Raw genomic sequence first — 72,089 nt, 5'->3', positions numbered from 1 at the left:
TTTAGCCTCTTCAAAGAGACTTTGTAATTATGGCGTAATGAATGTTCTGAGACATATCTGTGGGGGGCAGCAAGAGACCACCAAAGATCTCCTCAGCTAGATGATAAATTCTACTGAATTCTGCTGTAATACTACTTAAATTTACTTAGCAATTAGTTTAATAGGCCTACATGATTCATGATAACATACTGAGAATTTTTAAATAAGTTTGTTCCACCCATCTATAAATTAGATGACTTACCTCAGCTTTCCTCCCTAGGTGATGGAAGCTGATAATGAGTCAGTGTTCCTAAAACAAGATGACAGGGAAGAGAGCCATAGGCTTTAGAGCCTCCACACTATCAGCGAACATCTCAGATAAGTCCTCTTGGAAGCAAGCCTCACAAAATTATCTATATTTAAGAGTCTCTTTGTACAGGCAGACTGCACGGATTGGCTACTATGAGGTTTAAACACTGTGTATGTTAAAGTAACTGTTGCTGGCGTTCTAACTAGGATTCCCTTCCGACTTGGTCAGGTCTCAAGTCCAAGCCCTGGAGTTAAAACGGAGTGTAGGACCTACCCGTATCATCCTTCGTCTTTGATAGCCCCGATTGCATAGTGGTCCTCTGTCTCCATTAAATGGCGTGAGACATGGCTTTAGAATGTTCTAGCCTAAGGAAGTCGTATTCTTAGGCTACTGCTTTTCATAAAGGCATAGTTAGTTATACAGTAGTAGTTATGAGACGCCAGCCTGAAAGTTCCAATGAGAATAAATAATTAACTTCTACAGGGAAAGTTAATGTGCTGGCACACGTCTGTAATTCTAGTATCAGGTAGCTAAGGTACTAGGATTGAATGTCCAAGACCAGCCTTGGCTTCAGGAAAGTGAATTCACTGGCAGCTTGGGATACACAGCAGAACTGTAGGTAGGGGAAGGGGCAGAAACATAAACAAACAGAAACTTCCACTGATAGTCATTTGAAGGCGCACACACACACTCACACATCCTACCTCCACCACAAGCAAACAATAGCACCAATAAAAACCCACAGCAGGAACATGTCTCAAGCATACTCCTTTCACACAGCCACTTATTATTTACCATCCTAAGTCCATTTCAATGTTAAGATCACTCTTCAGCTATCACGAGCTAAAACTTAATTAACTGTGAGTACTTTTATGAAAACACACATAATGAAAACCTTGGGTCCTAAGTTAAAAAAAAAAATCAAAAACCAAAAAGGGAACACCAGTAACATATTAGGGACACGTAAACTCAAATAGACGAGGAGCATCTTTCAGCAAATCTGTTTGAATGCTTTCAGGGTAAAGGGGTTGTACCAGAGATGCTGCCAAGTTAATCTAGAGAGCAAGTGTCATTGACCATGATTCTAGCCCATTCTAATATTCCCCTATTATACTGCCCTGCTCCCGAAGTGGTAATGTCATTCCAAATTACAAATAATTGTTCCTATTCTATCAAGTACCTTCATGTGACTGATATTTTACTCAAGTTTCATTGAAATGCGTATTGGAGAAGGGCCTCTGGTATAGAGGCCCTTGTCAATAGAAATGGAACTATAAATCATTATTGTCAAATTTAGTGTTCACATTTTGGTGTTTAGCAGCATATAATATCAAAGGGCCTCAATAACAGGAAGAAAACGATATGCATGCTAGGAAATCTAATGAAATGCAAGGCAGGCAGTGGATTGGCTACGTGTGAAGTAGGCTATGGTAACTCACATCAGGCCCCATATCAACGCTGAAGCATTTTTTTTGTAAACCATCATTTCTCTGTGTATCTTCGATACGAACCCACAGGATTTCTGCAAAGATATTAGCAAGTATTTTTTTAATATACACAAAACAGTAGTATCAGAGGGCATTTATACCATCCAAATTTAATTGTGTCACAATCCCTGAAATGACTTTGTTTGGCCATAGCTTTCATAAAGAGCAAATGGCCTACAATTTAAAGGTCCAGCCTGTAAAAATTTGATGCATGTTTCATTTATATTGTATTGTGTTATTGTTATGAAAACCCATGGAAAACACTCAAGGGATTCCAACTCGAACCAGGGGAAGAGTCAGGAGGAGAAAAATCGAGTTTTCAAAATAATTGATGTTAATGGAGGTCAGATACACTTTTTCTGAAATTTTATCATTAAAGGAATTCTGAAATCTTTTTCACAATGTCAACCAAAGGACAATCAGCAACTGAATTTGAATTTCATTTCCAGCTATGAAAACACAGGTACCAGGGTCTCATAAAGAAAGAAAGAGAACTTAGAGGTTGTCGAAGCACTACAATGGCTTTTTGACAAACGATGTATGTGTACAGTGCAGAATAACAGACTTCAAAGCAAATGCAGATGCTTTTCCCCTTGCCCCTCCCTCCTGTATGGGATATGGAGAGAAGGACAAATGTTTAGACAGTGTCTAGTGACTACAAAGAACATTCTATGCCGAGTGTGTGTTTACCAGAGAAAATGTACTTCAGATGAGAAAATCAGGTGTCCTTCTCCATGAGTATAGAATGTGAAGTAGTCAGGACAAGAACAAGGGGATTTGCTTTATTCACGGGCAATTTCAAAATAATTCTTCTTGTGCCTCAGAGAATGATGAGCTCATGGAATCTGAGTCACTGCCTTAAAGGCACATCCATTTCCAGGAAAGGAGAAGTTATTGTTGATAATTTAATGAGAATGCAAATAATTTCTTTGATAATGCTGGGAGTTTGGTCATATTAGCAGGCTGTGAGTGTACTGCGGATTCCGTGTCATTACGTGGAATTGGATTTTGGAAGTGGCTTTCTGGAGACGGCGCTGTTTTCTGAGTAATATCCCATTCAAACACCTTCGTCTGATGTATTGCGTTAATAGATCATCAGAATCAGTTGTCATTCCAGTGATTTATTAGTGTAATACATGGGAATGAGACTTGCTGATGATGTATTTAGTACTCACGAGATGGCAGTGTCCAAAGAGGAAGAAAACCCAGTGAGGAAGCCCTTAGATTGATAAGATGAAGCCTGCCAGTGCACAGAACTTCCAAAGCTTTGAGGCTTTGAGGGATGACATGGTAGTGGACAGATGTTGGACAAAGCTTTAGGATGTTGCTGTTACAGTAGAATACTCTAAATAGCTCTACTGATAACTGAATGGTAACAGTCCTATATGTGTGGCTACCATGTAACATTTTAGAATTCATCAGCAACTGTATTTGTCAGAAAACATATACAAATACTGCTTGTTTCAGGGGATGGAGGGGAGGAAGAAAATCTCTGTTAAGCAGGATTTTCCAGTATGATACTCAAATATATTATTGTAATAGCCTTTTTTTTTTTTCCCAACTGATGGCTTGTGCCGAGGGGAAGCCTGTGCTAGTGAGCTTATGTACTACCAATCATGGGCATGCTTCTGGCATTAGCAAGAGTGGCAGAGATTTTAAGTAAAACATTAAACTTAGGTCCCACTGTCATACATTTTCTGCTAATAGAGCTTGCAACACCTACTATAAATGTAGATGAATTAGAGGCTCCCAGCGACCTCTATCTACCTCCTGCTGGGCTTTTTCTAAAAGGGTAAAAGACAGACTTTTAAATGTTTATAACATAGGGCTAAAAAGGCTTTTTTATGCAATGGAATAGCAGTTACTGTTCACCTCTATACAGCAGCTGATTGCATCATAAATAAAACAGTAGGGCCAGCCATCCTGCTGTGGAGTGGATGTATCCACAAAGCATCCAAAAGCACTGGCACAGGGATCAGAAGTGTCTTACCCAGGATCCTGGCCTGTAGATGGGACGCAGTGGAGTCTGCTTGTGCAAGGGGGAAATGAAAACAGGGGAAGGCCAGGATTAGAGGCAATAGTTTGTGTACCATGTTCCTTTGTATGGAAATGCAGTGGTTGAAGCGTTGTTTAAAGGAGTCCTCTGCTACCCAAAGCGGGAAAGCATTGATGGCAGCAAGAGAGGGGAGATGCTAAGCAAGTCCTCCAGGGGATTCCTCAACAATACTTGTCTCTTCACTTTCTTTTTGTTCCCTGAGCTGGTGAGGTCTTTCTTACTATGATGTGATGTCTTAAACAGCTGGGTTTGGGGTAGGAGAAGACACTTGCAAAACAAGCAGAGCACCATTTTATCAAACAGTATTTCTATGTCCTCGTGTGTTTTATATACTATTGATTTATCATTCCTATAATTCGGGGCAGAGAAGTCCCTCTATGTTCCACGAGAAACAGATCAAAGTTTTTTTCTGTGCTTTTTAAAGCCACGTCTGTGACTTCTGAAGTCATAGTCAATGTCACAGAAAAATTCCACCCCATGCTTTGTATCATCAACTATTCTGAAATGCATATAGCTAATTCTTCATTTAAAAAAACATTTGATGTAATGACTAGTAAAATATGAGTCCTCTAAAATTCCTAGTGACCGTTTGAGCTCTAATACCCCAAACTCAGCTTATATTTTGCATTTGATATAAACACTGCTGACTGATGAGCAACTGTTCTATTCTGATTGTTTTCTTTTTCTATTAACTTTTAAAAATTTATTCTTTGTGTCTTTCACATCATGCATCTCAATCCGATTCATTTCCCGTCCCTTTGAAACCGGCCTCTGCCCTTGCAACCTCCCCCTGTGAAAATAAATTAAAATGAAATTTAAGAGGAAAAAAAAAAAAGAAGAAAAGAGAAAAGGAAAAATCAATCTTGTCATGGAAGCTGTAGCATGACACAGTGAGTCATGCAGTAAACCCTTTTATCTATACATGTTCACTTGTTAGTGTTCATTGCAAAGAGTCACTGGTCTGGTTCCAGGCCTCTGGTTTCTGCTACACGATTGATGCTGGGCCCTCACTGGGGCTGCTCTTGGCCATCCTGCTGTTTTCTTGTATTGTGGAGATCCTGCAGCTTTGGGTCTGAAGGACCAGTCCCTGTGTGCTCCAGCAGATCACAGATAGGGTGATTGTTGGAGTGAGCCAACTCATAACCCTGGTTCTGGGCCTGGGCAGTTGCAGGGTTGGTCAGCTTGCCAGGCCTTCCTTATCCCCACCACCATGGTGAGCTCTCCTGCACTGTCCTAGCGAATTCACCCCTTGCAGACATGGACGGGGGGCAGGGCCAGCTCTCCTGATTTCATGTCCAGGGTTGGAGCTCCCACACCTACATCTTCAGGGTCAGCTCCACTGCGTTGCCCGGGTGTGGCATAGAGGCCACTCTCCCGAGTGCTGTGGCTGATGGGGGCAGGGCCAGCTCTCTTGATCTTGTGACTAAAGAGCCAACTGCCCCACCTGCCTCAGGTGCTGATGGGAAGGGGGCATCTCTCCCCACGCATGATGGATGGCAATAGAGACAGCTCTCCTGTGATCACAGCTTCTGGGCTGGCTCACCCACACCCACACTAATGGGGTTGGTTCTATTGAGCTGCCCACATGAGGTTCAGGGTCTTGGTCTGATGAGTGTTGCAGCTGGTGATCTGCAGGGATACCTCTTCTGCCCTTATGACCTCAGGACCACCTCTCCTATCTGCCTCAGGCATTGGTGGTAGTGGTGGTGGTGGGGGGGTGAGGGTAGGAGGTGGGATGGGGATGGTCAGGGGGTGGTGATTGTTTTCTGAACATCTACCAGGTAAACCTCGAGTCACAAAGATGTAGTGAGGTAGTCCTTCTGTAGCACTGACCACGCCCATTGGGGGGTGGAGCGATGGGCGGAGGTGACCTGTGGAAGGAGGTCGGAGGGGGCCAGGAAAGGCTCTCTCTTGCTGGCGTGACTCGGACAGGAGAGGATCGGGTTGAATTTCCTGGTGTTCATCTGTCTAGGTTGTAAGTTATTTCTCCCTGAATAAACATCTATTCGGCCTATTTGTTTATCTTGATCCTTATTTACCGCAATACAAAGATATCAGTTAAATTGTTAAAATATGTACTTCTAGATAAAATGAAGTCATGGAAGCATAATTAGGCAACATTTTTATGATAGAAAATAATTTTTCATATTCAGAGGATGTACCTTGTAATTCATTTAAATGCATTTTCACAGAAACTCTCATTCTTTACCCAAGCTCATAAGACACATTCAATTATTCGTCAAGAGAATTTAAAGAGGGTTTGGAGGACCTTTGCAGGACACCAGAAGGGACCCTTGGAGGACCTTCGCAGGGCGTCAGAAGGGACCCTTGTTCAGTTTTATATTTCTCTAGCTGTCCTGCCTTGCACATGTCTTCTCTATTAAGATAGGCAGCTACGCATCCATAGCCTCATCAACAGCTAACTACTAAGAGAAGAATGGCGTGGAAAGGTAAAAGATGGAGTCTGCATCTGTTATAGTTGGCCACCTTTTCAAAGATGTCTCAGTCTGTACTTCCCCTGAGTTAGGAACACAGGTTAATACAGACCGGCACTGCAAAGACATGTTACTATGGATTGGCGCAGCAATGTAGGGCTACCACAATCCCAAAGACATAGAGGAAATAAACCTTGTTAGGTAAATAAACTGATGCTTGAACACTGTACATGACTCAAAAGTATATAATCAGTGAGCACTAAATCTAAGTTTGTATCTAATACGGCACATGAAGGAAAAATGCAGCTAAGGAAATTCAGACCTCTTATCACCACTGCACGAGGCGCAGGGGGCGCGGGGGGCGCGGGGGTACGGGGGGCGCGGGGAGTGTGGGGGGCAGGAGGTGTTGTAAAATTTTTGGTATCCCACCAGCCAGTTCCCAAATAATGACATGGAGACTTCTCATTAATTATGAATCCTCAGACTTAGCGTAGGCTTGTCTCACTAGCTCTTATAACTTAATCTGCTTTTATTAATGTACATTTTGCCATGTGGATTTTTACCTTTCTTGCATTCTGTAATCAACTCCCCCCCATGTCTCCTTGGCTTCTACTCTGTGCCTCATCTCCTCCTACTTCCTCTCTCTGCCTGGAAGTCCTGACTGTACTTTCTGCCTAGCTATTAGATCTTCGGCGTTTTATTACACCAAGCACAGCAATGCATTTTCACAGTGTAAAAACATCTCACAAAGCTCTCTCCCTCTCTCTCTCTCTCTCTCTCTCTCTCTCTCTCTCTCTCTCTGTGCGTGTGTGCGTGTGCGTGTGTGTGTGTGTGTGTGTGTGTCATATACACAGTACACTGTGAGTGTGTATATGTGGGCAGGGGGAGGCTGGTGGAAGTATTATACCAATCAATTCTCTGTCTTACTTCTGGAGTCCTTCAGTTCACTCCGCTGTTACTGAAATTGTTGTTCTCTCGCTATCTGTGTTCCTAAAAGCCTACTTCCCTTTCCCTTTCTCTCTCTCCGATTTCTAAATGAAGAGAAGTCTATACTCTCCTATGGTTTCTGCTACATTAATGGTGTCTTTCCACTTGGTAGACATTCCCTTCACTGCTTTTTTCCATCTTAGTTTGCCTGATTATTTCCTCTTAGAAATGACTATTTCTGTTACTTTTTAAGTGAAGAGTAGTTATTTTTCCAATTACTAGCTTTTAACTTAACACACACACACACACACACACACACACAGTTGTGCTACAAATGGAATCTGAAATTATCAAGTGCAAAATTAGCTTCAAAAATCATAAGACAACAAACAATAGAGCTTCCATGTGATTTTTATAATTGCATGAAACTAGTTACTCTGGCCATAATTGTTTGTGCTTCATTAGCATGCAAAATTGTTTCGTACGCCAACCCCCACACAAAAGAAACAATTTTTGATGAGAATTGTGCTTTGTTTAATGTTCGACACCATTGTATTTGCTTTCCTAATATAACAGTTCTAATTAGTACCTAGCAGTCTTCCTGAGTTATTCAGCTTGAACACTGTGAAGGTGACACAATTCCATGGCAATCTTTGTCAGTACCTGTCAAAATATAGCTAAGCCTTTAGGAGTTGTGATCTAAATACTTGGGGGGGTGGTTAATAGTCCAGAAACAATAAGTCCTAGGTAATTTTCAAAAATAAAATTGCATATTACTCCTTGCTTAGAGAAACACAGTACCATTAACGTTACCTGTTAAATGTGACCCCAACAAAGCCATGTCTGCCACACAAATTACTTCATGTTGTTTTATCATCTGACCCTTTTCAGCATGCTTGACTCAGTCTATTTCACTTCCAGGGCTCATCAACACAAGTGGATTAAGAGCAAAATTCCAAATTGGTTAGTGAGCATGCACGCACATGCTTCCAAGAGGTGAGTAGTGAGTGATGGCGTGAAAGCCAGGGAAGATGTTGTCCTTCCCAAACAGAACGAATGATTCTCACATGCTACACCCTCACTGCACAGTTTGAGTAGCTTAGGGGTTAACGCACGTTCAGATTAGGTTGAAGATTTCCCAGTGGTTGAAGCCTTCTCTTAAGGTCTCAACCGAGCAGCCACATAACTTTGGAGTGCTAGTCTGAACGTAAGCCACTACAATTCCTAGGTCATCCAAAAGGTGCCTAGCCTAGTGCTTGGTCCTTAGAAGAATTGTCATAAACTCCCATTGGCCTCCTGAGAATTAAGTTATCACCTATCTTCATTGGTGTATGTATATCTTTCACTGATGAAATAAAAAAATAATATATTTTCCCAAATAACTTGCTTTGTCTAAACTTTGATGAGGTGCACTTAGTGAAATGTGTTAAGTTAGTCATATTCTGAATTTAGAAGGTGCTAATCAACCACAAACAAGTTATTACTGATGGATGAAAGTATTTTCTTTTTGTTTGTATTTTTTTTTTTTTTTTTTTTTTTTTTTGGTTTGTTTCATCCATCTGTGTTTCTTTTTTTTTTTTTTTTTTTTTTTTTTTTTTTTTTTGAGAACTTTGTTAAATTTCTCTCCTCTACTTTTCATTCTTCCTTATTTGTTTTTCTCTCATATATTACAACCCAGCCTCAGTTTCCTTCTGTCCTCCCTACATGGACTCTCTCCACACCTACCTCCCCTCTTCTCCAGATCCATTCCTCTTCTGTTTCCCTTCATGAAATGGCAAGCCTCCCAGAGGTAGCAAACAAACATGGCATAGCAAATTACAGCAAGACTAGGCACAGTCCCTCATATTAAGCCTGGATAAGAAAATCCAGTAGGAGAAAAGGGTTCCAAATACCGGCAAAAGAGTGAGAGGCAGCATCCCTCATTCCCTCGGTTAGGAGTCCCACAAGGAGACCAAGTTACACAGCTATAACATATAAGCAAATGGCCTGGACCAGACCCATGCAGGCTCGCCGGTTGAGGGTTCAGTCTCTGTGAGACCCCGTGAGACCAGGTTAGTGCATTTTGTGAGTTTTCTTGTGGTGTCCCTGACCCCCTGGCTCCTACAATCCTTCTTCCCCCGATTCCTCAGGATTCTCTGCTGACATTTGCCTAACGTTTGGCTATGGGTCCCTTCATCTCCTGCCATCAGTTTCTCAATGAAACCACACTGATGAGAATTATGTAACTCTAGTCTACAAGTACAGCAGAGTATCACAGTAACCATTTCTTTGACTTTTTCCCTCCAGTCCTGTTAGTGGGTTCCCTCTCATGCCATGGGTCCCACGCTGGACCAGTCATAGGTTGGTCACTCCCACAATCCCTGCTCTACCTTTGCTCCAGCTGGGTTGGTGTCCCAGTCCCTCAGCTGGAAGACTTAACTGGTTGCAAAACATGTCTGGTTCAGGTTCCGTATCCCCCATTAATAGGAGTACTTGCTATGATCACCTTTGCAGATTCCAGTGACTTTTCGATGCTCTAGTTTTCTATGTCTCCCTGGAAATGTCACCACAATTCCATTTTCTTCTCTCTACCTCTACACCCTGACCTGATCTATGCACACTATTCCCATCTCCACTGGCCCCCAGTCAATCCATGAAATCCATAGATACATATGTAGATATATATGACAATTATGAACAATCGCTCTTTAACATAATTAAAGTTGATAAAAAAAACAGATACACGTAGGTGATAAAGGGGTAAAATACCACAATATACATAATAACAATTTTATATTATATAAATGGCTAAATAACATTTAAATATCTAATCACTTAAACATTAAAACATCTTAGAATATTTAATATTGTCAACCTATATCAAATGAACTCCTTTAAATAAATTTCATTCCTTAATTCCACATATAGTTAAAAACCAGAATTATAGATTAATAAAGAGATAAGATACTAAGTATATTCATTATATTAAGCTTTGAAAACAACCGATCTCCTACAACAGAAATAATACAATTAACTAACAGTATTTTATTGTTAGTTATTAGGTAAATATGTAGTTTATTGTACCCCACAGAGTTTTCATTTTTTAAAAATAAGCATACTTACATAAAAAAGAATATAAATATATCTTGCCACAAGAATGGCTATCCAGGCCTGCAGAGTTGGCAGAGTCCATAAAGTGCGTGGTACATAAGGATGAGGACACTGGCTCACATCTCCTGCATTCACATAAAAAGTCAATCACATTGGCTCCAGATTCAGTAACAGGATGACAGAGAAATGCTCCCAAAGTTGACTTCTGGCCTCCATAGGCATGCACACATGTAAGCAAATATACCACACAGAGGATACCACACACACACACACACATACACACACACCGATCAACTAAAAATCACCCCATCTTAAAGTATTTGCTTGAGAAACTACATATTCCAGAATGTCTTCATGCCATAGAAGTCAATGCAGAATCATCATAAATACAAATTTTTTTATTTAATTTTATATAACAAAGTCCAATTAAATGAAAACAAACATTTATACACAATATTTGGGAATTTGGGCGTCGTTCTTTCCAAACTACTTCCTGCTGTCAAGGGGCGCTGTCATGGGGGATTTGAAGAAGATTCAGGAATCCTGGCTGTAGTCTGTAAGGCTGCTTTGTCCAGCTGTTTTGAATGTAGGATCACCTGGTACTCTGTTTCAGGTGGTCTGGCGTGATCAAACCACATTAGTCTGGAAGGAATCCACATCTTTTCATTTTCTGTGGAAACAAAAATAGAAATCCTTTTCCCTAGTAACATGTCCTTCAACTTAAATTTTGGAGTCAAAGCATTTTTTTAAATTTAATTTATTATTTTACATGTCGATCCCAGTTCCCTCTCCCTCACTCCCTCCCTCCCTCCCTTTTACCCTCTCTGCCCTCTCACATGCACTCTAACCACCCTCCCCTCCCATCCACCCACCCCAATTCCATGCAGATGGTACCCTGAGATTGCCTGGCTTTCCGTGCAGGATCATGACTGAAGTTCCATTTTTACCTCTTATCTTTTGATCCCTACTTAGAAAGAAAGGTCATTTTTTTTTGTTAAAATTTAACATATTATACTTTAGTTTGCCTTCATTTTTGTCTCTCTTTTTTGCTGCTAAATTGTCTCAGCTAGTCAAAATAGACACAAAACTTTTAATTTGGCAACAGCATGGAGACAGATTATTCTGTGCAGGAGGTCTCAGTTAAATGGTATCATTAACACCTTCATGAGCTTTGCAACCAGGTAGAACTTGAATCTTGTTGGCAGTACTATTTCAGAAGTTAACTGCGTTGGCTGTTTAACTTTTCTTCAGTTTTGGCAGCTATAACAGAATTAGTGTCCTCGTATTTAGTTTCTTTCTGTGTGGTATTGATTCTCATCTTGTGGCTATATGCTTTGGGAAAAGCTCGTGGTTTCACTGAAGGAAAAGGACACATGTCTACTTTCATGTGCCGTAAACAGGGGTAACTTTCATAAATGCAACAGCCTTGCAATTTAATCCTATTTGCAATGAGTATAGCTCCGTGACCATTGTAAAGGAAGGGAGCCTCCTCAAACGTCACTTTCTATGACTTTCACTCCCGGGGTGCGCTGAGAAAGCATGATCAACCTCACTTGTTGTCTGGACTCTAATGATTACAGAAAGGAAAGTGGGAATATAGACACATTGTTATTATGAAACTGGAAGATGCGTGTAGGAGGATGGAGAAAGTGATTCTGTGTTAACGGCTGGTGTTTGGAGATAGCTCTGAACTGTATTATTCTCATAACCACACAAAGCAAATGTGATGTATCCCAGGTGGGGATGTTGAAGGAAGTGTTAGAGGAGCTTGAGGGATAAAAATGAAGGGAAACAGGTTTACTCGTTTCTTATTTAAACTAGAAGAATAGAGAATACACGTCTACAGGTTGCCTTGCTGCAAATCCTGGGGCAGAGAGGGTACCGGTCTCCTGGGAATAACTCCCCAAGGATTCTGAAAAATTTCCAGGGATCGAACCTGGTTCCACTGCCAGGGGTCCCAAAACAGGTCAGGCTACGAAACTGTCACCCGCATGCGGTGGGCCTAGTTTGGTCCTATGCGGCTCCCCAACTATTGGCCTAGAGTCGCTGAGCTCCCTCGAGAGTTGAGATATAAACTCTTGGCACACCAAGCATAGATCGAAGCAAACTTCCTGTATTTATGTTTCAGTGTTCTGCCGGAATTTGGTCTTGAAGATAAGGAAGTAACTTCTGAGTTCCGCGAACTGCATTCCACGGCTCTGCTAACTTTGGAAGTTTATGTGGCTACATTCTTCTATAATAAAACAGCGATGTTGTCTAATAGTGAGGAGACATCTCGTGATTCTTCGTGTGGTCTGGGGGTGGTAAGACTGTAAGAAAACTGTCTAACCTTGCATGTAAAAGTTCTGCAAAAATAAAGTGCCGCATGCAGCTGTCTTACTCTGCATTCCCTGTGCCCTGATTTATGCCATACGGCTCCCCAGGATCCCCAATGCACTAGACGTTGACACAGGCTTTGCTGACTCCGCAAGGGAGGCCTTATCCTTTCTGAGAAGTGGATGTGGTTGGTTTAGGGGTAGATGGGAGACGTGGGAGGAGGAACTATGGCTGGGGAAAAAAAATGAAGAAATTAAAATGCAGAAGGTCTGAAGATGTTGCATAAACGTGATCTGAACCAGTCCCCCCCTCCAATTATTTCTCACGCATCTCCTATGAATATTTAAAGTCTACTGAGGTTAACCGATAATTTTCAGTGGCTGTTGGATCTCAAGAATGCCATTGGAGGCCAGGTTCCTCCCTTTTTGGTACTTGAGAAGTCGATGAAACTAGAGTGAAGGTTGCACCACTAAGAGCAGGAGCGATTCTCAGATGACTGTAGTCCTGTGGCCAGCACCGAAGTTCATAGCCACTTCTAACGCCAGCAATGGGGCTTCCACATCCGCGAGCATTAATGCACTCATACTCCTGTGTAAACACCCTGCCACATGAATATATATAGATCTATATTATATATGTAATATGTATATATATAAAATATATATAATATATGTAAAAGTTACAAGTTATTATATATATATATATATATATATATATATAAAGTTAGAAGTATATATAATTCCTAGATTTTCATCTGCTTATAGTTCCGCTCTCCTTGCAACCTTCTGCCTGAAATATTTCAGTTTAACTCCAGAATTTTGAGGATTGTCCTCACATAAATCACACCTCAGGTCACCAAATTGATTACATTTTCTTTCCCTGGCCACCGTGCCATGTCAGAAACAGCTGTGTGACCGTACTGACTTATAATTGTATTTTTATTCCAAATAGAATTTAAACATTTACGGGGGCATCTTCTTTTCACTCTTCCATCCCATGTGTTTTAATCTGTAGACCTGAGATGGTATCAAATAGTAATGTTTCTCAAAAGATGACTAAACTAGCTAGACAACGCCAAACAGAGGACCACAGTTAATATTTAGAATATAATTGGCTGGACAGCCCAGAGACCTAGGATAGAACCAAACATGACTGGAAAAAGAAGAAAAAAAAGTTATTGAAGTTATTCCTAGTGATTGATATTTTGCAATACTCAGATCATTGCTAGCAGAATTGTCATCGGAGAGGCTTCACACAGCAGCCCTTGGAAACAGATGCAGGGACTTACAGCTAAACATCAGGGGACTTCGGGAAATCCTGTGGATAAGTGGAGAAAGAATTAAGGGAGCCAGGGAACCAAGGATAGCACGGGAAAACACAGATCAACTGACCAGGGCTTGTGGGGCTCAGAGAGACTGAACCTCCAGAGAACCTGCATGAAGCCAATCTGGACCCTTGCTGTTTTGTGGCTTGGCTCAATGGTACTCCTGGCAGAGCCGGCAGAGCCTGTCTCTGACTCTTGCTTGCTCTTGGGACCCTTTCCTCCTGCTGAGTTCTTATCAGCACCTTAATAGGAGAGGAGATGCCTAGTCTCACTGCAATTTGATATGCTGTGGCAGGCTTCTATCTATGGAAGGCCTGTACGTTTTTGAAGGGGTGGGTGAGGGACTAGAAGAGGGGTGGGAGGGATGGATGAGATTGGAAGAAGGAAGTGTACTGCGGTTAAATAAGGATCAGGATAAACAAATAGGCCAAATAGATGTTTATTCAGGGAGAAATAACTTACAACCTAGACAGATGAACACCAGGAAATTCCACCTGATGCTCCCCTGTCCGAGTCACCCCAGCAAGAGAGCTTTTCCCAGCTCTCTCTCTGACCTCCCTCCACAGGTCACTTCCGCCCCTGGCTCCACCCCCAATGGGCGTGGTCAGTGCCACAGAAGGACTATCTCACTACAGAACTGGGAGGAGAGAAGGGACAGGAAACAGTGATCCATCTATGCGAAAAGTTAATTGATTAATTTATATAAAAAGTATACCATGATTTAGCTTTATATAGGCTATTATGGGCATACATAGCATTTGATCAATAGATGAAAAGGGGGTCTTTTGCCTGACAGATTAAAAAACAAATATTTGAATTCTCCTGGTACCCATAAGTATCTAACCACAATTTAATATAGAAATTAAAATGCAATGTCTAGCATAAAAATCTTTCAATATGTTATTGGACTTAGAGTGAGTGCCTGTCTAGAATGACTTACCAAATAATTCATGTTTCATTGGCAGAAACAATCACATGGCCCACCCTTACCCTTTCAGCTGTGACTTGAAATTATGACACTTCGAGTCACATACTGTTAAAAGTAGTTTTAAACATTCAGCGTGTTAATGTAGAATGCTTTGTATTTTCTCAGATAACAAATATTCCTGATTTGTTATGAGAAAAGTAACATTGCCTGAGTGACAATCTTTTCCTGAGTTTCTGTAGATGCTCTCTCTTACCTCTCTACCTTAATCTCCTTTTATTTTTCTCTCTAGGGAGCCATTCTGCTAAAAGACCTACTTCTTCAAGAGGAATAATTACGTTTAACAAAAGACAAGGACTAATGCTATTACTATGAATAACTCTTTACATTGACAACTAGAAAGTCATGGTAGATAGATTTATAAACATTATTGCTTTGCACTGTCGGAAGCTTGCAATTTGGTCAGGATCTACATTTAATTTCTGTCCTTATGCTGAGATCTCAGATATTTTTTTCCTCTGTGTATCTTTAGAAGTTATTCTGTACAAAAGGATTGTATTAATAATGACTTGGCCTGTTTTTACCTCACTCAAACTTCCCAGTTCTATAGCCGGGTAAGAGGTAGGTTCCACCATAGGTAAATAGAAATGAGAGATAACATTGTGTGATACGATTTGATACTCCACCAAAATTTATATTTTGCATCGTATAGGAAGGGAGCTTTAAATGCATTTCCAAGTTTACTATCACAGGGCATAAAAATTACATACAAAACTCAGGGTGCTGTAACTTTATTTTTGTGATAAAATATTCTTTTTATGACAATAAAATATTAACTTGTATCTCTTATCTTTTTAAAACTCTGCTATGACTATTGTATATGTGTATTGAGAAACATGCTTGCATTAATAATATATTTCACAACTGAATTTTATGTTCAAGATCTTGATAAATGATTGAACTTTTGAACATATATATTTTTCTGTTTCAAGAAGTTGGAAAACACTACAAGTCAGATGAAACTTCATCAAAATATTAGTAAAATACAGCTGCCTTTCCAAATAGAACGCATATAGCAAACATAAATTACCTAGAACAGTCTTAAAAAATGCATAGTGGTTATCACTGTGAAAAATCTATACAGATTGACAAAAGGTACTCTAACAACAAATCAAAATTTAATGTGCTCACTGTAAGTTATATATAAATATGTATTATTCATGTGGTAGATATGAATTCTTTAAGTGACTCCGTGGGAATTTGGCAACAAATTGTTGCATTGCCATTCATTGACTCCCTTTCTCTTTTTGAAGTAGTGTCTCTTGCATTCCAAGCTGAATTAGAACACTTGGATATAAAAGAATGTCTTAACCTCTGCTCTTCCTGCCTAAAGCTCTCAAGGGTATGAAGACCACAGCGTAGGGATTAACATAGGCTTAGTATGAAGCAAGAACTCTAATGACTGTTCTGCATGCGCAGCAGCCTCATCCCGTGACTTTTTTTTTTTTTTTATATAACCAAGTCCATTTAAATGAAAACAAACATTTATAGACAATATTTGGGAATTTGGGCGTTGTTCTTTCCAAACTACTTCCTGGTGGTAAGGGGCGCTGTCAAGGGGATTCGAAGAAGATTCAGAAATCCTGGCTGTAGTCTGTCAGGCTGCTTTGTCCAGCTGTTTTGAATGTAGGATCACCTGGTACTCTGTTTCAGGTGGTCTGGCTTGATCAAACCACATTAGTCTGGAAGGAATCCTCATCTTTTCATTTTCTGTGGAAACAAAAATAGAAATCCTTTTCCCCAGTAACTTGTCCTTGAACTTAAATTTTGGAGTCAAAGCATTTTTTTTTAAATTTAATTTATTATTTTACATGTCGATCCCAGTTCCCTCTCCCTCCCTCCCCTCAAGCCCTCCCTCCCTCCTTCCCTCCCTTTTACTCTCTCTGCCCTCACATGCACTCTAACCACCCTACCTTCCCATCCCCCCATCCCAATTCCATATGTAGGGGATGCCATCCAGTTGGGGTCATGTAGATCTGACAGGTCATGTGAAGTAGGGACTAGGGCTTCTCTCCTGTCTCTAGGTTAAGGCAGTTATCCCTCCATGGGGGATGTGTTAGCAAGGTCCTTTTGTGCACCAGGGATACATCCTGGTTCCACTGTCTGAGGTCGCTTAGACTGCTCAGTTCTTCTGGCTAAGACCCATATTCAGGGGGGCTTGAGTCAGTCCCTTGCTGGATTCCCAGCTATCAGTCTGGGGCCCGTTAGCTCCTCCTTGTTCAGGTAAGCTGTCTCTATGTACTTCTACCGCATGGTCTTGTCCTCTCCATCTGCATCTGGGTTCTAGTTCAACTCAGTGTTTATGTATGGGTGTTTGCTCCTGTTTCCAACAGGCATTAGATGAGGGCTCCATGGATAAGTTAGTTGTTGATCTCACTATCCGGGAAGGGCATTTATGGTAGCCTTTCCATGGAAGCTCAGATTGTTAGTTGGCAGCAGTCTTGTAGTTCTCTAGACCTTTCTTTGTGTTCAATTTTATCTTCAAACCAATATTGGCTCCCTCTTTTATGTACTCTCTCTCTCTCTCTCTCTCTCTCTCTCTCTCTCTCTCTCTCTCTCTTTCTCTCTCCTGTCTTCTATTCCTAACCAGGTTCAAACTTCCTAGTCGTAGGTGTTTTCCTTTCCTCCTCCTCATTTTCTCCTACTTCTCTCTCCTTTCGCTGCCCCCCCCCACTTCACCTGAGCTCTTCACCTGAGGTACTTTATATGAATCTCTTAGAATATACCTTGTATCCTAGTTCTTCTGGTGGTGTGAATTATAGGCTGGTGATCCTTTGCTCTAGGTCCAAAATCCATATGTGAGTGAGTACATACTGTGTTCCTCTTTTTGTGACTGGGTTACCTCATTCAGGATGGTTTCTTCAAGTGCCATCCTCTTGCCTGCGAATTTCAAGATACCATTATTTTTTTCTGCAGAGTGGTTGGAATAATTTTAAAAAAATTTACAAGGAAAAATTCATTATAAATTTCTCTTACATTATGTCCCCTGAGAAACTTATCACTGTTTGTCAACTGCAACAGAAGGCATAACACATTTCTTTTTTTATTAATAGGGTTCCTTTTTCCAAAGGGATTGTTGAAAAATACCATGATTAATTGAAGATTTCTTTTTACTTCTGATTTGCCTGATTGACACAAGTAACCCTCATTAATTTCCCCAGATGCCTCAAGCAGGAGAAGCAAAGGAATACAAGATGATACATTATTTATTCTGATATTCAGTGGCCATTTCCATCTCCATCACAAGTATTAATTTAATGAGATCACATTTCCATGCTGCCCACCAGCTCTGACAAGGAGAGTGTGGATAAAACTCATTAAACTCTACATTAAACACATTTACTTAGGTTTATGTTCAGATGTTTAAAATTATGTCTCTTCTTACCAGTGACATTGAAAGTGAAGGAACAAAATAATTCCATGATATACCCATAAAATTCAACTGAATGCACCATATTTTCTACTTTTTGTTGTTTAAATAAAGGTAACTGATATTTGTAAGTTTAAGGTTTAATCAACTTGGTGATGTTTCTTTCACTCATTTGCTTGAAGAAAATAATGTTTAATTGTTCCTTCCTTTCTTCTTTCTTTTTTCTTGTTTGTTTCCAAATATCTTTATTTTTCCATACTACCCTTCAAATATTCCTTAAATCTCAGCCCCAACTCTCCTGTCCATTTCCAGCCAATCCTTCTATTCTCAATGCCACATTAAGACCTCTCTCCAGTCCAGCCATAAGTTCTGTTCTATTTTCCCGTTTGAGGTACCTCTTCTCACAGCCCCTTTCTCTATGCCTAACCTCTATGGGTTTATGGATTGTAGCCTGGCTATCAATTATTTAATGACTAATGTAAAAATACAAGTGAATTCATAACATATGTATGTTTATGTCCCTGGCTTACTTGAGGATGATTGTTTTCTTATTTTGTTCATTTGCCTGAAAATTTCATGCTTATTTTTAAGAGCTGAATAATACTCCATTGTAGAAATGTACAGCATTTTTTTTATACATTCTTTTGTTGAGACACATCTAGGTTGTTAACAATTTTTGACTTTCTGAATTGTGGGTGCCCATAAAGATGGCTGCACTCCATCTTGGCACTGGGGCAGAGAGTTCAAAGCTGTCAGCAAGTCATAAGACCTAAAGGTCAAAGGTGTGGCTACAGAAGGATGCTTTGGCTGTCTTAGTCTAAATAACAACAGACCTGAATCTGAGGTGTGGCTGCTCTCTAAGCCAGGGAAGAAGAAGTTGGAGCTAAGGTGTGGTTACTGGACCCTTAGAATAAGTGAGGAAGAAAACTCTGTTTGTTCTAGATAAATGATACTGTGTTCCCCTTTTTGGTTATGGTATATATATATAAGAGTGGTGAAAAATAAACTCGTGGCATTTCAGTATTTACTGATCTGCCCTCCTGACCTTTATTCAGTTTCTCTGTCTTTATTGCCTTTCCTTCATCCACATTCCCCCAATCAGGAATGGACTAGGGGCTGCTCAGCTGGCTCTAATTGCAGCCCCACAAAGACTGCTCCCAACACTGAATAAAGCAGAAAATAACATGGCTGAGTGAGTGTCTTTCTGATAAGATGGAGCATCCTTTGGGTATATGCCCAAGAGTGATGTAGCTGGGTCTTAAGATAGATAGATTCTTGTATTGAGAATCATTTGTTTAGAATTCTAGTTTTTTGAGTTCTTTATATATTTTAGATATTAGTTCTCTGTTAGATATGGAGTTAGTGAAAATCTTTTCCCTTTCTGTAGTCTATACTTTGAAGAATAACAGTATTCTTTGCCTTTCAGAAGCTTTTCAGTTATGAGGTCCCATTTATTATTTTCACTTCTTATAGATTTCAGCCTTACAGGACTCAGGAAAAAAATAAGAATGTTATTTTTATCCAATATATTTTTCTAAGTGTAGGAATATTTGTTATTATATTTAATATAGTATGAGATAGTTTTTCCACATCATAAATTCTAGAGCTCTTCTACTACCTGCACACACCCACACTTTAGTTTGAAATTTAAATATATGTAATGAAATATGTAATGTAGACATACAGTTTTCAAATACCTAACTGCCATTATTCTATTTCTATTAGATATGGTCACACTAGTAGTAATTTTGTAGCTGTATTTTTGTGATTCTTGTGATGGGGTCTCATGAAGCACAGGCTGGTCTCAAACGTGCTGTGTAGCAGAGGATGATTTTCAATTTATGATCTTCATGTCCCAGGATTACAGCGGGAAACACCATAGATAGTTTTATGTAAAGCAGGGGATCAGTGGCCTCCTGCATGGCAGTCAAACATCTTACTAACAGAGAGATACTCCTGCCTCTATCATGATCTTTTGAAGAGCAATATTTGTGTTGGAAGACCCTCAGAATGAGGAGTCTCCCAGTGGGCAGGAGAGGCGCAGCCAGATCTGCCCAAAGGGGGGTGAGTGTAATTTCGGCGCACAGTTATTAGATCCCAGGATGAGCTTGGGTTCCAGTAGGCACTCCCGGTGTTTTCACATCCCCATTTTTTACAAAAATATTCTTGGTATCCCCCACATCCTGATCCCCTAGGTTGACCCTGCTGAGGGCAGACATAGAAGTCTGACTGAGCCAAGTAGCATCGGGCCCTAGGGTCACTACAGCCCCGAGGCTGTTCCCTAGATTTGTCCTAAGCCAGCGGCTTCCAGATCTGGTTCTGAATAATCTGAAGAGCAGAGGGTTTGGGAATCAGTGAGGTGGTTAGGATCTGGCCGGGGGAGCTTGTTCATTATAGGTGGGGGTCCTCCAAATAAGATCTCAACAGGTGTAAGCCCATGTGTTGAGGAGGTGTTCTGGACTCAGAACAGTGTCATGGGCAGGAACTGTACCCAGTCTCTAGTGCCAGTCTCTATGGTCAATTTAGTTAGGGTCTCTTTAATTGTCCTATTCATTCCTTCTACCTATCCTGAGCTTTGGAGTCTGTATGCACAATGTAGCTTACAATTAATCCCCAATGTTTTGGCCACCAACTGACTTACCTGGGAGGCAAAGGCGGGTCCATTGTCGGACCCTATTACCTTAGGCAGTCCAAACCGTGGGAAGATTTCCTCTAGTATTTTCTTGACTTGTGAAGTCTCGGGCTTAGTTGGAAAAACCTCAGTCCATCCTGAAAAGGTGTCTGTTCCCGAAACTACTGGGTTTGATCTCTGTGAAATCAATCTCCTGTTGGTGCCTGGCCGTTCCCCTGTCTCTGATTCCCCCCGGCAGCTTACATCGCCCAGCGTTCACCTTTGCACAAGGAACACAGGTGGTAGTGATCTGCTGGAGGAGGGTGTTGGGGTTATGAATATAATAGGTATGTTCTTCTCGCTGTAGGAGGATTTTGAGCTTGTTGCTTCCGAGATGGGTCCATCGATGTAGCTGGGACAAAAGTTCTTTAGCCTCTATCTGGGGTAGTACGATTTTGCCTTGGTAGCTCCATACCTTTGCTTCTGGGTCATACTCAGCCCCTCAGCCCCCAAGCTCTGGACTGTTTTATGTCCTGGTCAGTGTACTCAAATCCCTGTGGTGTATGTGGGGCTGGATCAGAAGTCTTTAAGGGGAGAATCTGTGGTCCCAAAGCTCCTCGTCAGCCATCTGGTTCCCTGTGGCTATCGGGTCATTTCCTTTCTGGTGTCCCAGGCAATGCATGATGCTCAGCTTCTGTGGCAGGAAGAGAGACTGCAAAAGGTCCAGGATTTCAGTCTTGTTTTTGATGTCCTTTCCTGCAGAGGTCAATAGGCCTCGTCTTCGGTAAATTTCTTCATGTATGTGGGCAGTGGTGAAGGCGTAGAGGCTGTCTGTGTAGATGTTAATTTTGTGGCCCTCTGCCATCTTGAGTGCTTGGGTTAGAACGATGAGCTCTGCTCTTTGGGCGGATGTTCTTGGTGGCAAGTCACTGGACCATATTATGGTTTGTCCATCTACCACCGCCACTCCAGCTCATCATATGCCATTTTGCTCCCATCTGTGAACCAAGTATAGTTGGCTCCGGGCAACGGTTGGTCCCTCAGGTCTTCTCTGGGTCTCCAGTCATGGGGCGGGGCCGTGTCTGCATCGGCTTCTGGAAGAAGAGTGGCTGGGTTCAGGGATGTGGTTGTCCCGAATTTCATCCTGTCTGGATTAAGGAGTAGAGCCTGGTAATGGGTCATTCGTGCATTTGAAAACCATCGGTCAGGGGGCTGCCGGATTACAGTCTCGATTGCATGAGGGGCCATTACCGTAAGTGGCCGACCCAGAGTCAGTTTATCTGTGTCCTTGATCAAGACTGCTACTGCAGCCACCATCCGGAGGCAAGGGGGCCATCCTGTGGCCACATTGTCTAACTTCTTGGAAAAGTATGCTACGGGTCTTTTCCATGGCCTGAGCTGCTGGGTTAAGACCCCTTTCGCCACTCCTGCCCTTTCATCCACGTAAAGGGTGAAAGGCTTGTTTACATCAGGGAGGCTCAGTGCTGGAGCCGATAGCAAGGCTCTTTTGATTATCAAAGGCCTTCTGATGTTTTTCTGTCCATGCAAAAGGGGCATTAGTCTTCGTTAGGGGGTATAACTGAGCTGCCAGCTCTGCAAAACCGAGAATCCAGAGGCAGCAGAACCTTGTGCTGCCTAGGAACTCACATACCTCTAGGGGGCTTTTGGCGGTGGGATCAGGGCTACCACCTGTTTCCACCCCTCCTTCAGCCATCTCTGACCTCCCTGGTGCAGGTGTCCCAAATAGATGACCTGTTCTTTACAGAGTTGGGCCTTCTTTGCTGATGCCCAGTACCCTAATTCTCTCAGCTTTTGCAGTAGGGCCCCAGTACCTTGGAGGCAATCCTGCTCGGTCTCTGCTCCCAAGAGAAGGTCATCTACATATTGGAGTATAACTACATTAGGGTTATGGACCTGGAAATCTGCTAAATCCTAGTGTAGGGCTTTATCGAAGAGGGTGGGTGAATTCTTAAACCCTAGAGGAAGTCGCATCCATGTGAGTTGGCCAGAAAACCTGGTCTCAGGGTCCTTCCCTTCAAATGCAAACAGGGGCTGGCTCTGTGGGCTCAGTCTGAGGCAAAAGAATGCCTCTTTAAGGTCTAATACGCTGTACCAGACATGGCTCGGGGGCAGTGTACTCTGCGGATTATAGGGATTGGGTACTGTTGGATGGATATCCTCAGTCCTCCGATTGACTTCCTGGAGGTCCTGTACCAGCCTGTAGTCCCTCGTGCCTGGTTTTTTTTTGGGGGGGGGGAAGGAGAGGGGTGTTCCAGGGGCTTTGGCAGGGTCTGAGGATGCCCTGCCGTAGTAGTCTATGAATATGTGGTCTGATTCCTTCCCTAGCTTCATGGCTTATGGGATATTACTTGATGGCCACGGGGGTGGCCGAGGGATTGAGATGGATTATCAACGGGGGCTGCTTTTTGGCCAGTCCCATGCCTGATGTTTCAGCCCAGGCGTGAGGATATTTTTCCAGACAACTAGTGTCCATGGGTGGCAAGGGGGGAGATGAGTCTTCTAGAAGCCTATGTTTATCCTCTAGCCGTAGAGTTAGTATCTGGAAGGGCAATCCTTTCTCTCCCGTAAACGTGACCCCATCCTGATGGAAGTGAATGTGGGCTCCTACCTTGGAAAGGAGGTCTCTCCCCAGCACGGGGTCTCTCCCCGAGCAGGAAGGAGTGGGTCACATGTCCAGTGTGCTCAAATGGATGTTTCGTTCTGTTGTCCATCGGTGTAGCTTTCTCCAGTGGCACCCTGAACCCAAGCAGTCTGGGAACTCAGCGGTCCATGGGTCTGGGTTAGGACTGAGTGTTGAGCTCCCATATTTACTAAAAAGGCTATGGGCTGACCCCCTACATTAAGGGTTACCCTGGGGTTGGGCAGGGAGGCTCCTGGCCCTGACTGGCCTAATTTTCCAAAGAGAGACCAGGGACAGGCTTCCGTCTGGGGTTCTTGGGGGCAATCCTTGACCCAATGCCCTTTTTCCTTGCAGTGAGCACATTGGTCTCTCTCCACCCTCGATCCCCTGGTCTCCCAGGTTCCCTGTCTGGCCTGGTCTAGGTTCTGATTTCTGCACTACCACCATGGCCAAAATCTTTGTCAGCTCCTGGTTTTGCTTTTTATCTCTCTTGTCCTCCCTGAGTTCCTGTAACTTTCGCAATCTTTCTTCCTTCTCCTCTGGAGTTTCTTTCTTGTTAAAAATCTTTCTGCTTCCTTTACTAGGTCTTGAAGGGTGTATCTTTGCAACCCCTCAAAGCATTGTAGTTTTGTACGTATGTCAGGTGCCTACTGTCCAATGAATGACATGATTACGTCGGCTTCCCTATCTGGGGCCTGGGGGTCAAGAGGGGTGTACATCCTGTAGGCCTCCATCAGGCGTTCTAAGAAGCCTGCCAGGGTTTCTTCCGAACCCTGAACTACAACACGTACCTTAGCCAAATTCATGAGGTGTCTCCCTGCCCCTTTGAGACCCGCCAACAGAATCCGGCGATAGAGATGGTGACGCTCCCTACCGGCTACCATGTTGATGTCCCAATCCGTTGGTCTGGTTAAGGGAAAGACTTCCTCTACTTCACTGGGGGTTGGGTAGGCCTGCCGTCCCTGCACGTTTTTCCTGGCTTCTAGGAGGACTCGGTTGTCTCTCCTCAGTTGTGAGGAAGAGTCTCTAAGAGTTGCTGGCAATCATCCCATGTGGGTTAGTGGGTGATGAGGATGGATTCAATAAGACCTGTCAAGGCTTGGGGGTCCTGCGAGAAGGAAGGATTATGGGTTTTCCAATTATAAAGATCTGCAGAGGAGAAGGCCCAGTACTGAAAAAGCCCTCCCCCCATCGACTAGAGAGGAAAGGCCTGGGAGACCCCAGAGCTGTCAGGTTCTTCGGCATTCTATCTCTGCGGGGTCACAGTCGGGCAGATGGTGGTGATGGGTCTCAAGGGCCTCTGGTGTCCGGTACTGAGGTGGAGCTTGGGGATGGGGGTCCCTGGGTGGGTGCAGGTGCTGGGTGTTGGGGTGCTGCTGGCTGGGGATTAGGGTATGGGGGAGGAAGTTCTAGAAGGAGGAGATCCTCTTGTGCATCTGGCAGAACCAGGGGAGCTTTGGGCCTATGATCAGGAGTTAGGGACTCCGTCAAGGGGAGCAGAGAAGAGGTTGAAGGAGGGGCTGAGGGTGTGGGAATGAGGGGGACATGGGAAGGCAGGGATGCCGGGCAGGGGCCCGAAGGAGGAGGTGAGAGGAAGGGCTTGACCCAAGGAGGAGGATTGCGGCTCAGGCTTTCCCAAGTGAGAATATAGGGAGCCTGGTCAGGGTGGCCCAGTGATCCTAGCCAGAGAATGCAGGTTTTGACCTGCAAGATGTAAGGCTAACCTTGGGCAGCCCACATAGAAAGCAGGCCATTCGGAGGAATAGAAAATACGCCATTTCTTCTTCCGGACATGCATCACTTCATTGTGGGCCCAGCCTGAGACATCTTGACAGTGATCAAAAGTCAGACACAGGGGGGATAGTTAGTTTTTGATCCATGGGGAGAATAGAAACGGACGGACACAAACAATAGGGACAGAAGGACGTGACAAACAGAACAATCCCACAAACAGGACAAATCCACTCGGTAGACAAACGGTGCCCAAACCAAAGTTACAAAACGGGAGGGAAGCGGAGTCCAGTGGCCAGCGAGACATCGTTTTCTCCCCTCCTCCAAACAATCCGGGGCTTTCATCCAGGGCAGGATCAAGGGTCTCAGGACATGTCTGTCTTCCCCTGTGGTCCGATACCAAATTCAAGTCCTGCGCAGGCCAGGAACAGAAACCTGAGTCAAAAACACATAATATCAGACACATCAGACATACATCAAACCTATAGGTGGCTAGCTCTATCTTACCCCGAACTGGCAATAGAATTGAGTCTGGGGGTTGACCAGATCTCAGTGGGACCTCCAAAATGTAAGACCCTCAGAATGAGGAGTCTCCCAGTTTCGGTCGGTACCCCCAAGAGCTCAAAGTCCAGTCCAGTTGCTGCAACAAGCAAGAGGCTTTAACAGGAAACGTTTGTACAAACGGGCTCCTCCAGCATGCAGGCTAGAGAGAAGCATCACTCCCTGGGCAAAGGTGTTTTTAAAGACAAAACCCACAAGCTTAGGGAGGGGTGGGACCCTCTGTCTATTGAGTACACGACCCTGTGAGGCCAGATGGTCTTACTGTTAGGGTCAGCAGACCTTAGGGCCTAGGAGTGTGCTAATTAATCTTGTCTGGGCAAACCGGAGGTACAGTTACCTCTTTGTTTCTTAAGGACCCTATTCACTACCTGCTGACTCACAAGAAAGGAGGGGCAGTGTGAATTCTTGGTATCCTGCTATCTCAGGGCCTTGTGAGGGGGAAGTTAGCAAATTCCAGGGAACTGATATTGGTCTAGGTTAGCTTTCCAGGCAGATTGTCCTTCATTTCAAGTGTGTGTGTGTGTGTGGGGGGGGTTTCCTTAACTTTACTTTTTTGTCTTTCAGTGTGAATAATGTTTCTTATATTCAGCTGTGCATACCAAGACTTTTGTTTCAAATAGTGTACATCATTAATGATGAGATAATATTCTAATAAAATCTTGTATTTCTCTGGTCAGGGAAAAAGTTTAGATTTTTCTGTTTCTTAGGCTATTGGAGTGAGCTGCAATGGTTTTCAATCTATTGTCCTGCTTTGTGATGCCTTCTGGGGAGATGTGAAGTTTCTCTATTCATGGCAGACAGAAGGGCACGGACAGAGAAATGGAAGAAGGTGTGGTTTTGGGTTACCTACAGAAGCCTGGAGACACAAAGGCTTGGATGAGTGACAAGGAGCTACATCACTGAAGAGTCTGTGGGGCCTCTGGTATGGATCAGTATTTATCCCTAGTGTACGAACGGACTTTGGGAGCCCATTCCACACAGAGGGATACTCGCTCAGCCTAGACACACAGCGGAGGGCCTAGGCCCTGCTCTAAATGATGTGACAGACTTTGAAGATCCCCCATGGAGGGCCCCACCCTCCCTGGGGAGCAGAAAGGGAATGGGGTGGGGGTTGGTGGAGAACAGAGGATGACTGGATAGGGCAGGAACTGGGATTGACATGTAAAAGCTTGTTTCAAATTTAAATAAAAAACCATTAAAAAACAAGTAGTATCTTTCTTTCTCCAAAGATCACATCATTCAAGGCTCTGTCCTTTACCCTGGGCACTGAGCTTCAGAGTCCCCTTTTCTCTCCATGGATGCTAACAGGTGTACTTGGAGGGAAGCCTCCTGAGGGTTCTCACAGGTGTTTACATTGAAGACAGAAATGACCCTTTCCAACCCTAGGGAGCAACTACTCTTCTCCACCCACCTTGAACCTTTCAGAAGTGTCAAGAAAAAATACAGGTTTAATCTGATCACTGCTTTTCTAAGCTGTCACATTGTTCTTCTATGAGAAATGGAAGCTCTCCCTCAACTCTTCATCTTGTAACAGCTCACTCACACAGACTGTACTGTTGGCATTTACTGGCTTCCCAAGTTCCTCTGAATCAGCCTGAAAAGGTGGGTACACATGTACACTTCCCATGTGATTCCTCCTCTTATTTTGTGTGTCCTGGAGGACCTTGAATATCACAGCGGCATATGGCATCACCATTTTGTCCTAAATCATTAGGAGGTGACATTGACTCTTAGATACCCCCAAACAGACAGGGATTCGCTTGGGTTGTGTTCAGAGAACTGTCTGTGAAAGACACAGTTATAACCACATTAATCAACATATCAGCAACTTGTTAGTAATGCCAGTGTGGGTCATGTAAGGAAGGGTCACCTCTAAGAGCAGTTCATAGGAAAGTTGGTCCAGAATGGAAGGAGATGAAGACGTTTCATGCTGAAATGAGCTGGTGGCTTATTCTTTCCTTGTGACTAGACACACTAGTCTCTTTTATCATTGGAAACCTTGGTCCATACTTCTTTGGATAAGTTGGATAAGAAGACAGTGCAGGCTGCCAATCAGTAAGGAAGGGCATGCCTTCAGGGAAACCAGGCCAGGGGTCTGGAACTCTGACCTCCCCTGAAAAATCCACTGAGGCATGCAAAGCAAAGAACATGGCCTTTAGCTTTCCAGGTCTGGTGCTTTAGCTCTCTCTCTCTCTCTCTCTCTCTCTCTCTCTCTCTCTCTCTCTCTCTCTCTCTCTCTCTCTCTCTCTCTGGGAACTGAATTAAATCAAACAGCAACTTCAACCTCACGTGCCTGCCTGCCTGTCCAGATTTTATGCACTCAAAATGTTACATTCTGGTTTTCTTTTCCCATCCCTATTTCTCTTCCTCCATGCAAAAATTTAAGTATAAATAGGGTACAGACAGACAATAGGTCAAAAATCGTAAGAGCTAATGTGTATTCTCTGTTCTGTGAATGCTATGTGATTTAAGATTACACGGTGGCTTTTACAGCCACTGCTTAAAGTAAGCCCTGTCTTCTCCAAGGTTTCAGCAGAAAGGACTGACTGCGTATGTGTTTGTTATGTAAGGTAAATATACGCAATCTGTACATATATTTCGTATGTGTAAAGTGTGCTTAGGTTCCCGGTCATACGCTACCCCGTGCATTAGCAGTATTTTTAACTTAGGACCTCCATGCTCTTGCAATTCACAGGTACTTTAAAGAAAATCTCCTGCTCCTAAACCGACATGTGTGGTGCTCTTGACTCCCGAGTCTGTCTTTCTCCTTTCCCTCCATGTTAGTGGAGACTGCCCACTGTGAGGCCCATCACTTCTGCCAGACACAAACATCACAGAGCAAAAGCCTCAAGCTGGGTCGTGGACGAGAAAGGCTGCATCAGATGCTGACCCCCAGGTTAAGGACTTCGCCACTCCACTTTTTGTAATTCTATGACTGAACCAGACTTTCTGACCCTGCTCGCGTTGGAACTGAAGGTTGGACTTTACAAATATGCATTCATTCCACAAATATGTTCTAAGCACTAACTCAGTTCCGTTGCACCACGCATCCACAGCTGTAGCAACGCTCAATGAGCTCAATGACAACACAAATGGACCCCCGTTTTAAAGGTGTTTATTACCACACCAGTGCCTTAATTTAGGCGCCATGGGCTTTCGGGACCTCATGTTCGTCAAGGTCTCTTCAGCCCAGGCTTTAAATTTCTAGTACCATTATCTCCTTTCTCTTAGCTATTCCTGTTTCAAAGTTTACACACTAGCAGCTACATGGTGTCTCCCTGTTTGGATTTCCCGTCTGGCTAAATACTGCCTGTCCATCGGCCGAAACGGCTTTATTCATCAGAGAGTAAGAGAAACATATAGTTGCAGCATGCAGAACATCCACCGTCAATTGCCAATACATTAGAAGCTGATGATACAACACTTTACAAACGTTTGCGATTTAAGTATGCTTCACAGAGCCTGCAGGATGGGTGAGATGCTGACAGACTGATTGTAGTTTTAAAACAAAGAATTTTTTACCTAATTCTCGGTACTCATCAGAAGGGCAGCTAGTGTTCCTGTGCCTGTTCACACACATCTCTGTGGATATTCCATCTCTGTAAATTTTAGCAGACCAAAGGAAGAATTTGCCTGATTTTCTCAATACTCTTCTCAAAGGCTGGAGAGCCACAATATGTTTAACTCCCTAGTTCTTAAAGTTATTAAGATACTGTGGCATCATACCTATACTTGACCATAATATTAACTTCCTGATGCCAAAAAATTGAATATCTTTTGCATCCCAGATTGGCCTTAAATTTACTCCATAACCTAGGGTATTCATGAACATCTAATTCTCCTCTGTTTATGTCCCACATGCATACATGTATACTATAATATCTGATTTTTTTGTACTGTAGGGTTTGTGCCTAGTTGGTAATCACTCTACGAACTAAGACTCATCCCCAGATCCATGTACATTTATATATTGTGTTATACCTTTACTCATTGACCTAAAACTGTCTCTTCAGAGTAAAAAACATTAACATGAAAAACTCAATATCATCTTTATAACACATTTATGAGTAAAATGCATAATTTGTTTCATTTATTTAGTTTAGATTACATGGCAGAAAATCTTTCATGAGTATTCCTAAGAAATAGCTGCTTTTTACAAATCTTACAGGTAAAGTAAGAGCAACAATTAAATTTAAATATATTATCTTGGTTTTAAATCAACATTGTCAAAAAAAAATAACATTTAGCCCATACTAAAGTAACAAAGAAAATTTGTGAAAATAATTAACTAAGCCAGTCCTGAAGTATATTAAAAAGTAACACTAATAATGCTACAATTATTGTGAGTTACTTGTTTTTTTGCTTGTTGTCATGAGTAATAATATCCAATGAACAAATTAAGGTCTTTCTGTGAACTTTATTTCAATATCTTCCAGAAGAATACTTCATCTCTACAGATATATTACAGAGCAGATGTTGACATGTTTATAAAACCTACAATGAAAATTACACTACAAGAGTTTAACGTAAAACAACATTTTAACAATGTTATAACAGAAGAAAATCACTGAAACCTCTAGTTTGATTCATTTTTCATATGTATTAAAATTTTTGGAAGAACTGCTTATGTTTACTCATAGGAATAACATTTTTTTAATGAACCAGTAACTTACATACAATGTATAACTGCATTTAACATACTGTCTTAGTCTCCTAAATCTCTACTGCTTTACTAGAGATGTGAATAAAGCTGTTAAGGGAAAAGTAAATCAAATGAAATTTAACATTGAATGCAATGGACTAACTGTTTTGATGCACTTTTTTGGTTGTTTTTGATAAAGTGGAGCTGTGGTGAACTTTGAATGGAACTCCGAAGAACATTGTCAGGAAACATAGACAATGATGAATACTGGTTTAGACAGGACTCTTAGAAGGATCCTACACCATTCTTTCTTCCAAATACTGAGAATTACTTTGTGTTTGTTAGTAGTTACAAGTATTTCATGAGGGTTCAGAGTAAACATTTGTTGGTGAAATTATGAAACAATCATTTTTGGTCAATGTCTTTGGCTTCACATGCTATTCACACCATGGAAGGAGGATTTCAGTTACCACTGTACCTGTGAATCTTGCCCTATTTATGAAGACTAGAATGGCTGGAATGATAAAGAGACACTAATGTGTGTGGCTACAATGGAATAATGAATTTAAAATATCTATCCTCATGAGTGATTCCTTTCCAGACAGGCAATGTATGAACTTTCAATGACCAAGCATTGTGTGACATTCTTAGTGTTTACATTAGAGTACGTTGAAAAAAACCAAAATAATTAGGACAAAATTCGTGTATCACCATTATTTCTCTAAACTAGAATACGAGAGCACTCAATGAATAGTTTTGTGCTGTTTTTATTCAATTTTATTTTAACATTGTCAACCTTTGTATCAGACATTTTGGAGACAATCGTCATGTACTTCTGTCAAAATTATTCATTGTTAATATTATACTTATAGAGCTCAAAGCTAAGTGTGTCAAATTATTTTATGAGCAAATTCCAAAAAGTTATTTATGCTTAATAGCTATTCTGACTCATTTAAAATGTAATTGGCCTCAGAGTAATTATGACACTGCACCAAAAGTTCATTAGAAGTTTTATTGCTGAAGCATATAAGAGCCAAACCATCTGATCTTTATGTCCCTGTAACAGATGATATATTTTATATGAAGTACTGAAATTATAGACCACTTAAATTAAGCACTTAGAATAACTACTATCATCCATGTGTAAGAACTATAAATATGTAGATTCACTATAAGAATATCCAATAGGCAAATTGTGGCAGATATACACCAATTCAGAAAGCAGAAATATTGAGTACTGCAATTATATGGAGGATGGGATGGGGGTTTGTGGGGGGCATTGGTGGATGGAAGGGAGAGGAAACTGGGATTGGTATGTTCAATAAGATTGTTTTAATTTAAATAAAACTTTATGGGAAAAAAATAACAAACACATTTACCTCACCACCTTTGCTAGACAAGAACTGGTAAGCATGCAAAGATGCTTCTAAGACTAAAGCTGTAATTAAATGAAGTCAAAATGACTGAAAAACAAACAGAAAAGTTTTAAGAAAGTCATTGTTCAAATGGTGGCAGAAATGATTAGTTCAGCTAACGAACTTAGCGGAACACATACCCACACATGCACATGTAACATGTATCTACTCACGTGTATGCATATATATGGATCTCTCAAATATCATATACCAGTTTTACGTCTTAATTTTTAAATTTTGATTTACATATAATTATATCATTTCACCCTTTGCCTTCCTCCCTCCAACCCTTCCCATATCTCTCTTTATTCTCTACCAAATATATGAAAATTATATATAAACCACACACACACACACACACACACCAACCACAGGTTACAGCCTGATTAGTCTGTTTAATGTTACTTGTATAGGACTGATCACTTAATATAGGATAGTGAATAAGGGGTCTCATCTCTGTGAAAAAGAAAAAACTATTTCCCCCTCTTAGCAGTCTGCTGCTTATGGGGCTTTGTTTAAGGATAGAGCCTTTTGACATGATAGCATGTCTGCTAATATTGTCATTATTTGAGTCAAGTTAGTCTGCATGTCATTGATGTGTCCTGGGTGTGATTTCCCTGTCATTTTTAGAAGAAACAATCTCACAGAAGAGTTCCTGTTCTTACAGTTCTAGCAATTTTTCCTCCCTCTCCCATGGTATTTCATGAGTATTAGATACAGGACTTGTACAGCAGATGTTAGCATTAGAGCTGGGTGTCTTATGATTAGTGGTTCTCTGCATATTGACAAGTTTAGTTTTTCTGTGATTGTCTCCATCCTTTACTTTCTATTATTTATTTATTTTAAAATTCATTTTGTATTCTCCCTCCCACACCTACTCCCATCTCCTCTTGCCGCCCCCCTCCCCAGCCCTCCTTCCATCCACTTCTCCTAAAGGGTAAGTGCTCCTATGGGTATTCAACAAAGCGATTCACTCTTCACTGCTAGTGGGTGTGTGAACTTGTACAGACACTTTCGAAATCAGCACAGTGGTTTCTCAGAAAGGTGGAAGGGGAAATCTACATAGATTGTCTCCATCTTACACAAAGAGAAGCTTCTATATGAGCGTTGAGAGGTACATTTGTTTCTGATAAAACTCATCTACCTCTAAAGTACATAAAATGTGAATAGTAAAAAAAAATTCCTTCATATTTAACTGGTGATGTATCTCCTTCACTTAAACACACACACACACACACACACACACACACACACACTTTTTATTTTTTATATTAATATATTAGGAGTAAGGTTTTTTTCCTGCCAACCTAGGCCCAGATCCGTGCCAGCCACAAATAACACACAGAGACTCAGTATTTGATATAATTCTGTTGGCCAGTTACTAGTTTTTTTTTATCGGCTAGCTCTGTCTTAAGTATTAACCCATTTCTATTAATCTAAGTGTTTCCACGTGGTCTCATCTTACCAGAGAAAGGGGCCGGCGTACTGCTTTCTCCAGTCTCTCTATTCTGACTCCTCCCTACTTCTTCCCCTCTCCTCCTTCTCTACTAGTCCCGCCTATCTTACTCTCCTATTGGCCAACAGTGCTTTATCCATTAACCAATAAGAGAAACATATTTACAGAATGACATCTCCCATCTTTAGTACTTTTATTTTTTGAATATATGATATAATTACATAATTTACTTCTTCCCTCACTCCCTCCAGACATTCTCATATACCTCTCCATGTTCTTTTTTAAACTCATAGTCTTTTTCATTAGCATTTGATGTGGATATATGTATCTTATATATAAAAATATATAAGTACAACTTTATCAGTCTGTAATATGTTACCTGAGTATATGTTTTCAGGGCTGAACTTTTGTTATTGGATGAACAGCTGGTACACTCTTCCATGTGAAAGACTATTTCTTCTACTTTTATTATTCCTTAATTGCTGTAGGTCTTTCTGTGGCACTGAGACCTCCTGGGCTTTTTCACTTTTCACAATTTCAGGATATCTATTATTGTCATCCCGGCTCAGCTCATGTTTAGGCAGTCATGCCGATGGGAATTTAAGAGTATGGTTTGAGAAATTCTGAGGAGACAGATTCTCACAGAAAACTTCCAGTTCCTCTGGCTCTTAAATATTTTTTCCCTCCTTTTCCACGATGATTCCCTAACTTTGGGTGTGGAAGTTGTATTGTAAATGTATCCCTTGCAATAGGGCTCTCCAACTTATTTTAATTGATTATGAATTCCTACAAATGTTTTTCATCCCTTGCAAAGAAAGTTTCTTTGATGCAGGGTGAAGACTACATGTATCAATGGATATAATGACAAAATAGGATACGTAGTTAGGTTAAGTGAGTATCCCTCCATGGGAAATGTGCTCCCAGAGTCCTTTCATGCACCAGAGATACATCCTGGTTCCACTGTCCAAGGTCCCTTAGACTGCTCAGTCCTTCTACATGAGACCCATGTTCAGGGGGTCTGAGTCAGTCCCATGCTGGTTCCAAGCTGTCAGTCTGGGGGACCATTAGCTACTCCTTGTTCAGGTCAGCTGTCTCTGTGTGTTTCTGTAGCCTGGTCTTGTCCTCCCTCTCTGCATCTGGATCCCAGTTCAGTTCAGTGTTTAGCTGTGGGTGTTTGCTTCTGTTTCCATCAACTACTAGATGAGGGCTCCATGATAGCATATAAGTTAGTTATCAATCTCATTATCAGGGAAGGACATTAAGGGTAGCCTTTCCACTGTTGCTCAAATTGTTATTTGGGGTCAGTCTTGTAGGTCTCTGGACATTTCTCTAGAGTCAGTTTTCTCTTCAACCCTATAATGGCCTAGTCCCTACTCCAAATGACTTGACAGATTTTGTTGACCCCTCCTAGAAGCTCCACCCTCCACGTGGATTGGGGGGGGGAATGGGATGGGAGGGAGGGAGAGAGAAGGAACTGGGATTGAAATGTAAAATAAGAAAAATAATTAAATAAAACAAAAAATAAAAGTAGTTAGGGATCATTATAGTTTAGTAAAAATGGTTGTAATAGATTCTCCTCCAAAATTCATTATTTCACTATCTCTAGGTTGTTAGCTATTTTTCTGATAACAGGCACAATTTCTATCTTGTTAAGCAGGTGTTAGGTTCAATAAGGTTAGGTTCTGTTGATTACTGCCAAGCTAGAGTTGCCACTACTACATTCTTGGGATTATCATGTGATTCTGGTAATTTCTGTTACTTTGATTTATAGGTGTCATGCCATAGCTGGGCAAGACTCTTGCTTGCTTTCCTCCTTTGGAAGCTTGAATGGAGCCTTCTGATATCATGAAGCCAGTTTCAAGGGGAGACTTCAGCACAGTTACAGCTCAAGGGCCTCTGGGTCATGTGTCTGAAATTCATGGTGTCTTCAGCAACGGAGACTTACCTTCTACCTCTGGGGAATAACCAAGCATGGGAGTCATAGCCTGTACTGTTTCGGCAGATCCTTGAACAACCCTGAAAAACTCAAGAGATAAGCTCTCATGTCTGACGTTGGCGGTTTTGTTAGAAAGCTTTTTTGGCTCTTGAAGGGAATATTGTCAGCCCAGATGGTATCAATTATTTTGACTATACATACAATTAAGTACCTGAAAAGAAACCCAAAGAGAGCAGGGCTTATTTTGATCCACATTTGAGGGTGCATCATGATGGAATTCGCAGCAGCAAGAACGAGAAGCGCTTACAGTAAAAAAGTGGGGAAGATTGAATGTTTTCAGCTTCTTTTCTCCATTTCATTCAAACCTAAACTTGTACCCCTTGGAGCAGTATTGCTCCCATGAGACGAGTGGGTCTTCTCATGTCCACTAATCTGGTCTAGATATCCTCTCCCAGAGAGAATTTCATCAGAAATCTGTCTCCATACTTATTCTAAATATCATAAAATTGACAGTTAATTAAGGTTTACCATAACACACGCCCATTGTTTGAAATCCCAGCGTCCATGGCTGTGAGAACAATATAGTATTCATTGTTTCACGTATAGTTTATTTTGCGCAATGCAACAATCTCCGCTTCCATCCAATTGCCCAAAATTTTCAAAAATTTAATCTTCTTGCCTAAAATACCACCTCATTTGTGCTTATGTGAGTAAAGAAAAGTCACATCTTCATATTTCCATATCTATTCATTGTTGATAAGCATCTTGGCTGATTACAATTTGACTATTGTGTGTTGAGGAACAATAGCTTGGCTGTGAATACATCATTGTGGCATGCTGACTGAGATTCCTCTGGGTTTATACAAAGGAGTGATATTGTTAGATTATGTGTTAGTTCTATTCTCAGCTTTTTAACAAAACCCTTGCTGATTTCCATGGTGGATGGACTGATTTATTTTTCCAATAGAAGTGTAAAAGTCATCTTTATTTTCTATACCCTTAATGGCATATGTTGCTTTTTTGTTTTCTTGATGATATACATCCTGACTTGAGTGAAAAAGAATTTCAGTCGAGTTTTAATTTGCATATGATTTTAGTAGCCTGTATGTTTGTGATTTCCTACTTTTTATATCTAGTTTGGAATTACCTTTTGCAATATAAATTCATGTATTCAACTGCGTCTTTGATGTCTCAACCAGGTCCAAAAACATTTTAAATTAAAATAAGCAATAATTTTTATTCTTCTATCTGATTCCCCACAATTTCCCTATTTAGTTGCTTCCCAACACACTATTATTATTTACCCTGACTTCTCTCTTTTGATCACATTTTACATTCAATCTTTTCAGGCATATATCTAGAATGCATCCACGGTCCAACCCATTTCTTTTATCCTTCTCTCCTGTACAGTAAATTGAGCAAGTGTGACATGTAGATTTATAGTAAGCTCGTCAATTTATCCTCTACTTCTCTGTTTCCATGGTCTCATGGTTCAGTATTGTAACAGAAGTAAGAATAACTTAAAACACTGAAAATTAAATCAACAATTCATATCATTCTGTTCATAGTTAAAACCTGGCAAGGTGGTAATGTAGAAGATAATTTCAATCTGAGGCTAGAGGATTGCTTTGTTTGGGGAAGTCTAAGTAATAAAGCCAAAACTTGTCTTAACAAAAACAACGAACTGTGACTTGGGGAATTTTAAACAAGTCAAATCAAGTCCCTGAAAAATGTGGGTAAGTTGTGAGACATGATAGTTTCTTTCCTTCATAGGTCCCTTCTCTTCCTTTATCGATTGTCTGAGTTCTGAAAATACCACCCTTTAGACACAGTAATAACAGTTTTCATGATTTTAGAATTTTCTTGGTTGAATATTCATATCTCTTTATAAGGTGATTACTTCCATATAAAATATTTTCTAAAAAATTTATTTTTCATTCATAATTTCCCTTCATTTGCAAAGCTTTATGTTTACTATGTAATACGTATTAACTGATAATTGATGATGTCAAATATTGGATAACACCTGCTAAGTATTATCTTGTAATTTATTTACTGATATATTCAAGAGTTTGTAGAGCAAAATACGCTTAAAAATAAAAGGTTTTTTTTTTGTTTTGTTTTTTTCCTCTATACACAATTCCACAGATAACACACGTACAATATTCAATAAATATTGGTTAGATACATCTCCTTAATGACTTTACTTTTCCCATAGTTCAGTGCTTTTATCTTGGGAAAATCCACAGAACTTTTGTATAGAATCCAATCATGTTAATAATGTAAAATAAGAACTATTATTATATAATGTTAATATTTTACTATATATTTGTCATATTTATCTTTATGGTTAAACTCATGTTCCATAATGTGAACTGCTAGCAATAATAGGAGTAGAGTTTTAAAAACTGAACACAAGCTAGGTTTCAATTATTCTAATATTTAGTACATGACAATTATATATATACATATATATATATAATACATATATTTGATTATTTGTTCTACATCTTGACTACAGTTAGTTTCTACTCCCTCCTCTCTTCCCAGCCCCTCCACACTAGTCCTCCTGTTCCTACCCTCCAATTCATTTCTTTCTGTTTAGAAAATGGGATGTCTCCCATGAATATAAACAAAACATGGCATATCAAGTTTCAGTAAGACTAACTAAAGACCTCCCCATGTATTAAGTCTAGGCAAGGTGACACAGTATGAGGAATGCAGTCCTAAAAGCCAGTAAAATTATATATATGTATATACATATATAAATTATTATTATCCATTGTAAAATAACATCTTTGAGTTAAGGCTAGACTGTTCTACATAACTTAGCACTCCGCAACGTTTTTCATTCTTTTCTGCTATTTAGCCCTCTACTTTTCTACAGTTTTAAAAATTTAAACTGGTGAAATACTTGTCAATGGAAAGAATATTAGTAGGTGTAAACAAAAACAGAGCATGTTGGGAAAGCTAAAGCTGATCACTTTCTAAGTAACAAATGAAAAGTTCTTTTAACTTGTATTTTTAATTTTGATACTGTTTTTCATTTTAATTACAACACAGAATTGTAAACTCATTAAAATGTGGTAATGCATGTAAGGGTTTTCACTTATTTATTATTTGTTTACTTTGAGAGAGGATTTCTACTATATAGCCTCGGCTGGAATGGGACTTGAAGGCTGCCCTTGAAGTCAGAGAGATCCTCCTCTGTCTGACTCCTGAGTGCTGGGTTCAAAGGCATGCTACACCATGTCTTAGATTCTTTTTCTTCAAACCCTTGCTTTTTACCTATTGAACAATTCAGTCTTCAGGACTAAAAACATTTTAATAGTAATAGTATGATAAGATTTGGGGCCTCTGTAGTCTTGCTTTTTAGTTGCCTGGGAAAGATACAGGCAGAGAGAGTTCCATCTTAATCAGAATATATTGAGAGCATTTGTTATATTTTTGTTTTAATTCAAGCATATTTTTTGCCTATATATATATATATATGTGTGTGTGTGTGTGTGTGTGTGTGTGTTTGGTAACAGCTGAGATCATTGGGTCTCTATGCAGTATATAGAACATTCTTTACTTATTGAGGTAGAACTTTCTAATGGCAGTCATTAGATTTAAAACTAAATATTTCATTGTTAATCTTTCCCCTCACCTCCTTTTCCTCTCCCCATCACTTCATGACTTACCTGAATCAATCTTCTTCTGTTTTTTCTTTAATTTTAGCTACATTCCTGATCATGGCCCTTTTTACTTGGGTGGGATGGAATATTAAAATAATTTTAATATGAATTTCCAGATGGCTACGGATGCTGAAATTTTTATATGTGTCTTTTTAAGCACTTGTATTTTTTTATTTTGAGAATTCCCTGTTTATTTCTATAGTTAATTTTTAAGTTTGGTTGTTTGTTTTCTTGGTACTTGGAGTTCTTTTTCATTGAAGGCGCTAATCTGTTGGATGAATAGACAGCAAAAATATTTTCTGATACTTTGGGCATCCACTACTCTTGGTTGGCAATTTCCTTTTCTGTACAAAAGTTGTCCAGTTTCATGAGATCCCACTTGTCAATTATTTCTCTTACTTCTTGTACTATTACAGTTACATTAAAAAAAAGTCTTCCTGAGTAAACAATGCTTCTCCCAGAAGATATGGCTTATTATATGAAATTCTCAGAGCCTGGCACAAGCTTACCTCCATAAAGTTTAGACTAACAGATTTATGTTATATACCATAATTTCTATGGGTCAGGAATCTAAATGTAGCTTAGTCCAAATATTTATGACTCGGTATCTTGAATAAATTTGCAGTCAAAGTCCATATTGAGAGCTTTCGAATGCCCAGGTGTTGCACAGGCAAGAGATTAGCTTCCTCATTTGGATGTCTTGACTTAGCTCTTTTATGCACTGTGTGGCTTGTGTCTAGGATGCTTCTCATGGTGGGACAGTTGCTTAGGTAAAGGATCTGTGACCCACGAATAACATAAAAAGAAGAAACCACAACATTATTTGCAAATTAATCTTGGAGGCGGATTTCCATCATTGTATCATGTTTTCTCTTTTAATTTGTATCCTAGTGCAGGATGGGAGACAATTAATCATACTTGTAATGGGGAGATGGATTGAAGATTAGCTATTGCATACCAGAGACAAAATAAAAGTTGGAGAATAATAAAGACAATGTTATGCCATAGCTATGAGTTAATATGTTTCCTGCTGTCCCCAACTTCATATGGTGAAGTCCCAATTCCCATGAGACAGAATCTGGAGACACGGTGTGAGGTAAAGGATAAAAGGAAATGCTATGACAAAGAAAGAATCTTCATCCACTAGAGTTTGTACTCTCAGAGGAAGAAGAGGTATCAGAGCTTCCTCTCAGAAACCTGGAGACAGCAAGACCACCCACCGGTGGTCCGAAGGACAGGGGCCTTTCAGTTAACTCCACCTGAGGAATTTTAATGTACTCTTAATTCATTAATGCAATGATATATCAAAGAAATGGACTGCCAGAGGCCAATCGAGAAAATGTTTTGAGAAGAGAAAGGTGACCAAGTGTTATCAATTGAGTGTTAGGAACTGTGGTTTTGCAATATACCAAAGATGGGTGAGTGGCTCACCAGCATTTGCAGAAAATGAAGAGTTTTGATACAATTATTACTCTTGCTTATTTGAAATTATATATTCTATCATAGAGTGCACACATCAGATTCTTAACAAAAGTTAGATATTGTTTCAAATTTCTTTTCCTTGATTCTTACTTTTTTTGTGTATGATCTAATATTCTACTATATTTACATTCTTTTGTATAAATATACTTTTTTAGTTTTTTTTTTTTTAAAGCTCTACACTATTGTTAAATTTGCTGACTCTTGTTTGAGAAAAAGGGTCTAAACCATACATCAACTTAATGAAACTTTCTCTTCAGGTGTTAAATTCAATGAATATATTAGTTAGGTTTTAATTATAAACAACGGGGTACTTTTTGAAAATGAGATATTGTTAAGCCTATAACATTCCATCATTTGATTAGTTTTCAACTGATAAAATAAAAAGTAGTTAATTTTAAACAAAACCTTCAAGCAGCCCGGTTGAATATTTTAACCAGTTTGATTTACCTTAGATATCATGCTTTTGTAGATTATTGGAAAGCTGTACTAAGGTTCAGACCACACAACTTTGCTAAATAGGAGGTCCAAGCTCTAACAGCTTGAGAACACACTTACTGTTCTGCTAAACAAATTAGAGAATGTTGTGTCCCACATCATTTGTATTATGAAGTTTATATAGTATGATGTTTTTCTTACTTCCTAACCCCTTTATGATATATTATAAAATCACATCAGATTTTCTGGCCTCTCAGCAAACTCATTTCTAATCTTCCTCTCAATATCACTTAAATAAGCATACCCCTATTTCTTTTTCCTGACTCTTAGACTCATATATTCTAAACATCATGACATTACATTGAAATTCTGTAAATTTCACTAATCTTAACATCAGTACGTACTATGTCAAATATGTTAGGGGATATTTGATCACACTATGAACCTTGAGTTCACATGTGCATTAATTAAATAAAATTAAGCTTGGATCAGGAGGCTGAGTTAACAACTATCAACAGAAAGTCAACCATAGAGCATCTTGAAGGAAAAGCAAGCATTAGGGAGTGGCTTGGAGAGGGTAGGCCTTTTCTTATTTGGCTAAGCAGAAGGATGCTCTGTTCCGGAGACACCATCATGGAGAGAAGGGTATCTAGGTGCTACTCAACCTCTCCATTCTAAATAGAACAATAGAGATTTAAATAAAGCCGCTTTTAGCAGCTAAGGCAGAGCTGGCCTTCCGGAGCAGAATTCCCACCAGGCTAAGGCTCGAGTGGTGGGTGCTACAGTAGAAACAGGGCAGTAACTCGCTGAAAGAAAACAGTAGAGTAGGGTGCAGCCTCTGTGCTGAAGGTAAAACAGAACAAATACATTCTGAAAAATGTTCCGTTGACTGGTTTTGTTATTGCAGACTGTGCTTGCACAGCCTAGATGGGAAGTGAGAGCCCTTTGCGTGGTCTTTTGCTGTAATCAAGGAATTCAATGTGCATGTAGAGGATGTTGCCAATATTGCCCTTTCTTTTATGTAAACACTACAGCCGGACCAGACTTTGAAGCAATTATTTTTAAAAGTTTGCATTTGTTCATAAATCAGAAGCAGACTTTTATTATTAACACCTGCTGATGTACATCTGACATTCATGTCCACTCTCTGCATTTTTATGGGTGGTAAGGAAGCAGGTATAGGCTCACCAACACCACCAGAAAAACAGGAATGAAAATTTTCTCTGTGTATTCCTTTCTGTGTGTGTGTGTGTGTGTGTGTGTGTGTGTGTGTGTGTGTGTGTGTGTGTGTGTCTGTGTATGGGTAGATGCTAGCCACAGCTCTTATGTTGAAGCTGGAGAACCCCTCAAGTGTCAGGACATGTCTTAAGAAGGTATCATGTCCTTCCACTACTGGGAACATGAGGTCAGGAGGCTGCCTGCTTCCAGGAACTATCCTGTACATTCCTCCCATCTTTCCACACATGCATTGGGATTATTGAGGTGTGTTCCTGCATGAGGCTTTGTGAGTCCTCAGGATTCAACTCAGATCTTCCGGCTTGCATAGCAAATGCCTCACCAACAGCTGCTCTGTGGTTTTATTTATTTACTTATTATTTATTTTATATAACCAAGTCCACTTAAATGAAAACAAACATTTATAGAAAATATTTGGGAATTTGGGCGTCTTTCTTTCCAAACTACTTCCTGCTGGTAAGGGGCGCTGTCATGGGGGATTCTAAGAAGTTGCAGAAATCCTGGCTGTAGTCTGTAAAGCTGCTTTGTCCAGCTGTTTTGAATGTAGGATCACCTGGTACTCTGTTTCAGGTGGTCTGGCGTGATCAAACCACATTAGTCTGGAAGGAATCCACATCTTTTCATTTTCTGTGGAAACAAAAATAGAAATCCTTTTCCCCAGTAACTTGTCCTTGAACTTAAATTTTGGAGTCAAAGCATTTTTTTTTTTAAATTTAATTTATTATTTTACATGTTGATCCCAGTTCCCTCTCCCTCCCTCCCTCCATTCCTTCCTCCCTTCCTTTTACCCTCTCTGGCCTCTCACATGCACCCTAACCACCAGTTGGGGTCATATAGATCTGACAGGTCATGTGAAGTAGGGACTAGGGCTTCTCTCCTGTCTCTAGGTTAAGGCAGTATCCCTCCATGGAGGATGTGTTCACAAGGTCTTTTGTGCACCAGGGATACATCCTGGCTCCACTGTCTGAGGTCTCTTAGACTGCTCAGTCTTTCTGGCTGAGACCCATATTCAGGGGGGCCTGAGTCAGTCCCATGCTGGCTTCCTAGCTATCAGTCTGGTGGCCTGTTAGCTCCTCCTTGTTCAGGTCAGCTGTCTCCATGTGTTTCTGCCGCCTGGTCTTAAAAGGCCATGAAATTGCTCCACAATGAGATTTTTGAAATAATTTATATTAATGAAATTGTGAAAAAATACAATGTTTGGTTTGAGCCAGTATGGGTCCAAGTAGTGCAAAGAGTGATCAGTGAATCTGCAACTCCAAACATCACAAAGCTGCTTATTTAAGGGTTGGTCATACTTTGTCACCTTGGAAGTATCTCATACAAGTATTATGAAGAAAATACTTGACAAAAGTTATATAAAATGTGAAAAATTCTAATTCTTCTAATGTTTCTTAAGTTTCTTAAAAAGAAACATCATCTTACTTGTATGGCATCTGGCTGTATTGATCACATCTCAATTGTAGTAAGGTCTGTATGATTCAAACAAAGAAAAACAATCCAAAAAAAAAAACAAACAAGCAAACAAACAAAAAAAAAACACTTCCTTTAATTTGTAAAACATTACTAGGAACCTTTAATTGTATTAAACGAGGAGAAATGTCGAGTGGCTGGACATGTCATTATAAGTTTAGAAGTCTCAGATGACTCCTAAGTATGTTATATGCATACTACCACTTCATTTAAGAAGTTCTTCTCATGTATTTCCCTTGTACACGCTGCTGTTCATGGGCATATTCACCTTCCTGGAAATGAATTTCCATTCATCAAGATACAATAGAAAGCAATAACGTGGAGTTCTAACAGTTTAATGGAAGGAGTAGAAGATGTGAATGGTAACAAGAAGAATATCTGTAGACTATGTAAACCCCAAACACCTGGTGTTAGGAACCAGCAGCCAGCTGACCCCTGCCCCCAACCCCCAAGGATGGGCGGACGCTCATGGCGGCATCGTCTTTACATCAGCCTTACCTGGCCTCTCAAGCTTTACCTGGCTGCCAGAGGACCCAGTTACACATGCGCAAGCCCCCCCCTTTGCCACCAGGTACCTCCCCCTTTCTCTCCCTTCTCTCAATAAACTCCACATGGGCGCTGAGTCTGGTGTTTGCGTTTCTTAGGCATCAGCTACAGCAAAAGAACAATACCTGGGATCAGCAATTCCTAGTGATGAGGCGTTAAAATCCTTCCTGTACCCATTCTTTCTCGTGAGTGGAATATTTGCGGTCTTCTCTGCTAAAATTCCTTGTCGAGTATTCTCCAAAGACCCATGTGTTCATGGCTTGGTGCGTTAGTGTTTCTATTGCTGTGTGAAAACACGATAAACAACAGAAACTTGGGGAAAAGGGTTTTTTTTTCTTTCTGTTTTTCATTTTAAATATTACTTTAGTTCAGTTATCCAAGGATGTCAGGTGAGGAACTCAAGTAGGAACCTGGAGGCAGAAACAAATGCCGAGGCCAGGAAGGAGTGATGTTACTGGCTTGCAGCGCCCGGACCACCATCTCAGGAGTGGCACTGTCCATAATCAGTCACGGAATTTAAAAATTCCACTACAGGCTTGTCTACAGGTGAGTCTTACGTAGCATTTTCTCAGTTGAGAGTCTTTCTTCCCAAATGATGCTACCTTTTGTCAGGTTGGCATAAAATTAGACACATCTTTAATGCCAGCACTTGGGAGGCAGAGGCAGGTGGATCTCTGTGAGTTTGAGGTCAGCCTGGTCTATAGAGCAAGTTCCAGGACAGGCTTCAAAGAAATACAGAGAAACCCTGTCTGAAAAACAAAAAACAAAAAATAAACAAAAAAACCCAAAAAACCAAAAAAAAAAAAAAAAAAAAAACCAACAACAACTCAACAACAAAAAACTGCTTATTGTCCACGGCTTGTCCTGCTTGGTTTTTGTTATTGTTGTTCTATTATTGTTGTTTAATTGATTGTTTTAAGACAAGGACAAGGTGTCCTTATGTAGTCCTCAATGACCTGGGACCCATTATATTGACCCTCCTGGCCTTGAATACATTGAGCCTCTCTGACTCCTGAGTTCTTGGATTAAAGGCATGCACCACCATACTCAACTTCCAGTTTGCTTTTATTATATACTGAGCAGAGCCGAGTGTAGCAATGCTCACAGTGGTCTGGGACTTCCCACGTGAACCATTAATGAAGAAAAGGCGCCACTTGCTTGCCTACAGGCCAATCTGAAGGAAGCATGTTCTCAATTGTGGTTGTTTCTTCCCAGATAACTATAGCCTGAGTTAAGTCAACAAAAAGCTAACAATCACATTGCCCATTGTCTTGTTCTCATTTCCTTTTCTTAAATAACAAAACAAAATAAATAAGCAAAACATGTCTCACGTACAAATTCTTCCAAGCTGCAACTTTCCCATCAACGGTCACTCAATTTTCCAAGACACTGGCATTTTGTAATTCTAATTTCCTTCCTACCAGCTTTCTTATGGGTGCTGGCTGGGGTTCAAGCTGTGAGTAGCCTTACCCTGCCATAGTTCTTTTTATCAAAACTTTCATGGTTTTCCCACAGAACAAGGTTGGAAGTATTTAGAGGAGTAGGCGAGCAAGGGCCTAGAATGCTGTAATAAGCATCTAAGAATTGAGTCTGGAAGCAGGCAGGGGTCAGTTAAAGTAACATGAAACATCAGTGAGGTTTCAGGTGGAAATAGCCTGGAAGCCAGTTTGACACACCACAAAGGAAATCTTGCTACATCCCGTCCGTGTCCACACACACACACACACACACACACACACACACACACACACACACACATACACACACACACAATTTATTTAATGAATTAGCTTGGTTGGCAGTAGTCATGTCAAGACAGCAAAGCACAGAGGCTTATGGCAAGGGTCTTAGTCTGGTTTCTCCACATTTACAGTGAAATAAAGGAGCAAAGCAAAAAAGTTATGGCTCAGTTACTGTTTTCCTAGAAAACGAACACATGAACTAGCTCTGACAATGAAAGCCACCTGCTGATGGCAGGGATAAACTTCTCCCTTTTGCAGATGGTGTCCATGCCCCATTATTTACTTCCAGGCGTGAAAAATCTAAGAAGTCCTAGAGGTTTCTGTTGAGGTTTTGAAGGAAGGCTGGGATGGCAGGCAAGTTACGCTTTGAAGAAAAGGTGCCACAGAGAAGCCAGGAAGAAAGGATTCACACGTGCATCCAGTGCCCGACAAGCTGCAGACAGTGCTCAATGCAGATTTGTAAGAGTGGCTTTGTGTACTTCAGTGAGCAGAGCCACAGGGGTAAGGGTATGCCGCCTGCCTGAAGCCCATGCCAGTGTATCCCAAGTGCTGTGGTTAGAAATCAAGCTTGAGGGTTTATTTATATTTATATTTATTTATATTATTTATATTTACCTTGCTTGGTTTTGGCCGTGGCTTCCTGTTTGCTACTTTCCTACTACTTCCCTTTGGTATGAGTGCCCACGTTCTATGCTTACCTCATCTGATTGTTTTACAAGGAAGTAACCTATGATGAAGGATTATAATTGAGTTTCCTTTGAGACACGGAGGAGAAGACTTGGAATCTTCACTAATGCTGTAATAAACAAGGGCTTGGAGACTCTCAAGAATGGAGTGGATATGTCTTGTGAATTGTAAGATGGACATGAAACCTTGCATGCCACTGGTAAAATACTATAGTTGGCATGGTGGACATTTCCAACAGGCCCATGTATTAATGGCTTTGTCCCTAAATCCGTGGTAGCAGAGGAAGGTAAGATGATGTTTAGAAGTGGAGCCTAATTGCGTATCACTAAGTAGTTGGAGGTGTGCCCTATTGGGAACATGGGGCCCTACAGCAGCTGCTCCTTCTTTTGGTCTCTGGGTCAGGATGTGAACATTTTCTTTAGCATGGGCTTACCATGGCGTTCTGACCTTGACTCAGTTCAAAACCAGGAGTAAACATATTTTACAATGAACCCTCTAAAACCATGAGCCAGAATAAATCAATTCTCTGGACAATACGATTATGTCCAATAGCTTTATGTGGTGACACTGATTGGTAATATAATGACCAAGGACAGTGTCCAGAATCCTAAAAGCCTTATAATGATTTAGAAAAAAAAAATCATGCTTTGGCCCAATCCATTGGATCAAACTGTAATTTTTGAATAATTTATTCTAAATAATGTTACCTGTTTTAAGCTGCTGGTGTTTAAAGTTTCATCATATTAATATACTCCAGGTTTTAGGGTTTCAGAATTTATTTTGATGACATAAACTATCATTTTTTTAAATGGTCTTCTTTCTCCATGATATCACTCCTATAGGCAACTTTATGTGAAATAAACATAAAGTGTTACACACTCTGTTATCTCAAATGGTTTTCAAATGCAAAACTAATTCGCAATCTCAGTGCAATTAACACTAACTTGGTGAATGTATCTCTTTGAATGGATGTTGTTAATACATCCTTTTGATGCCTCTTACCTCAAATTGCCACCCCTCTACCAGTTATTTCAACGTATTCCAAATTTTGACATAAATATTCCCATTTTAATTGATAGTTTGACCTGTTATGGATATTTTAAATAAATTAAGTAAAAATCCTAATTAAGTTGGAAAGATGCAAACGTGATATCTTTACTTTATAATTACAATATATTTTTCTCAAAATTGACAAAATATTTACATAATATCATGACTTATTTTCAAAGGACCAAGTGCATACCTTACTTTTCACCGGACATTATATTTCTTCATTTTTTAAAAATATATTTTCATGGTTTTTAATTTGAAGTAATATTTTACATAGTTTTGTAGAAATTTTCTTTTTAAATATAGCAATGAGTAACCTAGTACATGAACGTCATATAGTCGCACAAGGAATCTATGGTTTAGAACCTTTTGCACATAGTTTTAATCATTACCTTATCTCTATTTCTACTTCCCACAGGCTAGGTTTTTGCAAAGTTTATTTAAGGGTTTAATTAAAACACACACACACACAATTGAAATATATATTATTGAGAGAGTTCTCCTAAAGATTCCATTTATACTATAGAGCTCTGATATATGACCTAAATGATTGTAACTGATTACTGTGTTCTTGATATTTATTTTAAAAAAGGTCTTGTCTGAAGGGGAAATCCAGCTAGTGAGATTCAAAAAAGGATAGAGCAGATTAAACAACACAGAACCACCCACCTCATTCCCTCTCGGCCCATAATATGCCTTTGCAGGCTGCTACCTGCTGCTGAGGCTGATGACAGCAACATTCACTGGGGTTTATAGTGCTCAGAAAAGAAGTTAATTATTTAACTACATTTACCTTTAGAGAAAACTGAAAGGAAGGAAATATGTTACAACAAAGCACGTGGCTTAAGTGAAGAAACAGGGGTTCTAATTATAGAGCTCGTGCACGTTTAGTAATTGACAAAGACTTTAAGGTTTTTCTAATTGAACAGTTTCATTTACAACCGAGGAAAATCACAGCTCAAACAGGTTGAGTGACATGTCTAACAAGCCACACACGATGAATGGCGACAGCCGAATTGTAGCTACGCAAGCCCAATGATATTTAGAAAAGATTATCTTCTTTTATTTAATAAAGTGTAGCACAAAATAAGCATTGTTTGAAAAAAGCTATCTGGGAGACAGAATCTATGTGAAGTATAAGAAGACTCAAAAAGACTTCAGAAGTCACAAGTTGTTCGTTTGTTTTAACGTATTTTACTTCTTCATCAAAGGGAGAGATAGTTATTGTATAGAAAAGGGGGGATTTTCTCTAAAGGAAGAGCGTTCACTATACATTTTGAACCTTAGTTACTTTAGATTTGAAGGTGGATGTGTCGAATGGAGAACACGTAATACTGACTTCAGTTTCTTCCATGTTTTGACTAAGCTACTAGAGCAAATGAAGAAAGAACAGGAATTATGAACTCTTCACAAGGAAAAACTCTTCACAATTGGTACAATCACATTAGTTTTCTAAATTATTGTGTAGCATTCATTTTAATTGGAAATTTAAGTGCGCAAATTTAATATGGATGATTTTCTGAATCATTTTAAAACTGTGAATAGTTTTGATACTGTTTAATATGAACACTCTCTTTGTCCTCTAATCCATATGGAATAAAATATGTAGTCTGTTTTCAAGACAGTTTCATTTGCATTTCATTACACTTTTAACCCTCCATTTTTATTCTTTTAGAGGCTATTATAGGGGCCAGTAATGGTACCTTATATATTATAAACAACACTCAGGGAATCAGGAAGATCATGGAGCCCCTTTCTGTGTCTAAAAAGGACAAGCTGAGATTGAGATTATTCAGGCTACTTCTTTTTCTCTGATGTTTCATGATATGAGGTAAGAGATCCAGTCCATTGAAAAAGTTTAAATTATGTTTCCTTGGAGATCTGTGTGTACATAAACATACCTCGTAGCGAGTATATTAATTAGTTTATCAATAATACAATAAAATACGTGTGTAAAAGAGGATCTTAATGACAAATCAAGAAACATGCAGTCATAATGGAATTATTTCCAAGACCTCATTTCAACCAGTATTTGCTGTTAGTGCTCAGAGAGAGGAGAAATATAATCTGACACTCAGTAGAAATTCTCTTCTATTACTAAAGGCAGTTTTATTTGTTGTAGTCTTTTGTGGATCTTTAGAACAGGTGAGCTTTAGGTATTCTAATTTACTTCATATTTCCTGTGGTAGATATTATCCATAACTTGGGTAACTTTTAAAAATTTCCTTTAGCTTTCAGTTGATTGTTAAACAATGCATATTTCTTCATGCTTATGTTTTAAGTAAAATTTGTAATATGTACAAATTAATATAATGGGAAATCTTTTTGCTGTGTTTAAATAGCATAGTTAAATCCAAGATATCTCTTCTGTTACGACTACAAATCAGTTTTAGGCTTCTTGAATCTAGGTAGGCTTTTTTTCATCTCAGATACGTGTGGTCCTTTCTTGATATAATGTGATCTGGCCCTGTAAGTATATTTTTTTTCCCCTGAAAGCAGCATGATTTGATTCTGCTCAGATATATTAATATTGTCATTGCAAATAACTCACTTGGCAGGGACAGAAAAAAGTTCACATGTCAATGTGACTAGAAAAAAGGGAGAGACGCAGGGGTAAGTGAAAGAGACATTTTGAAATTAGTCAAGATAAGAGCATTGGCACCTCATATTTTACCCAAACAAAGCTCGGAGTAGGAGCATTATAGTCTTCCTTGGCCATATTGCCCCTCTACTGTGCCTCATAATTCGTTGGTAGCCCATTATTTTAGTTAATCCGTTCCAATTCCAGCTAAAATTGTAGAAGAACACTGTTTTATCCCCTTTTCCTCTTCTAACCATGAATATTGAATATGTCTGTTAATGAAGTCAGAATAAGTGCACATAAATAAAATCCCAGCAGGAGTCCGGTAGTAAGGGAACAGATAAAAGGAGACTATCTTGTGCATAAACCCTCCTAATCAACATGTATTTGAAATAAACAGCACTGAAACAGTTTGAGGAGCTTCCCTTTTACAGAGGTGAGTCTACTTGGCCACAATGGTGGTCACGATCGTGTCACCTCAAATGTAGAAGGGGTTTGCTGAACAACACCCGAGAAGTGGAACAAAGCCACATTAGCTGTGAACTCCCCAAGCTTTGTACTGACCGGCTCTGACAAAAGGTAGTGCCTGTCTTGTGGACCCACAGTATAGAATGAAATCAAGGAGATATAAAATGTTATTTCAACTAGATCCTCCTGATAACTTTAATGGCACTCAAAGAAAATGGACAAATGTAAAGATAATTTGCAGAAATTTCAATGTAGGCTACAGAGACTGTTTAATATTAAACAGGTTGTGTAGCGTGTCTTCTAATTGGTTTTGGTAATAAAAACCACACGTCGGATAGATGTAGGAGTAAATGTTGAAAGATCAGACAAGCAGACCAGGCAGCTACTAGTCCTCATCTCTACTTAATCCTCAGATGGAATGGGCAATCCTGTCTCTAGGAATCCTCAGAGTGATGTGAGTCTGGACAGGACTGACTGTCCAGGCAGCAGTCAGGTCTGCCCTAAATAAATGTTACCACATGCAGCATGGTACTTTCTGTATTTTAAGAGCAGAATGATATAGTGGTTATTAAAGCAAGCATTTGGACCCTGCTAATCCCCAACAAGTCAAGTGGGCCCTGAATCAGTTCCTTTGCCATGATATTTGTTTGTCCCGTCTTTCTTTCACTCCTCACAGGAACTCGTTTAATATCTTTTATTTTTAACTTGTTGAATTCCTTACTTCTCACAATTTGTGGTGCACCCCCACTGTACCTTAATTTTTTTTTAGGGCGACTGTTACACATCCATGCAACAAAGACATCTGTTCAACTATGTTCATAGCAGCATTATTTGTAATAACAAGAACCTGGAAGCAACCTAGATGCCCCTCAATTGAAGAATGGTTAATGAAGATGTGGCACATCTACACAATGGAATACTACTCTGCAGAAAAAAAAAAAAAAACAATGGTAGTTTGAAATTCACAGGCAAGTGGATGTCACTTGAAGAAACCATCCTGAATGAGGTAACCCAGTCACAAAAAGAGGAACACAGTATGTACGCACTCATATATGGACTTTAGACCTAGATCAAAGGATCGCCAGCCTATAATTCACATCACCAGAGGAACTAGCATACAAGGTGTATTCTAAGAGATTCATATAAAGTCCCTCACAGAACCTGGAAGGGACAAGTCCCCCAGACCTCAGGGGAAGTGGGGGGGGGCAGCGAATGGAGAGAGAAGTAGGAGAAAACGAGGGGGAGGAAAGGAAAACATGTGCTACCAGGAAGATTGAGCCCGGTTAGGAATAGAAGACAGGAAAGAGAGAGAGACAGAGACAGAGAGAGAGAACAGAAAAAAGGGAGCCAATAATGGTTTGAAGATAAAATTAAACACAAAGAAAGGTCTAGAAAACTACAAGACTGCTGCCAACTAACAATCTGAGCTTCTGTGGAAAGGCTATCATAAATGCCCTTCCCGGAGAGTGAGATCAACAACTAACTTATCCATGGAGCCCTCAACTAATGCCTGTTGAAAACAGGATCAAACACCCATACATAAACACTGAGTCGAACTAGAACCCAGATGCAGACAGAGAGGACAAGACCATGCGGTAGAAGTACATAGAGACAGCTTACCTGAACAAGGAGGAGCTAACGGGCCAGCAGACTGATAGCTGGGAAGCCAGCATGAGACTGACTCAGGCCCCCCTGAATATGGGTCTCAGCCAGAAGGACTGAGCAGTCTAAGGGACCTCAGACAGTGGAGCCAGGATGTATCCCTGGTGCACAAAAGGACTTTGCGAACACATCCTCCATGGAGGGATAACTGCCTTAACCTAGAGACAGGAGAGAAGCCCTAGTCCCTACTTCACATGACCTGTCAGACCTACATGACCCCAACTGGATGGCATTCCCCTACATATGGAATTGGGGTGGGGGGATGGGAGGGGAGGGTGGTTAGAGGGCATGTGAGAGGGCAGAGAGGGTAAAAGGGAGGGAAGGAGGGAGAGAGGGAGGGAGGGAGGGAGGGGGAACTGGGATCAACATGTAAAATAATAAATTAAATAAAAAAATGCTTTGACTCCAAAATTTAAGTTCAAGGACAAGTTACTGGGGAAAAGGATTTCTATTTTTGTTTCCACAGAAAATGAAAAGATGTGGATTCCTTCCAGACTAATGTGATTTGATCACGCCAGAGCGCCTGAAACAGAGTACCAGGTGATCCTACATTCAAAACAGCTGGACAAAGCAGCCCTACAGACTACAGCCAGGATATCTGAATCTTCTTCGAATCCCTCATGACAGCGCCCCTTACCAGCAGGAATTAGTTTGCAAAGAATGATGCCCAAATTCCCAAATATTATGTATAAATGTTTGTTTTCATTTAAATGGACTTGGTTATATAAATAAATAAATAAAAAATAATTCTCCTCACTTATTATTCTGATTTTTAACTTGTTTGAAGTCTGTAATGGGAACATTGTTCAGCCTGCATAGAAGCATAGACATTTTTGTGCTGAGTTGCAATTTCATTGGCTCAGGTAAACTATTTGTTTATTTAAAAAAAAAATAAAAGTATTCTCAAACGGAATGATCTGAGTTCATGCTTCTTCCTCCTGCCTTTTCCTCTCTCTACCCAACCATATTACTCCTGTCTCTACCATTCTAGTACTGGGATTAAAGATGTGTGATCCCAAGTACTGGGATTAAAGGTTGTGAACCATCACTGCCTGGCTCTGTTTCTCTTTTAGACTGGGTCAGTCTTGTCCAGCCCAGGATGGCCTTGAACTCACAGAGTTCCATTTGCTGCTGCCTCATAAGTGCTGAGATTAAAGGTGTGTGCCACCACTGCCTGGCATTTATGGCTGATTCGTGGCTTAGCTTCACACTCTTGATCTTCAGGCAAACTCTATTTGTTAGATCTAAAACAAAATGTCACCACAATGTTGATGGCAGCTCCTAATCAAATAATACATATCCATATCCCCGTCATTTTAGAAGATTTAATTAAATATATTTCCTAGAACTTGATTTGGGTTAAAACAACAACAACAAAAAAAAAACAAAACAAAACAAACAAAAAACTCACTTTTAACCAATTACTGGATGTTGTCAAGAAACTATAAAACAAGACAAAAAAAAAAAAAGCAAAAACAAACAAACATTGATCAACCATCCCCACATATATTGGTATTTAGCCATAACTACGTTTCCTTTGAACTTACAACTTACTCCAGAGCTACTCATAGCAACAGGTCATTATCTATCCAGTAATTACACTTCAGTGAACTTGAAATTTCGCTTGTCTTCACGCTCGCATTAAAGAAGCAAGGATCTGATTCATTAGATCTCTGTTTATGTCATAATTGTGTAAGTATGTGACCTAGCATTGAACCACAAAGCCACATACCTGTTTAGATAAATGTTTCCTTCAACCTGAAAAACCAATGCTCTATATTTGTCTTCAATGATTCAACGACATCCATGAAGATTCATTGGAGTAAAAAGAAACAATTGAAAAAACAAAAAACAACAACAACAACAACAACTAAAAAACCAAACCAAAAAAAAAAAAAAAAAAAAAAAAAAAAAAAAAACCCCTCTGATTTCACAGAACTCTTCAACTGATAATGGTAATTAGGCTAAGTCTTTTGATATGTTTCCTGTATTTATTGTAAGTCATAACTGGGTAACTTGGTGACACACCTAATCAGAGAGTTGATAACCTGTAGGGGCACTCACCTTGCATACATACTGAATAGCTTCATAAATGTATTTCATACACATAAGCGAGAATGATAATTTTAGAGTTTGCATTACATAGGTATTGAAAAGAGACTGGAATTTGAGAACAAAAGATCTCCTTTCAAAAATGGAAATTTATATAAGATACATATCACAAAGAGCCGCACATGCGTATTTCAAGAGCTTATTGTGAGAAGCCTAAGCCTTACAGTTAGTGCTCAGAGACACCAGCCTCTTAGGCTTCGTGTTTAGAAGGGTTCAATTCTTAGAAAGGATGTATGCAATTGAGCTGTGGAGTTTCTATTTCTTTTGTCACCAGAGCCAAATCCTTATAAGAGCCTAGGAATCATGAACAAATATTCTTGTCTATATGCCATCTCCAGTGTATGCTGCATTCATGGAAAGTTACTCTCATTTATACTGTAACTAATATGAAAATTATGAACCCAATTTGTTAATTATCATATATATATATATATATTAAATTCTTGTGTGGGTCATTTCTCTTGCTATTTTATTTTACCCCTATAATAACTTTATTTTAATGAATTATTTGGATTTCCACATATAAAATTAACATTTCTAACTAACATTTTGTGGAAAGGCAGCATTTGGAATTGGTGATTAGAGGCAGGTTTAAGAATCCTCCTGATTCAAGTGCTTTGACACCCATGTGGGCTTCCTAGCCTACTTTTCCATATGCTTCTCTGAATGATTGTTTCTGACCACATGCACTGAATGACTGCGCTGATTAAATTCTGTGATCTTTTCTCCGCATCTAATTCATCTTGTCAGGTATGGAAGACCAATGGCTTTATTTGAAAGAGAGAAAGCCACAAAACCAAACAAAAATAATAGTAATAGTTAAAAAAAAACCCTAGGCTTTGTTCCTTGACCTTCTAAGAAAAACACCAACACACCCAGTGGCAAATACCAATAGTTAATTTCAGTTAGAAGAGAGAAGGGTTTTTAAGCATGAAAATGAGGCTGAACCACAGTGTGATGACCATTTCCCCCGCTGCTGGAGAAAGGCATTAGAGGTCTCTGTCAGATTCCCATGCACAGCTGTGAAGTTTCTCTGAGACGAGGCGGTTTATCTCACAAATCTGTGCAAAGCTCCAGTGAATAATTTATAGCAGGCATGAAGTGACAAGTTAAACACGCCCATTTTGTCTAAAATGCTATGAAGGCATCTGGATGGAGCCACACTGCTGGGTGAGGGGAGCCAGCTGATGGGAATCCGAGTGTGTCTAGAAGAGCCTGTGCTGCAGTAAAGAAAATGAAATGTAATGAGATCCCCTTTCATGCATAATTCATAGGTGAAAACATGACTGCATAAAAAGCCCATGGATTTTAACAAGGCGCGTCTGCAATCATGCACATTATCTTCCCAGAGGAACTTTATATAATATTGGTCCAAAAGCAGAGGATTCTGAACACTGGTACAAAATAAAAGCCGGCAGGTTTTCAAATGCAGCAGAATCTACTTTAATGTACATAGCCAGTAAAAGAAATAATTCGTATTTACCCTTGAAAATACTGCTTAGCCAAAAATTTACTGTGAAACATTTGTTATCTCTGCATCAAATAGGAGGTAAAAGAGGAGACAGAAAATTCCTATCAATACACAGATATGAAGTAGGTGTGGTATATTGGTGTACTATTGTGGTACTCAGTTAAACTGGTCCTGGCAGTCCCTTTCATTCCTCTGGCAACAAAAGTTAGAAATGTGGGCAGCAAAGAGGCTTCTAAATGCCAAGACTTTGGTGATTGTCAATGTAAGACTTAATTTGGTTGTACTGTAAGACCAAATACTGTAACTCAGCATTCAAGGCCCCATGGAGGGCTAACCTTTGCCAGATTTCATGCAATGAGCTACGTGTGAAGCTTTTACTTGAGGGATTATATAAGAATGTTGATTAAAGTTTTGGATATTTTAAATTTATCACCACCAAGCCAATTAGAGGCCTTAGTTTTCAATAACTGGTGGATAGGATGTGGGGTCTCATAACGGTCCGCGTGGGTTGAGCAGATTATATTTAGGAATAGATATGTGTATGCATACAATAACTAAAGAAGAGGCCATGAATTTGAAGCAGAGAACAGAGACGTGTAAGGGAATGTTTGGGTGGAGAAAGGGAAGGTACAAGTGTTGTAATCATATTCTATTACATTGTAATATCAAAAAATTAAAAAGTATAAATGCAAACATAAAGAACAAAAAGAAATGCTTAGAAATCCGTAGCAGTCAGGGGCAAAAGGGAAGTCTGCAAAATGTACAAGCTGAAGCCCTGTGCTTGTTGACTTCCACTGTGAACCATCAATAATACCTAAGACCCCAGTAAGGCAGTCACATTGATTCCTGTGGCAGCTCAGTGCTTCTGATCTTTGGTGGAAAATGGGTGTTGTGTCCTATATTCAACAATGTGACTTTCTACGTTTGAACAAGCATTTTTTGCATCCTTTTTTCTGTCTGTCTGTCTGTCTGTGTGCATATGTGTTCATGCGCTTGTGGGTACTGGTACCTGTACATTCACGCATACATGCAAGAGCATGCACAATGGTGCATGTGTAGAGGGCCAGAGGACAACTTTCAGGACTCAAACTCACCATGTGGGTTTCAGGGATCAAACTCAAGTTCTCCGGCTTGGTCGCAAACCTGTTTACTACTGAGCCATCTTTCAGGCCTCACCTTCTAAAATTCACAGTTGGAGAGACAGAACTTCTGTAAAATAAGCTTGGGTTAAGTGTCTTTGATATTAAAAAAAATTAAATGAAACTGAATCCATTTGAGGAAATGTGGGTTTAGAGCATTAGTGATTTAATATTTGAACATGAGGATTTTGTTTGTGTCACAATACAGCTGGGAAAACTACTCAACAACAACAAAATGCGTACCATCAGATTTAAAGATCCAGGACAAAATTCAGGACCTTGTTTCAGCCATTTGCTTGCTTAACTCTTAAGAGTAATTTGCTATAGTATAGTCTAAGCAATGTTTTGGTTTTAAAAGGTATCTATAGGAGCTGAAGGAATGGCTTTAGAGTAAAATGCTCGCCACCAATCATGAGGATGAGCTGCATCCCCAGCATCTTTGCAAAAGCCAGGAGAGCAAAGTACAGTGCAACTCTAGCACCGAGGGCTAGAGAGGGCTGGAGCCTGGGAACTCAGGCTTGACAAAATCAGTGAGCTCCAGGTTCAGTGAAAGACTAGACCTTCTCAATAAATAATGCAGAGGAGTTACTGGGGCAAATGTTCAGATGTTGAAGTCTGACCCATCTCCCAAATACTTAACAACACACACACACACACACACACACACACACACACACACACACACACACACAGGAGGGGTAGGGTAGAGAGATATCTATCCACAACTCACTGTTACCCTATATACCTGCCTAACATGGGGTTGTCTCCCTCAACAACTGGAACTATCCAACAATTTGCTCTCTTTTTCTACTAACATATTTTGATATTTTGCTTCCAGCTTCCTTGTTTTGGGATACAATTGAGAGAAGACCATTCAGTGTAACGCGCTGGCCCTATCCCTATCTGCTTTAAGGTTAGAACAGGTGATCAACATCTGTTTCTTCTACCTGACAGATGGGCTTTCCCGACTCTTCTTGCTAGTTCAGCAGGCTGCTGAGAAATTTGTTGTATTGGAGGATCAATTTCAAGTTCAGAAAGGATTTGTTTGCTTGCACACCTGTGTTCTAAGGGAAGTGCTCTACTGCTTATGACTGGCTGAATTCTTTAGCATATATAAAAATGCAAAGTGCCTGAAATGGGAATCAAATGATAACATTATTAGAATTCCCTCTTGGGGTCAGATAAGCTGCACAGCTGCATCAGGAGACTGTGTCTGGTGTAGCTTCTGTAGTCTGGATTTGTTTCCTGATTGTTTCCCTCCTTAAGAAAGCAATGCACACATTAAATATCATATAAAGAACAAAGCACATTTGAAATAAAGATGTGACAGAACAGAACATGAATTATAAATCTTATATAGACAGGGCTTTGTGAATGGCAATAGGTAAAGCCTATATCAATGTCTCTAAATTCCACATTTCTTACACAGCCCCTACCAGCCAGAAAATTTCCCGTGCCCTGTCCTTCGAACAGAAGGAGCCAAATCATGAATTCAATGAACCTCTTTTTAATCATATAATCAAGTAAAATGCAGTTTTGTCTTCATGTTCTGAGGTTCATTAGCTATCCTGTACACACAGAGAGAATACTGGGACTCCTTGTGGCTTTGACTCTGCCTCTTTCAGGATCGTGGTTCATCATTCTGCTCCCTTAGACCCGTTTCAACATCTCTGACCCCGGGGAAGTAGAAAGGTGATGGGTTGACATGTGAGTGAGTGGTTGCTTTGGACTTCCTCTTGTACACAGATGGCAGTAGCTGGGAAAGTAGGAAATTACTCATCTATCGTCTATCTACCTATCTATCTATATTTAGTGGGGGTGAGTTATTTATTTGCATGTATGTCTCTTAACCCACATCCGTGTCTGATGTTCCAGAAACCAAAAGAGATTGTTAGATTCCCTGAAACTGGAGTTAAAGATATTTGTGAGCCACCATGTGGGTGTTGGGCATAAAACTGGGTCCTCTGCAATAGTAGTCAATGCTCTTGTCTAGTGAGCCGTAATTCTGCTCTTGGGAATTATTTTCTAATTATGTCTCTGTTATGAATGACCAGTTGGAAGAAAGAAAACATTCATAGATAATTTCAAATGTCAGTACTTGCCATCAAATGATCTTAGAAAAATGAAGACGATTCAGTGGAACTAGAACAGGCTTCAACAGTAACAGGAACCCAGAGTAGACTCTAGTTTTATTCAAATGCATTTTCTGTTTAGATCACACCATTAGATTAGAAAATTGTGTCATTGTAGAGGCAGTTGACAAGAACTGCTGTGTTGACGAAAATACTTTCCTTCGCTTATATGTTTGATAGAATTACTGCCACATGTGATATCATCAAAAAAAAAAAAAAAAAATGGGGCAAAGGAGTTTTCCAGACACAGTTGCAGGGAATAGAGGAGGGAATGCTGTGAACATTCCCATAGTCCCACGGCATCAGGTGGACTCCTGAAGAAAGCATCTCATCCTGGGAATAAAGGAAAATACTTTCAGTAGTGAAAAGTAGTTAGGTTCTATCCAGGGAGGCTTCAATATAGAATTTAACTCTAGAGGACTAGTCATCCCTCTTATTGTTTTGTTTAGAATAACATTTACAACATGAGCTATTTCCTCTTGAGACTGGCCATCGTCGTGTTTCATCCAAGCTCTACCTGATGTAGGACTGCTTATAGAAGTGAAACTTCCTCTAGTGATGTCCTAATATCCTACGACAGTGTAGCTGAGGATTACCATGATTTATTCTTCTGATGAAGTAAGATTTTTCTGCCCACCCTGCTCTGATGAAAGAGCAACTTTCATATGAGGCTAGAAAGGCTCGTCGCTGTCATCATTCTAGAATGGCATCCTCCATGACATTGCCTACGCTGTCAATCATCGAAGACAGAAAGCTGCCTAACTGTCAGACATCTTTGTCCTCCTTCCCTCTGATCATAATGTAGAGATAAGTTGCATGAAAGAAGTGGAAGCCATTTTTAAAACATTTGTGGTACCTTGAAGCAGGGAGTGGTGAATAAATAATTACCATGACAACAAAAGCATGAGCTTAACTCGTAATCTATTATTTCTGTATTCCCTGTTTCCTTGAAGGGCTTGGAAAATAGATGTTTATCTTTCACTCAAAAGGATTCAAATTGGGAGGGAAATGGTATTAAAAGTGCAAACTATGGGGTTAGACAGTGGCTCAGTACTTAACAGCATTGACTTCCTTTGTGGAGGACTCAGATTACATTCTAAGCACCTGTGTGGTGGTTCACTACCACCTGTTAGTCAAGTTTCAGAAATGCCAGCATCCTCTTCTGATTTCCATGTGCACTAGACACACACTTTAGTGCACATGCCTATCTTCAGGAAGAGCATTCCTATGCATTATAAATGTAGTGTAAATTGTGAGAGAGTGCAGTGTGACAACCCATCTCCTAAAAGTGCTTGAAATTCAAGACTGGCCTCTACCAGCTCCCTTACACAAGATAAAGAAGACTTCATTGGCCCCACCCTATTCTCCACTAAGATGGCTTTCTGACAGATTTCTAGTCATTCCCTGATCCTATTCTCTGATTTAATTGCACTTCTGGAGAACCAGGAATGTTCTACACATAAGCCACAGTTTTTAGGTCACTGATGCTCCCAGGAGGATCTAACATTCTGTCAGAAATGAATTTGATATGTTTATCCTAAACATTAAAAGCCGACCTCACTGGCTACAAATAGAAGTTGTACAAATAAAAGACCATATACAGTGTGGGTGTGAGATTTTAATTTTATTCAAAAGTTTGGCTTTTATCAATGGTCTTTGTGCTGTTATGTTTGCGAGTCAGACTCTGAGGCTTCTGGTTTCTGATTGTTTGCATCTGCTCCTTTCAGCACGGCTGACTTGTGGAGCAGATGAATTAAGATGAACCAGAGTGCAGTCATTTGGTTTATTTTAAGATGTCAGATGGCTAGTTTTTGGATACCAACTGATATTTACTTAGCTGCTTCCTAAGATCAAGGGCTTTCTCCTTTCTTACTCGTGTAACAAGATTCTTATACATGCTGAATTGTAATCTGTAAAGGAAGAACAAGACTATTGTTGATCAAGAAAAATAAAAATTCCGATTTAGGATGCAGGGAATTCATGGAAATGGCAAACTACAGCATCTGTCATTGTGGAATTGTCCTGTGCTGAAACAGAAGTCCTCAATTGAAAACAAACTGCTGAATTGTTAGCTAGAAATAGTGCAAGAAATTCACTAAATAATTAGGGAATTAGACAACTGTACTTCCTGCTACTAGAAATTAAAAATTTCTATTTCTCAAAATTAACTTTGTAAAACTGTCATATAATTAAAATGTGTTTTCCAGAATGTAGGAGTGTACATAGTGTACAGTTGAGTTGTACAGTACGTCTCAGAAAAACTTTGCGATTTATATCACATACTCCCACCCCTGATCCAAAAATGTCACCACTAATGAATGGATAAGCAATCTTGTCTGTCTGTACACTAAAGAAATGATGGCCACTGCCAATGCAGCTAACATGAGTTTGCTGACATAGATGGCTTTCTACTACTACTGCTACATGCTCAGCCGATGGCCGGAGATGCAGAAATAGGACCATGCATGCTATTAGATTTCATATTAATTTTTAGGTCACAACAAAACAAACCCATAGATTTAAAAAGCAGATGTTACGGACTTGTTGAAATTTTCTGTTCCCCACAAAGCCACATAATAAGAGCTGAACATCAAGGTTGTTTAGGACAGAAATGATGTGACATTTGTGTAGAATCTCTCTGGCTACAGGTAAGGTCCCTTCAAACTTTAAGCACAAGCACACAGCATCTTATTTACAAATTTCTCCCAGCAGACCTCATGTGCAAAATATTTGCACGTGTCAGATCTACATGGGAAAATTATAAGAGCTTTCTGTGTCAGTAAAGACTTCAGAAGAGTGAGTGAGTAAACAGAGTCTTGAGGATCTGTGTAATCTAAGACAGAGCACTTCCACATCCCTAAGTCTACAAGATCACATCTGAATGCAGCACAAGTGGTGGTCAACCAAGGTAACCAGAGTACAAGAATGATCTGGTGAGATCTGGGCCCCAAGATGTCAGTGACCATGGGTGTCAAAACAATAGCCTCAGAAGTGCCCACAAAACATTTTCAAGGTTCACATTGTACCTGTACAGCTCTGTGAAATGTATTTGACTTTCTCTTTCGATGACATATTTATTCAATAGTTTGTATCCAATGACAAAGACACTGTAATCCCACAAATGAGAGAGTTAATACTCAGAGCTGCAGAGGAGGTGTGTCTACAAAGGTTGGCTGCTTTTGGAAACCCACATTTGATTCTGGGGGATAAAACCAATTGTGGGTTCTTGTGGATGAAATCAATTGTGGGTGGACATTTGTTTTTCATGCTAAAGTTTGCTTACAGCCCCATTATAGGAAAAATATGCTACATGAAATTCCCACTTTGGTTGATAAAAATCACCAGGGGTAAATTTGCATATTCCAAGTATTCTGGGTAACAAACTTTTATGTAAATAGTAAAATTCACTGGGATACATATAATCTTTCACCATTTTTTATATTTTACTATAATTTTTAAATATTCTCTCTACAGCTAGACACTAAAACTTTTTCCTGTCTTCCTTTTGTGGAAATATTAAGATCAATGCTTGGGACCAGCAGTGACAAGGGATGGAAAAAATATGTATCTATATATAATTTTCTTGCAAGAGATAATTCTTTTACTACCAACAACTCTATGCTTCCTTCATCTTTCTAACAAACAGCAATATCAGCCAGAGACAATGTGTCTGAGAATAAATTCTGCTTTGTTTTTTAATCTCAATTAGCATTTGTCCAAATGTGGAATAACTGAGAATATTTTAACCTTGAGAATATTTTCTTTTGTTGTTTCTGCAATTGTTTAATAAATGGAAAAGTGTACAGGCTACAGAATGAGTTAAAACCAGAGTTGTTTATCCTTAAATGAATAGTTATTTGGTAATACAAAATCAGTTTGGAATATCAGGACAGCCTTAAAAAGGAAGAAAAAGAGAGAGAAGAAAGAGAGAGAGAGAGAGAGAGAGACATAAAACCTAATGTTAAAATAGATACCCAAATTTAACTCTAATTGAAAATGTGAGGATGGTTCCATGAAATACAAGTTCAAGACACCTGTCTACATGATTGCATACGAGGTGTGAGCATGTGTGGTTTGTGTGTGTGTGTGTCTGCATGCATGTGTGAGTGTGTGTGTTTATAAATGTGAAGATGGTTGTAGGACAAAAATTATTCCTTATTTTGAGTTGAACATAGCAAAAAACATTCTGAAAAAGTTTATAAAGGTTTTTACAAGAATAATCTATGTACTAATATTGGGTCAACCAACTACCTTTCCTTGAGAAATAAGGCATCAAAGATTTCGGGGTGAATTGTTGTGAAACACATACTTCCAGACAATAAGGTGTCATGAATATGTTAAGTTCACAGATACCTCCTCTTTTACACTCTTACTTTTAAATAATGACATGGCTTTTTTTCGATTCCCTCTCTTAACAACCCAACTTTAGCATTAGATTTTTAGAATACTTCACAACGTTAAACAATGTAGAATACTTGTGTTTGTTTCATATTTTAAGGAAAAGTCAACAGTATCATAAGATTTATTTCTTTATTTGTTTTTTTTTGTTTTATTTTTATGTTTGTCTAGAATGCTTTGTTTAGAATGCTCACAATAGTAAGTATATTTGAAAATGAACATATCTCCTCTATTTTTATTCTCGCCAACCACACACATAGACATACACACACACACACACACACACACACACACACACACACACACACACACACATTCTTTCATGGAAAGTAAAAGTAGCACAAAAGCATTAACCTTACGTTACTTGGTCATGGCATGATGCAAGTGACAAAATCTGGTTCATCATGAGAGGATTGCTGAGTACATGTCTTATTTGATTTCAGAGAAGTGATAAAACTTTATTTATTGCTTTAGAAAATTTTCTAGAATGAACAAAGGAAGGTTAAAACAATCCAACACTAAAGGTTTATTCTTTCATCTGGCGTTGCACTCATTAGTTCTTACCTATTTTTTCATCATTCTGGGTAGGAGCACTTAGGACCTAAGACTTCTACAGGGTCATAAATCATCAGTTAAACCAAATGAATGGGTCTCACAAACCCTGACCATCAGCGGCACTTAAAAGTTGAACCAACATCAACTGTCATGAATACAATTAAAATACTAAGAGATCTTGACTTGGGTGTGTGCTCTCTAGCGTTCCCAAGTGTCATCTGCTGCTTGAGGGCTCAAAATGAGCCCTCAGTGCATTACAATCTATTACATCTAATACTGTGAGATCTTTTTTTTTTTTCGGTAAACAAATTAATAGGAGTGGATCATATCTGTCTTTATTATAGTTTAGAGAGCCAATACATCTGCCGAAGTGCACTTATTTAAATAGAAAGTAGGTATATGTAAAACAAGCAAAGAGAAATCCGACAAAGCCTCTGATCTAAGAAGAAATCTGACCCCGTGTTAAAGGCTAAGGTGTGGAAATAACATGATTAAAATTGTTGCTATTTTAATTATTTGAAGGAAAATATGCTCTATGGATAATTAAATTTAGTCTTTAAAATTTCAGAGTGCCGTGAGTTTTAATTTTCTAGATGAGTTTCAGTGAAGCAGTGACGATAAGGTGTCTTTTGCCGTGGGGCTACCATAGCTGACATGATAGTGCGATGAGGGGAGTCCGTGTCTGAAATATGCTGGGGATACTTAGTACAAAAAGGCCATGGTACGCGTGGTGCGGCTATCGTAATGCCAGGATACAACCCCAGCCTTCGAACCGAGCTTCAGTTTATTTCTGTGCACCCTTCTGCAGAGCCCTATAAATTGCCATTCCTCTTCACGGTGTTACACCAGATGTGTGAACCAGATGGCAAAGCGGACTGTTTATCATTTGATGCTGAAGACAATCCGGAGAGGCAAATGTCCAATGCTTAAACTCAGAGTCTCAAGACAAATATTTCAGACACTCATTTCTTGTTGATTGCCAAATGAAAAACGGAATCTAAGCTCTTAACCACTTAGTTCACTACTAGCAAATGATTTCTTGAAAGGGATAATTTGCCTGACACTATATGCACTTTAAAAGTAATTAGATGATTCTGCCATACAAACATAAACAAAACGTTAATAATAATAATTCCAACAATTCAGCTTTAGTCTGTTTTATTAACTAGTAAGTTGAGGCCAGATTTTTCACCACAACACTATGAGTTAGTTACATTTGTGAGTTAGTCATCATTTATACAATTTATAAACAGAAAGTGTAAGTTTTAATTGAACACAATAAACACATTAACCCAAATTCACTTATAGCTGCAAAATGATTGAATTAAAAAAATATAATGAAGAAATAGAACTTGCCTCCAAGAAAGAGTGTGCTCAGTCATTTATAGGTATGAAATGTTGTTGTGATTTCCAAAAATATTGATTGATTCCTGATTGTCTAATTTATTGAGTAGTTATGATAACCAGATATATTTTACATAAAAATTCGTTAACAGGAGTAGTCTAGCTGGTAAAAACTTAAAAATGTTGGAAAGTAATAAAGAATAATTTGGAGGAATGGAATATCTACGTCTGTGAAAACATGGTGATGCTTTAAACAATAATATTAAACAAAACTTGCTTGAAATTATTAAGGGGTTTGGGTTGTATCGTCATTATGTCCATTTCCTTCAAGTTACAGAGACTGAGGAGTTCAAATTATTTTAGGAAGTTGTCCATAGTCAGCTGATATCCCCAAAACCCACACTAAAATCGAAGAATTGTAGCATGGGCTCCCACAGATGACACACTGAGAACTTGAAACCGTTGAACTGGACTTCCTCACTCCACACTCCACAGCAAACTTAACAGTGAGAGAGAAGGAAGCAAAAGATTTACGTTTCTCAACTAAAAGAGGGTTTCACAAATAAAATTGGGGGAAAAAATTAGATTTGAGGTCAATTAGCAAAGCCAAAGATCTGGGACATCGTCAATACTTACAACACTTGGCATTCTAGAAGACCAATTATTCATATATAGTTCATGTTTACAGATTTTCTGCCATCAAATTAGATATTTTCTAATATGTAAGTGGTTGTATGATATTTGCACAGTTTATGCCAATCTTAAGTTATAAAAGCCCTGTGTATTTCATGAACACAAATCCATGAAGAGGCACATACATAGAGTATCTTACAGCTTTTAAGCGTTCTTGCACGGAAAATAACCCTGATACACAAAGGAAGATTCCGAAATAAAAGTGTTATATCCCATGGGTGACATGTTTGAAGCATCATTGTTATTACAAAGGTGTATTAGACACTTCTCTTTTCTGTTTGTGAGAGTTTGTTAGCTGTGTACCCCTGTACGTACAAGAGTCTACGGAAGAAAGATGAAAGACAACACACAATTCAGTTAGAACGTTTTGGTAATTTAATCTAGCCTGTGGTGTCAATGCCATAATGTTATTTAATGTGCTGATGAAAACTAAAATAAAGTAAGCAAGTATAAATAAAACAAGACTAGAAAAAAAAAGTATTGAGTACAGAAGACTCACGTATTCATATTCTATGCAGTGTGACCTGGAAGCTCTTTGACATTGAAAAAAAAAAAAAAAAGCCTTCCATCCTCCTTTAGGGGAAAAATTCTTTATTCTTGTAATAGAGGCACATTAACCTTAAGAATCATAGGACTTGGTCATGGGGTGAGGAACGACTATTCTCTTATGTCCTAGAACATCATTGCTTTAGGTAAGTGATGTCTTGCAGTTTAGTCTGCATGTCTAAATTTTTTTGCATTGCATCCAAAGAAGCATTTATGCTGAAACAATACCAATACTATTTGGATCGCTTGCTTGCCTGCTCTGCTCACTCAATCTGCATTCTTAACACAATGCACACGTGTCCATACATACACATGTACACACATGAATGCACCACTCATGTATGTGCAAGTCCACACACCTGTACATAAAGAGACACATGTACACAAATACACATACAATTAGGAAAAAATGTATATCTCTACTAAACCCATACAGATTATTTTATTATCACCACTCCCTAACATAACATTGTTTTGTACTAAATATTATTTATAACTTAGAAATTTTCAACATGTTTACAAAGACGCATATGTGCTTTGTGTGAATATTACTTTTCTTTCCATGAGATATCTGAGTAGACATATACTTTGGCGCCTTTGGAAGTCCTGGAATCAATCTTCTCTAGACAGTGAGAGACATCTGTGTAAACAGCCAATACACTTAAAAGAAAAGCCTTTGCTATTTAGATGCCAATAGAAAGGCCCTATGTGTACCCAGTTCTGTAGTTAGTTGCTTTCAAATAGTCAGTCTCACCCAATGATCATGTAAATGCAATCAAATTTACAAAAAAGTAATAAAATTTATTTTAAAAATACACAAATCCTGGCAAATTCTAAGTAGAAGAAATTGGTGTAATACTTTCTCCATGTAATCCAGTAGGGAATTCTAAATCACTGGATAAGACATATGTTCCTAAATGTCCTAGATCTTTGTCTAAGTAGTTCAGTTATGACTTATTTACCTAAGAGTTGTCTAAACTATCTTATCAATATTAGCAATGAAAAAATTGCACTGTGGTGTATTTGCAACTGACTTACAAATTTAAGATAGAGAAACAATGTGCAATAGGCTAAATATATTTAATGTCCATAAGATACATAATAAAAAACCACTAATGAGGTGTTAAAGTTAACACCAACAAGGTATAAATATATGGGAAGTCTGATGAACGTTATTCTGGCTCCCTCTAAGGAGCTTGATGTAAAGAATACATATGTACATAGAATATGTACACATAATAATGAAAACCTCAAAAATCCCTTTAACTCTACAATATCAACATTTACAATAATTGAATGCGGCTTTCATGCCATGATAGAGTTCCCAATTTTTAAAAGTGTAACTATTTCCATGCCTAAAATACAAAACATTGCCCCCCAATACAGCTCAAAGAATGTTACTGCTGCAAAATATTACATGACTTCTTTCCCTGAGACATTCTAATTCCTTAGGGAAAAACAGTTGTCATAACAATATTTCCTGTCTTGTAGTAGTGACCATCCAAGATGTTTACCTCACTTCAAGATTAATTTTAACCTTCAAATTTAACCCCTAAATAAATACTACATGTCAAACAAATGACGGTAGGGAAAGAATGCACATAGTGACACTCCTTTTCTATTAGTGGATGAACACAAGTATGCTGCCACTGGCCTGAGCATTGTGATAAGAATGGCTTACAGGCCCTGGACCTAGCATCTCATTAGTTGTGTGTGACAATGCATTCCTGAACTACACATTACTATCATTTTTACATATAAATTGTCACCAGTGTCATGAATATTTTGTTTGAAATTGATTTGAAATTATGACTATATATTACAACTAGCCTTTTAAAAACACTGCCTAGCAATAAGTGCCTAAATTCTACCTCCTTATTTTGATTCTCTTGAGTTTTTTTTTTTTTAAATTGCTTTGTAATTTAAGTAAGTATATGATAATTTAGCTACTACTATGACATGGAGGACAGTAGTCTTCTTTCCAGTCATTTCCCCATTCCTTCTATTCTCTTCCCATCACTTTAACCCTTCTTCTAGATTTACGCGCCCCTTTGCCCACCCAGTCTTCAGTCTTTCAAGACAACATCGCCAGGCTTTTAGCTAGGAATCTAGTAGCTGTATTGGAGATGACCCTTTGGTTTTTTATTTGTGTTTTTGTTTTTAGTAGTATTTTTTATTTAAATTTGAAACAAGCTTGTTTTACATGTCAATCCCAGTTCCTGCACCCTCCCATCCTCCCATGTTCCCCCCACAGCAACCCCCATCCCATCCCCTTTCTGCTCCCCAGGGAGGGTGAGGCCTTCCATGGGGGATCTGTCATGTCATTTGGGGCATGCAAGCCATCTATTCTTTAGTGGGCACTCTTCTTCCACACTCATTCCTGTGACCAGAAGAGAACTAAATCACAGACCATTTTTGCTAATTCTCTCATTCTTGCACATTAAGTCATCCAGGTGTGTATTGAAAGCACAAAACGTATCAACGTTAAGCGGTGAGTATTGGGATTAATTTCAAACCAGATCATATCAGAATTGCTTCTGCCTGAGTTTAAGAATTATCGGTATTATTTAAATCCAAGAAATAATCTACAGGACTGAAATTAAGCCCTGCAAGTTGTCAAACCCTTTGGAAAAACCACTAATATAGAACAAGGTTTTGTGTCCGTCCTGTATGATATTTTTCTTTTTTCTATTTTTGAAATTGTAGAATTTCCTATAGAAATTAAGCTGATTTCTGTCCACCATTATTATATTTCAAAGGAAAGAGTATGTAGTTTATGAAATCCACTTAATGCAATCTTTTTTCCTGTCTCCAACATAGTATGAAATTTGAACCTGCCTCAACCCTACACAATAAAACTGCAGGCGACCAAGGAAAGCTGAGAATGGTAGAGATATAGTCTTCTCTAGAGAAGCACAAACAATTGGTTATCCAATACAGAGTGGTCATCCCTGAAAACATGCAAGTAAGTAGTAACATTACATAGTCTTAGCATGTTATGTTCAGTAATTTCTATTTATATGTATATATATAATACACATATATGTATATATCAACAATTAATGCAAGAAGAAGCCATGACTTTGAAAGAGAGCAATAAGGGGAAGGGAGAAATGCTATAATTAAAGCTCAAAATCTTAAAAAGAAGTTAAAAGGTCTAAAGCCAAATAGCTTTCTCTCGTTCAGAACTGAAATGAGGACAAAGGTTAGCTCACTGTTGGCATTAATCATGAATGGTAACTTTTTATATGAGGTTCAAATAATAGAAACTAAAAATCAAAAGAAGATTTAATACTTGATAATGCATAAAATTGAATTTTTAAGTTAATTCCTATGTAATATTTCTCCTTTCTTCCTCCATTTCTCCTTTCTTTCCTTTGAGCTCATCGTGATTAATAGAAAGGCATGCTGGTTGATGCATATAACCAGTGCAAAATTCCTTACTTTTAAACTACTTAGAAAGTTATTTATTAACATCGATTACTCAGCAGAAATATATCATTTCAATTTAAGAATAATTTTGTACATAAACCTAAACTTACCTTTTTCTCCAAATTTTTAGAACCTCAGACAAAGTTTCTTCAATAAATTTCTTTCACAATCACAGAAGAACGTAAGATGACCTTTACATGTTGTCCTGTAAGAGGCAACAGTTAGAGGTCACTGATTCAAAAACAGATCTGAAATTTAGCAGGTAATATGCCAGCAGTTACTCCAGTGAGGTTTAAGGCTGCATCTCAGACAGCTTGCAAAGCTGTCCACCAGCTTTTGTTCTAGGCATGGCTGATGTTTCCTTTTCCAGGAAAAATAGCTCATGTGAATCTTAGAAGTGTTACAGAAAGCCTCCCTTCTCTAGAGGATTTGAGACTCAAAAGATAAGTTTTGGTTCTTTAAATTCTGTTCCTCTTTCAGTCTCGTCAAAACACCTCTGGGTCTGAAGATGAAGATAATCAGATTAAGTGAAATAAGTCAATCTCAGTCAAACATCACTCACTTCCTTTCATTTGTGGGTCATACATATATACATATATATATGTGTGTGTGTGTGTGTGTGTGCGCAAATACATACATATTTATATATCATATATATATGATTCATATAAAACGTGCTAGAACATGCCATGAACATAGAAGTGAAGTTATCTGGCAGAACAGAGTTCTCAGAAAGAAGAGGGTGGGTAGCACAGGGGAGGGTATTCTCAAAGTCCATGGCAACGCACTCAAGAAAGCCAGCAAGTTCACGAGGATGTGCTGGCTGGTGAAAACACGTCTTGACATCATCTATGAGTTTTGTCATGTTCTTTAATGAATATCACATCTGTAAATGTCTTGAAGATAGTATTCCTGATTTCAAATTCCCAAAAACAATTTCCTTTTAACCTTAAAACTTAGAAAACCCTGGTTTCAGTCCAGCACTATCTCAGAGCTCAGTGAGACCTTGACAAGCTGTACACGTGACTAAACCATTCCCAAAGTGGATTTGTTTGTTCTTCTCCCAAAAGTATGAGTTCTTTATTTCCATGGGGCTCATCATCCAGTAATACTGGAAGTTTTTCTTCTGTCCTTCAAGTTCAATTGCGTGTGCTAATTTTACTGTTAAGCCAAGAATAGATTTTCTTGTATTATATCTCATAGTTTAATTGGAATGTGAATTATTACTTAAACTATTATTTAAAACTACCTGGGTATAATTTTTTTCTCATTTATATTATCTCTAACCATGTTAAAATGGGAAGCTATTTTGCTAACTTTCTGTAGCTTCTATGAAAGGAATCCATGCTGTATAGTTTTCAGGGCTCTTTTTATCTTATATCTCTCCTTACTAGAGGAAGCATCGAGGACTTTCTACAGAAGCTCTTAGTCCCCCAGATGGTGTAAGCTCTTATTTTCCCCCCTCTCAGATCCATGGGATTTCCCACTATGTGTCCCTCTCAGAGTTTCAGAATTTTCTCATGATATCACACATTAAAGCCTGCTTTAGTGACCTATCACTGAATAAAAGTTACTCAATAATGCATTAGCGTAAAGGCAATAAACATTCCTTAATTTTAAGCAACATGTCACAAACTTTAGAGTGCCTGACTTGGCTGGTCCTCCTTCAGGGGCCATGACTCATGAGACTTCAAGACTCTAGTTGGGCTTCTATCACCTTGTTGCTGGGGCTGCTAACGCTTCATTTGCCCTGAAGGCATTGCTTTGGGCTCTTTGAAAGTTACCTCCAAGGAGCAAGTTTCAAGTCACTTTCTTTCCACAGAAAATGAAAAGATGTGGATTCCTTCTAGACTAATGTGGTTTGATCAAGCCAGACCACCTGAAACATAGTACCAGTTGATCCTACATTCAAAACAGCTGGACAAAGCAGCCTTACAGACCCAGGATTTCTGAATCTTC

General features: G+C 39.4%; 1 pseudogene; it reads right to left on the bottom strand.

The window, feature by feature from the left end:
- Positions 1-24,094: 24,094 nt before the first annotated feature.
- Positions 24,095-28,991, bottom strand: LOC127230898 (uncharacterized; annotated as a pseudogene).
- Between the last annotated feature and the right edge of the window lie 43,098 nt (positions 28,992-72,089).

The sequence above is a fragment of the Phodopus roborovskii genome, unplaced genomic scaffold (assembly GCF_943737965.1).
Source record: "Phodopus roborovskii unplaced genomic scaffold, PHOROB, whole genome shotgun sequence".
Classification (NCBI taxonomy): Eukaryota; Metazoa; Chordata; class Mammalia; order Rodentia; family Cricetidae; genus Phodopus; species Phodopus roborovskii.
The sequence above is the reverse complement of the archived record's forward strand: the minus strand, read 5'-3'. Positions and strand labels throughout refer to the sequence as shown.